This window comes from Prosopis cineraria, unplaced genomic scaffold, assembly GCF_029017545.1.
Source record: "Prosopis cineraria cultivar Desert tree isolate PC_DT_omini unplaced genomic scaffold, ASM2901754v1 PC9, whole genome shotgun sequence".
NCBI lineage: Eukaryota > Viridiplantae > Streptophyta > Magnoliopsida > Fabales > Fabaceae > Prosopis > Prosopis cineraria.
The window spans coordinates 2835196-2907284 of record NW_026555340.1 but is presented as its reverse complement, the minus strand read 5'-3'; positions in this window follow the sequence as shown (position 1 = coordinate 2907284).

The following is a 72089-nucleotide window of genomic DNA, read 5'->3' as shown; positions in this document are numbered from 1 at the left end:
CAAATTAAACCCCTTACACAATTTTGTTTAAATGTGCCTTCCTAACTAATTCAATTAACCAAGTCCTTATACAATTTTATTCAAGTCTCTAATCAATTTCTTAGTTTGGTGTAAAGTGATCAAAACCTCCTTTAGTTCCCTTAAGTATAACCTGGTCTATGGTATATCAAATGTACAATTTTTCACACAAGATAATTGATAAATCAATGATGTTATATATTTCATCCCATCTTTTCCATTCTTTTTAATGATAATTTTGGACTAATTTAGATTTATTGGATATTATTTAAATTATTAGCCAATTTTGAGGAATAATATATTTTTGACTTAATTTTAGGAATTTTTGGCTTAAATTGTGAATGTTTTATTTTCTTATTCTTAACATGGTTTAATTTTACTAATCTTTAATTGAGCTTGTTAATTTGAATTATCATACATTAGTTGAGTTTTTTAGCCATTTTGTGAAAGAAAAATTATCATTGTTGAAAAAAAATTAATTTGGAAATATTTCATTAGACATGAGATTCATTTTAGACATAATCTACACTAAAAGGTTTGTGTTGACTTTTTAGGTTATGGAAGCACATTTAATAAAATTCAATGGTGAAGATTAATTCTTGAGTTTCAAGATACATCTAATGGTCAAGACTTTGAAAGACAAGGAAGTAATTATTAAAGTTTATTACGGGTGCAATGGACATTTTTAACCAAGAAAAATTAGAGATTTTTCACTTTTCTTTTTATCTTTTTTCTTGTTATCCTTTTTGAATTTAATGATTGAAATTTTTTTAAACTCTCTACTCTCTCTTCTAGCTGTTAGATCATTTGTTTGAAAACCCTCTTTTCCTCTCAAAAATATATGCAGCCACCATAAGAAAAGGGGAAGCTGGCTCTCTAATTTCTTTTCCTTCAGTGTCCATCATCATCATCATCATCGCTAGCACCCTCCACTCATCCTCTTCCTGTGCCATCTCACCATCTCATTCTTCCACTCCAAATTCATTTCCAATCACACATATATACTATAAAATCTTAATCAATACATACATATGAATATTGGAGAAAATTTTCAGCAACTACATAAAGTGAAACCAAGTGGAAAAATACTAAACCAACAAGTTAAATAACAATTTTGGTTAAAAAAACAAAGTATAATAATGCTCCTAATTTTAAGAAGAAGATTACATCAACTTTGTAACATCCTGGTTTTCTAATTTTATAATTTGTTACTAATTAATGGTGAACTAATAATTAGCAAATAATTAAAAATTTAGATGATTGCTTGCTGATTTGTGTCCTTGGGTGTTAACTGAATAGATATGAGAGGAAGAACCATGTTTTGAAATGAAGTGTGTGTGCATAGTGAGGATTTTCCTTACTATGCCACGCGTCGCGACATAAATTTTATGCGCCGTGATGCATAGACTAGAAACTTGGTTGATAAGTCTTTTGGCAAACCACTACCACTACTTGTCATCATACTTGTCTCTCTTCTATTTGGTTCCATCAGGATAAATAATTAGCAACTAAATTATTTTTGCCTTTAATATATTCAATTTTATAATCATAATAGGACATATCAAACTACCATTTAATTAACATCTAATTACATAATTGAGTTGTTTTTATTCCTCTATTCAACTAGTGTTTTACTTGAGTGTTATCTATCCTTATAATAAATCTAGTATTAATTATAAATAATTCAAACTTCTATACTGCTTTAACTATTGCTAAAAATTCTTTTCAATTAGAATGATATTTATTTTGAGATTCATTAAATTTTTCACTAGCATATCTAGTTATTACTTCTTCATCTTTTTTATTGAAGTGATATAAAGCTGCTCCCTAATAATTTTCACTTGTATCAGTATAAATAATCCAAACTACATCATTATCTACTGAAACAGTTAGTTTTGGTAAATCTTGGCATTACTTTTTTATCTGATTTATTATTTTTTTTCTTTTTTTATCCCATGTTCATATTATTTTTTCTCTTGCTAATTTACTTACTTTAGCTATTAATTTTGATAAATTAAGAATATAATTCCTAACTTGATTTACTAGTCCTAAAAATGATTGTAATTCTTTTTTATTTTTTATTTCATCAAATTTTAAAATATTTTTACTAATATGTTCTTGTAATTCTATTCTATTATTAGTTATATATTGGCCTAAGAATCCTATTCTTTTTTTTCTTAATTCAGCTTTCTTAAGTGATATGTTTAATATTTTTTCTTCTATTAAATTTATGAAGTGTTCTAACTATTTTTCATGTTCTTCTTTATCTTTAGAAAATATTAAAATATCATCTGTATATATTACAGCAAAATGTTTTATTGGTAGTAATAATTTTGTTACATATTCTTGAAATATACTAGTACTATTATGAAATCTCATAGGTAATACATTTCATTCATACAATCCTCTAAATGTACTAAAAGCAGTATATTTTATACTTTCTTCTTCTAATTTTATTTGAAAAAATCTTGACTTACAATCAAATTTACTAAATATATTTTTCTCCTTATTAAATTAAATAACAAATCTATTTTTGGGATTGGATATCTATTTCTTAAAGCTAAATCATTTAATTTTTCATAATTTATGACTAGTCTAGATTTTTCTCTTTTTTCTTCACTATGTTTAACTACTATCATAGTAGCTGATGAATATTTAGATTTACTTTCTCTTATTAAATCATATTGTTTCATTTCATTAATATGCATTATAAATTCTTTTTTATCATTTTTTGACCATGGATAGAGTTTACAATTTATTTCTTTACTAGAGTCTTTTAATTCTATTTTTGTTAAGGTTTAGATTTTTCCCAATGTATTAAATGATTATCACTATAATTTTCTAACAATCTTTGTTCAATAGTTTTTTGTTCTTTTTGTAGTATTTAACATATTTATTGTGTTTATAACTTCATTGTTGTATAAAGATTTTTTATTTGGTAAGAATTGAACTTCATATTCTTCTGTTTTCTTTTAAAATTTTTCATCTTTTTTATTATAAGGTTTAGTTATCCTAATTTCCCATGCTTAATAATTACAAGATGTTACAAATATTATTTCTTTTTCTGTCACGACCTAAAATCTGAGTCGTGATCAGCCCATAGGCTAAGCTAATTTATTCCCACTTAGCCTAGCAAGCCTTAACTAGCTATACCTCCCACACAAAAGTGTCCAATAATATAAATGTTTTTATATGATCTAAGAATCATAATAAAGAAAATAAACAAGTTTTGGATTTTCTTCCAATACAAATAGACAAGAACAAGATCAAAATTTGATGAGACTAGAAAGGACAAACGCATGTGAAAAAAAAACTGCCACCTTGCTATTTATACACTCACCTGTTGGGATCAATAGTAGAGATCCCTTGTTATCCTGCTATGACTCAGCACCAAGGAGACTCACTTTTGTCACCTTATAGAAGAGATCATGATTATATTTAAAACTTGAAGATGTAGTTCACAATAAAATATCAAAGTCAACCATCCTTCAAATCTCTTGGGAGGTAAAAGAACAATACTAGGAATAAGGGAATGATGCTACAGGGTGTGAATGTACTTTTACATGATACAATTGAGTGAAAGATTCTAGGGAGCCAGAGATGTGTGGCAAAGAAGGTGAAAAGGAAAAGGAACAAAAGGAAAAAAATGAATAAAAAAAATAGAAGAGGATGTGGGTTTGGTGGCTTTTGAGAGAATAAGGAAAGAAGAGATACTAGGTTTAAGTCTATATATAAATATAAAGCTTATAAAATTTAAACTTAAAGTTCAGTATTATTATTTTGAATATTTACATAAGATCTATATCTAGAGACATATTAGGATAGATTTTTGTGTTATTTAAAATTTGATAACATTTGCTCGGTTTCACTATTATTTTAAATACTTAATTTATCTTCTATTAAAATATATATTTTGGTTAAATTAATTGTTAATTATTATCTACCACTTAATCTTCTCTCTCTCTCTCTATATATGTATATATATATATTAATTTCTTTCTTCTTTTATTAATTTTTTTGGGTATGTTACATTTTTAAATATATATAAAGGACAATATTATTCTATAAAATCAATTCCTAGTATTACATTACATGAAGTATCATTATATTGATTTAATTCTTTAATTTTTAATTCATACTCTCCTATCTATACCATAATATCTTTTGCTTCTAATTCTACACAATTTATTTCTTTTCCTACTCCTTGTATTCTTAATATCTTATTTTTCTTTTTTCATAAATTTTAAGTAATATATTTGCTTTTGCTACTGAGATGTTTACTCCTATATCAACCAAAACATGATATTTTCTAGTTCTATAATTTTGATAATTAAATTTTACCAATATATAATATAACTTTATCATATCAATTTTATATTTAGAATTACTATTATTCGATGATTAATATTTATTATAATTCTTTTTGATTGTATTCTATATGATTTAACTTGTTCTAAAAAAATCTCTTCTTAGGATTATTTTACATTGGTTATTGTTATCATCTATTACCCATAATATTACATTTATAATATCTCTTTTATTTATTCTTATTAATGAAGATATTTTATTTTCTTCATTTGTTACTTCAAAATTATTATTTGTCAATCCTAATTGTATTGTACTTTTTTTTCTTTCTGGTTCTACTAATTAAAGTCATGATTTCATTTCATATAGCATCTTGTTTTACTTCTATCAGTATATAATTATTATTTACTTTTTAGGTTTCAGGTCTTACACACACACACATGAATATATATATATATATATATATATGTTAAATATATATATATATACATAAAATTATATTTTAAATTTTATATTTCATACAAATATATATATATAAATATTTATCAAATAAATAGTCAAATATATATATATATATATATTTAATTTTATATATCATATACATATACATATATATATATATATATCATATATATACATAAACATATGAATATATATATATATATATATATTAAATGAAAAAATGTATATATTATGTATTATCATTGCTTAATATTCTCTTTTATTAGTATAACTCTTATCTGATTTTCTTATTTTTTCTCTATATTCTAGGATTTTATTTGTCCATCATTTTTATACATTTCCTAAAAATGTTGATTCTATTAATAAGCTTGCTGTTTGGGAATCTATGTTTCGTCTTATTAATGTTATTAAAGTTGATTTTACCTATTCTTCTAATATTTTTTATTATTTATATTATAATCTAAAGCTAGCCATATTCCTGTATTTGATATTTGTCTAGTTTCATATTGTGCTAATGGTTTTGGTATTTTTTTTTCAGGTATATTAAAAGTAGCTGTAAAAGGTAAATTATTGGACATTCTATTCACATTGAATGTTGTATTTTGTATTTCTTCTTCATCTAGTTCTAACATTATTTCATCTCCTATCATATATTCACATTAAATTATTTGCATCAGATAAATTTTCTTTTGTTATCCTACTGGTTTCAGCATTCATATTTGAATATCCTTTACTTTCTAAATTTGATGGGTTAAAATGTGTTAATTGAGTATTTTACAAAAACTATAACTATATATAAACATATAAATTCATGTGTGTGTGTGTATCTCATATATATATGTATATATATATGATATATGAAATTAAATATAATATATATATATATATATTTGTGTGTATATAAAATATAATATGTATGTATTTCAAAAATATATACACACACATAAAATTATATTTTGAATTTTATAATCCATATAAATATATATATATATATTTATCAAATAAATATTCAAATATATATATCTATAATTTATTCACTCTATATTATATTCATTGAATCTAGACATATTCTAGATTAATGAACACGGACATTATAACTTAAGTTGAACTGTTCTTGTGTGCAACCCTGTAGGCCCATATAAATTGGTAGTAGACTAATTATGCTATTAGCCCACAAGTCATGTAATGTCTACCTTGACATCACCAAAATTCATCACGCAATCACAACAAACAATCATAATTAGCAGCAAGGATTGCTCCTAAGCTCATATTATAAATATAAAGGTTAAAACTAATAATCCTTTAAAAATAATTGTGGAATATTTAGGATCCCATAAAAACTCTTCAAATTGATAGTTTGAGCTCAAACTTAATGATTTATAAAGGTATTGGAAGTATGAAAAAGTTTTGGGAAGCAAAACACTTTAAAACAGGGCCAAAAATGTCAATTTTGAGTGTTTTAGTCCAGGCGCCGTGGTTCGTGATCTATACGCCACGGCATGTGGCACAGAAAGCCAAGTTTGCTCATTGTACTGTGCGCCACGGCACACATGTCCATGACAGCTTTTCTGGACGAACTTCGAACGCACGTCATTTTCACGTCGGATGTTCGATTGGATTGATTCAAGTGTCATGCGAAGCTTATTCAATAAGCTAACTAATGGTATAAGTTTCACTACAATTCAACACCATATGAGAATTTTAGAAGCTTAGATGTAAAAGTTAGTTTTTAAAGATATTTTCAAGCATCTAAGTACCCAAAACTTATAACTTATACCATTAATCCATTGTAAGGCTTAAACCAAGTCTAATGGACCAAAGTACACTTGAGTGACCAATCAAACACACAAAAACATACCAAACATAAAATTTAGCCACTCAATAGCCCTTTCACCCAATATGGCCAAAATATGCAATCAACATTACATGCACTATTTGGCCTTTATTACCACATATTACACTACATATAAATTGTCACCACATAAATAAAACATTCCTTGCACTTGTATTAGTATTTTAGCCCATCACCATAAAAATTGCTACATATTCACATCATATACAATATTGGGCTAAAATACAAAATAATATAGTATGAAACAAGTGCAATCAATCAAAATGATATGCATTCCTAGTTGGCAACATATAATATCATATAATAAGTTTATGTACACAACTCAAATCAAAATCGGGCTTTACAATTAGAATGCAGCAAGTACGCTAGCCCTTGCCTGATTCCTTCCCTGGCTCAGTCTCAGTGGTAGAACCTGTAAAATGATAACCACGGGGTGAGATAAAAATCTTAGTAATTAAGATAATTTACATTATTGATTAACATACCAAGTTATAAACAAGCCTTAAATCAAGTAAAATAAGCACAACATATAAAATCACCATAAGTTACATGCATGATCCTTAACTATCCAGTCCTCCAATACTCCTGACCAAATTGGCAGGCTATTTCACAAAACCAAACCATATGAATGGTCCCTAAGCTCACCATCCATAGTAGGAATACCTGGCCAAGGTGTCCTAAACCACTTCTAGACTACTGATTCACCCTATTATAATTAATTGGGGTATCGTTACTCCAACATCGCATCCTACGGATGTTAAGGAGCATAGTCTCCAACTCCGCACTTGGGTACTAAGGAGAGTAAGTCTCCAACACCGCACCCATTTTCAGGCACCAAGGAGAGTAAGTGCTACACTTGGCGTCCTGAGGTACTAGTTGTGCCATATGGAGTTAATCTTTACTAACTCCACTAGGGTGACCTCCGACCCTCTAATATGCCACAATTCACTACATACCTCTACTTGACCAAGCATAAACAACTTTCCAAACAAATATAACAAGTCTTACCATTTACTTTAAAAATATAGAATTTACAAACCAATACTCCATTCATTTTTTAAAATAGTTAACCTTTAAAGAATTTATACATATATACTCAACAAATCATAGAAAAATAACTTGAAAATAACTTATATAAGGTAATAAATAATGCAAATTATCTAGGTACCTCAACCCTTTTGTTACTAAAAGGGTTACCCGTGGTACTAAATTTCTTCTTATGTCAAGGTAAGTCTTCCCACACCACAATCTGCATCAATAGGTACTATATATTAATTTTCAATTAATACAAACACTATGAGCTATCAATAACCTCCTAATTCTCCCATTTCTCACTCATATTCTAACAAAGAGGCTTGTTGAGATTAGAATTTGTTCATACAATTCCTTTAAGCCTCCCTCTAACTCTCTCACAACATAAAACTCAATATCTCAACTTATCATACTTCAAAATCCTATAATCAAGTTAGGGCTTAATCCAACTTCCACTACACAATAAAATAGCTTCATATTACCATATATCCAAGATTAATAAACCTAAATCAAACCTTTAGAGTCAATAAAAACCTTCAAAACATAGACTCATAGCTTAATCCAATTAGAACAAATTCTTACTTTTCCAAATCCCATGGAAAATGAGATGAAAAGGTAGAGGAGAAGGGTAGAAAACTTACTCAAAAGTTTAAAGGCTTAATTTTTCTTTAAAATCCTAGCAAATTGATGCCCTAGCAGTGCCCAAAGTTGCCCTTTTTGTGTTCTAGGTTTTCAAAGCCACGGCTCACAACGAAGCAAGCAATAAGTGGATTTTGCTCCCCCCGATGCCTCTCGACTTGATCTGACTATCATCTTAACTCAATTTAAAGCCAAATATGACACAAAAATCCCATTAACAACCCAAAAACATAATTAAATAAATTAATCATATTTTTAACTAATTTATCCTTTAATAATCAATTTTTTTTCCAGATTTAAAGTTTTTAGATGTTACAGTTCTCCCCTCCTTTAAAGGAATTTTGCCCCCAAAATTCAACAACAACTATAACACATACCTAAGGAAACAAATAGGGATATTGATGCTTCATTTTGTCCTCTGTCTCCCAACTAACATCACCAGGAGCCATTCATTTCCACATTACCATAACCAGTTAAATAGTCTTGTTCCGCAATTGCTTATCTTTAACATCCACTATTCATGCTGGCTCTGCTTGATAAGTCATATTCTCTTGTAGCTCTACCTCTTCGGGTTCAATCACATGAGATGGATCAAGTTGATATTTCTTTAGTTGAGAAACATGAAAAACATCATGAATCCCAGATAATTATGGTGGCAAAGCAATTTGGTAGGCAACCGGCCCAACTTTCTTGAGGATCTCAAATGGATCTATGAATCGTGGAGATAATTTCTTTGCTCTGATTGACCTCCCGATTCCTGTCATAGGTGAAACTTTTAGAAAAACATGGTCACTAACCATAAACTCCAACGGCCTTCACCGTTTATTTGCATAACTCTTCTACCTACTCTGAGCCATTAGAAGCTTCTGCCTTATCATTTGAATCTTTTGCGTCATTTGACCCACAATATTAGGACCCATAATGCTTCTCTGACTCAGTTCAACCTAACAGAGAGGAGATCGACATTTCCTTCCATATAGTGCCTCATAGGGAGCCATCCCTATACTGGAGTGGAAATTATTATTGTAGGAAAACTTAGCCAAAAGAAGATGGCTATCCTAGTTGTCTCTCAGTTCCAAGGCACAAGCTCTCAATATGTCCTCTAGAGTCTGTATAGTCCTTTCAGTCTGTTTACTAGTCTGCGGATGATATGCTGTGCTGAATCTTAATTTCGTACCCATTGCTCTCTACAATGCTTTCCAAAAATTTGAGGTAAACCTTGGATCACGATTAGAGATAATGCCCTTTGGCACCCCATGTAATCTCACAACTTCTTGAATGTATATCTCTACCAACTTTTCTAATGAATCACTTATTTGCACTGTTAAGAAATGGGCTGACTTTGTCAATCTATCTACAATCACCCATATAGAATCATGACTGGATTGGGTTCTTAATAATCTCGAAATAAATTCCATAGATATACTATCCTACTTGCACTTCGGTATCTCTAGTGGTTGTAAAGTTCCTGCTGGTCTCTGATGCTCGATTTTAACCTTTTGACAAATTAAACATCGAGATACAAAATTTATGACATCCCTTTTCATTCCGACCACCACCAATATCACTTCATATCCTGGTATATCTTAGTTGCTCAAGGGTGAATTGTATATCTACACTTATGTGCCTCATTTAGAGTTTTCTTTCTCAAATTTCCCTCATCTAGTACACAAACTCGATCTCAATAGACAATATATCCATCATCATTGAAACCAAAGTCTGTTGTTTGCCTTTCCTCCACATCTTCTTGAATTTTTAACAAATACTCATCCTTAAGCTATGTTATCCTTAACTCTTTCTAAAACTCATTGGTAATCTCTGTGGAATGTAAACTATACAAAGTTAGTTCTAGTAAGTCATACTAAATATCCAAGTAGGATTCCAGCAATTTGTGCTCTTGCACTATTAAACAAACGACATGCAATGACATTCAACTTAAGGCATCTGCAATCACATTTGCCTTTCCCGAATGGTATTTAAATTTAAAGCTATAGTTCTTTAAGAACTCCATCCACCTTCTCTGCCTCATATTAAGTTCCTTCTGATCTACTAAATATTTCAAGCTCTTGTGGTCACTAAAAACAATGAACACTACTCCATACAAATAATGCCTCTAAATATTTAATACAAATACTACTACAGCATGCTCTAAATCATGGGTTGGGTAGTTCTCTTCATATGGCCTGAGCTGTCTAGAGGCATAAGCCACTACCTGCTCATCTTGTATCAACACACATCTTAGACCCAGAGATGCATCCGTATACACTTCATATGGCAATCGTGGACTAGGAATAATCAACACTGGTGCCGTAGTTAGTTTCTCCTTCAACTTTTGAAATGCGATCTCGCACTTATCATCCCAAATGAATGGCTAATCTTTTCAGGTCAACCTAATCAATGATAAAGCTATCTGAGAGAAACCCTAGATAAATCTATAGATAATATCGAACTAATCCCAGAAAACTCTGTATTTCAATCACAGAACAAGGTCTTTCCCATTTCAATACCGCATCCACTTTATGCAGATCCACTGCAATCCCTTTCGTCGATACAACTTGTCCTAGAAATCGGACCTTTTGTAGCTAGAACTCACACTTGCTAAGCTTGGCATAGAGCTTGTTGTCCTTTAAAATTTGTAACACAATCCTCAAATGCTTCGTATGCTGCTCCTCATTTTTAAAATATATCAAAATGTCGTCAATGAATACCACAATAAATTAATCTAGGTAAGGCTTAAATATGTGGTTCATGTAGTCCATGAAAATTGCTGACATATTTGTTAACCTAAATGACATTACCAGGAACTCATAATGCCCATATCTAGTATTGAAAGCTGTCGTAGGTATATCCTTCAAGTGCACTCTTAATTGATGGTATCCTGACCTTAGGTCAATTTTTTGAGAAAACTAAAGCTCCCACCAATTGATTTAACAAATCATCAATCCTTGATAAAGGATATTTGTTCTTTACCATCACCTTATTCAACTGTCTATAATCAATACAGAGCTGTAAGCTACTATCCTTCTTCTTAACAAACAGCACAGGTGATCCCCAAGGTGACACACTGGGTCTAATAAACCCCTTTTCAAGTAACTCCTCTATCTGCTTCTTCAACCCAGCTAACTCTATTGGTGACATCCGGTATGGTGCCTTTGAGATTGATTCAGTTCCTGGCACTAAGTCTATAGTGAATTCTACTTCCCTTTTTAGAGGCAAACTGGATATATCATCCATAAATACCTCAGGGAATTCATTCACTGCCCTAATTTTATCAATACTTCTATCGTAGACCCCATACACTGAGAAGAAAACCATATAACCCATACACCCTTGTTGCATTAATTTCTCTGCTTGTACCACTGATAAGAACTTAGACTCACTAGGAATATTAGCTAGTGTAGTATGTACCAGTAACAAAACTGTCTTCCTAGCACAGTCTAAGGTGGCATTATTTGCCATCAACCAATCCATACCGATAATCATATCCAAACCCTTTATAGGAATTTAGATCAAATTGAGAGTGGTTAAATGATTTTCAAACCTCACTTTTACATTCAAACATGCTTTACTAGTCATATTGGATGACCTAGATGGTGTAGATAATTTAATCACATAAGGCAATTCATGCAAAGGAAGTCCCAACCTCTTTACACATTGATGTGAAATAAATGAATGTGTAGCACTGAAATTAAACAATGCTTTAATTTTCTTCTTATAGATAGAAATAATACCTTTTATTAAATTCAGTGACGCTCTTGCCTTCTCCTGAGTTAGTGTGTAGACTCATCTTGGAATGGTAGATCTCTACTTTGCCATCTTCGTTCTTCCCTCGGGGCATTGTCTTGCTAGATGGATAGGTTTTTCACATTTAAAACATGCCCAGCACCTCCCAAGATGTGACCGCCCATACTTAGCACATAGTGGCGGTCGAGCTATACCCAAGGTCGGGATAGGCATATTAGAAGCTTGTCGAGATGGTTGTGGAACACCAGAACTCCTAAATCCATCCCTTTGAAATGTTCCTCGAGTCTGTGATCCTTTAACAAAACTCTTCTTGCCGATGCTGCAAAGCTACTTAGGCCATAACCCGTCTTCTTAGAGACTCCATCAGAAGGGCCTAGGGAGGATGAGAACATCCCATGACTATCTTGTCTCTTTTCTACTTCTACTTTCTAACCCCTTCTTGCTGTAATTCAGAGCCGATTACACATGTCAATGTATGTGGTTACTCCTAGCAGAGCAATTTATTGTCTATATTCAGGCCTCATATTTTCTAAAAGCCTCTTGGCCTTCTACTTACTATCATTTATCCCATTCAGATAAGTAGAAAATTTTTATAGCTGATTAAACTTTTGAATAAATGCTTCCTCGTCAAGATCTCCCTGTCGAAATGCATAAAACTTGGTCTCCTTCTCATCTCTAAATGCTGGAGGAAAATGATGATCAAAGAACATTTTCTTGAATTGTTCCCATGTCAGTTGATGTCCATCCACTGGTCTTGCAGAATTCTACTAGTATTTAGCATCTTCAACAAGATATACTGTAGCTATAATCACATTCTGTTTCGTAAAGAATGATACCACCTCAAAGATGGTTTCAACTCTCTCTATCCATTTCTCCGCTTCTCCTTCCTTCATAGTTCCATTAAAGGTTAGAGGGTTAAACTGAGAGAAAGTCCTCCATGCTCGGTCAATAGCCATCCCTTGAACATTTCCATTTACTCTCATCCCAGACGATCCAGGTCTACAATCAAAACCATGAGATGGTTCCAATATGCTCTTATGAGCTTCCTCTTGTCTCCTTTGTTCCGCCTCACAACCTCTATTACGAAGCAGAGCATCGTGGTCTTGAACAGTTCTCTAAATATTCCTCTTCATATCCCATAATTCTTTTAGAATTGCATCATTACCCTAGAGCCTTTATTGTTGTTCCACTTGTATCTCTGGTTACACCTCTGGTATAGGCCTATCATTATCCGGTAAATTACTCACATTTTGGATGCTTCTTCTAATCATTTTTCTTCCTTCCTAAGGAAGAAACCAAGCAGAAAAGGGGAATGAGTGGGAAATAAAGGAAATCAAATAAAGGGAAAGAGTTGTGTACATAAAGTTGCCAACTAATGAGAATGAATGCAATGGAGATATTATCACAACCAAATCTCATATCCCGAGAAATTGATACCAAAATGTAATGTCCACCTTGACATTACCAAAATTCACTACACAATCACAACAAATAATCATAATTAGGAGCAAGGATTGCTCTTAAGCTCACATTATAAATATAAGAGTCAAAATTAATAATCCTTTAAAAATAATTGTGGAATATTTAGGATCCATAAAAACCCTTTAAATTGATAGTTTGAACTCAAACTTAATGATTTATAAAGATATTGGAAGTATGGAAAAATTTTAAGAAGTAAATCACTTCAAAACAGGGCTAAAAATGTTAATTTTGAGTGTTTTGGTCTATGTGCTGCGGTATGTGGCATAAAAAGCCAAGTTTGTTCATTGTACCATGCACTATGGCCTGCGCGAAATGTGCCGTGGTACATGTGTCCATGACCGCAATGTTGTCATGATAGCTTTTCTGGACGAACTTTGAATGGGCACCATTATCGCATCTGATGTCTGATTGGAATGATTCAAGCACCACGCGAAGATTATTCAATAAGCTAACTAATGGTATAAGTTCCGTTACGATCCAGAACTTTATGAGAATTTTAGATGCTCGAATGTAAAAGTCAGTTTTTAAAGAGATTTTCAAGCATCCAAGTACTCAAAACTCATAACTTATACCATTAACCTATTATAAGGCTTGAACCAAGTCCAGTAGATCAAAGTACACTTGAGTGACCAATCAAACACACAAAAACATACCAAACACAAAATTTGGCCACTCAATAGCCCTTTTCACCCAATATGGCCAAAATACACAATCAACACTACATGTACTATTTGGCCTCTATTACCACATATTACACTGTCACCATATAAATAAAACATTCCTCATACTTGTATTAGTATTTTAGCCCATCACCATAAAAATTGCCACATATTCACATCATATACAATATGAGGCTAAAATACAAAACAACATAGTATGAAACAAGTGCAACTAATCAAAATGATATGCATTCCTAGTTGGCAACATGTAATATCATATAACAAGTTTATGTACATAACTAAAATCAAAATCCAGCTTTACAATGAGAATGTAGCAAGTACGCTAGCCCTTGCCTGATTCCTTCCCTGGCTCAGTCTTAATGGTAGAACCTCCAAAATGATAACCACGACGTGAGATAAAAATCTCAATAACTCAAATAATCTATGTTATTGATTAATATGCCAAGTTATAGACATACCTTAAATCAAGTAAAATAAGCACAAAATATAAAATCACCATAAGTTACATGCATGATCCCTAACCATCTGGTCCTCCAATACTCCTGACCGAACCGGTAGGCTATTTCAAAGAACCAAATCACATGTATGGTCCCCAAGCTCATCATCCATAGTAGGACTACCCAGCTAAAGTGTCCTAAACAACTTCTGGACTACTGGTTCCCCCTATTACAAGAAATTAGGGTGTCGTTACTCCAACACTGCATCCTACGAATGCTAAGGAGCATAGTCTCCAACTCTACACCTTTTTGGGTACTAAGGAGAGTAAGTCTCTAACACTACACTCATTTTCAAGCACTAAGGGGAGTAAGTGCTACACCTGGCGTATTGAGCTCCCAAGTGTGCCATATAGACTTAATCTTCACTAACTCCGCTAAGGTGACCTCCCACCCACTAATATGCCACAATTTACTACATACCTTCACTTGACCATGCATAAACAACTTTTCAAACAAATATAACAAGTCTTACCATTTACTTCAAAAATATAGAATTTCATAAACCAATACTCTACTCATTTTCTAAAATAGTTAACCTTTGAAGAATTTATACATATATACTCAACAAATCATAGAAAAGCAACTTGAAAATAACTTATACAAGGTAATAAATAATACAAATTATCTAGTTACCTCAACCCTTTTGTTACTAAAAGGGTTACTCGTTGTACTAAATTTCTTCTTATGTCAAGGTAAGTCTTCCCACACCGCAATCTGCATCAATAGGTACTATATATTAATTTTCAATTAATACAAACACTATGAGCTATCAATAACCTCCTAATTCTCCCATTTCTCACTCATATTCTCAACAAAGAGGCTTGTTGAGATTAGAATTTGTTCATACAATTCCTTTAAGCCTCCCTCTAACTCTCTCACAACATAAAACTCAATATCTCAACTTATCATACTTCAAAATCCCATGATCAAGTTAGGGCTTGATCCAACTTCCACTACACAATAAAGTAGCTTTATATTACCATATATCCAAGATTAATAAACCTAAATCAAACCTTTAGAGTCAATAAAAAGCTTCAAAACATAGACTCATGGCTTAATCCAATCAGACTAAATTCTCATTCTTCCAAATCCCATGGAAAATGAGATGAAAAGTTAAAGGAGAAAGGTAGAAAACTTACTCAAGAGTTTGAAGGCTCAATTTGTCTTCAAAATCCTCACAAATTAATGCCCTAGCAGTGCCCAAACTTGCCCCCTTCGTATTCTAGGTTTTCCACCCTAAAAACTATCATTTTCTGACGATTTGTGAAATTTTAAGTTGCTTGCTATGCCGTGTGCTGCAGTACATGCCATACAAGCCATGGCTCACAATGCAGCAAGCAACAAGTGGATTTTGCTCCCCTTAATGCCTCCCGACTTGATTCGACTTTCATCTTAACTCAATTTAGAGCCAAATATGACCTAAAAGTCTAATTATAAACCCAAAAACATAATTAAATAAATTAATTATATTTTTAACTAATTTATCCCTTAATTAATTAATTTTTTTCTAGATTTAAAGTTTTCAGATGTTACAAGTCACAAGTGGCCTCTAGTATGACATTGTAACTACCCAATTCATATGAGGATCGATGATTTGATGTAACCTATCATGCAACCTATCACATCGTAACCTATCACATTGCTTTTGTCACATGATATTTCGATCAAGTGTAAGATATGGAATTGTCATTCTCCTTTACCTGACCACTACTTTCTCAATCTCTGAGTGTACTGACTGTAGCAATTGAAAAACCCTTTATATTGTAATATGACTATACATTTTTTCAGTCTTACTCATCGAGAGGCCCAGTAATATCTCTCACTTAATGTGAGGAACAAATTCCATTTTGACTACTCATTTTCCTTTGCATGAATGTCACTAAACTCAATCATAGCCTTTATGATCACCCGATCAAAGGTGATTTTTGAGTAGGTCAAAGTTCAGTAGTCATCATGTAGAAATCCATGATGATCTGAAGTTAAAGGGCTTAGTGATATAGTTACATATGAAATAAGCTTATGACTTTTACCATGCAACTTTGTCATAACAGGTCGATCCAGCACATTGTACTCTTTCAAGTGCCTATAACTTTGATTTGTATCTCCATAATTAATCAAAGTCATACTAGTGTTGTTTTATCTATGATCCCTCATAGATGATTGACCAAGGACATTTAGGACAATTACTATAATTTGTCCAATGATACAGTTATCATAGTGAAGATATAATTGATATGATAAGAAAAGAGAAATTTATTAAATAACAATGTGCATAGTATAATATTGGCCCTAGGGCACAATTTCCAACATCTTCTTACTTACACTAAGTATAAGCATTAATTTGTCTAATTCCCATTGTCCTGACATGACGCTCATACTTTTCCTGTGCAAGAAGCTTTGTTAGAGAATCAATAACATTGTCTTATACCGCTACTTTGCATATTTTTATATCACCTCTATTATTGATCTGTCTAATAAGGTAGAAATGTCTGAGTATATGCTTAGTCTTTTAGTATGACCTTAGCCCCTTGCTCTATGCAATTACACTGCTATTGTCATAGAACAAGTTTATTGAATTTGAGATGCTAGGCATCACTCCTAGTTCATCAATGAACTTCTTAATCCAAATGGCTTCTTTAGTTGTATCTGATGCTGTTATATACTTAGCTTCTATTGTAGAATCAACTATTGTGCTTTGCTTTGAGCTCTTCCAGCTTATTGCCCTACTATTTAAGGTGAATGTTGCTCACCGCAAGTATACAGGTCATAGCAAATAATATAATGAAAGTAAAGTATCATTCCCTCGAGGATTTGTTTAAAAACAATGATCAAACAAAAGACTAAGTGAGTTCAATCAAGTTGAGCCAAATATAATTAGGTGAACATGATTTTGCAAACTAAATTAATACTAGAAAATAAAGAAAAGGAATTGATTCACAAACTTCAAACACAATTTAGAACCTAGGATTATTTATCCCCCTTGCATTTCATAACACCAAAATTACCTCCTCTCACAAATGCTTTTAATGAAAATAAGTGCTAACCTAGAGTTCTAAAAATACTTGGACAAGCTCTCTCAAGTCATGAACAAGTATTTAGTTAAATTAATTGCCCAATCTCTTGTTACAATTAATAAAACTCAATTTTAAACACCAACCCTAATGTGGCTATGCAAGGCTAGCATGTATATCTCTATCTTACTAGCAAAACCATCCATTCAACATGCAAATATCAAGTTCTTGCACAATATTACCCAAGTTCTACACTCAACCTATTCTTCTCAAGCATCAATTAAGTAAACCCAACATCTAAATGGTGGCCAATCATGTAGAAGCATTAAGGAAAGAGTAAAATAAACACATATATATATCATTAATCACAAAAAGAGAGGAGAAATATAGTGTTAATCCATACAAGGGTTCCAAATAATCCTAGAACAAAGGGTTTAGCTACTCATAATCATCCACAAGCTACAAATATACAAAATAAGTGGACCCATTTCAGATTACAAGAGAGGAAAGGGAAGAGGAATAGAAAAATCGAAGAAAATGAGCTCCAAATGTCTTCAAAGCTTCAATCTCTTGATCCCAACTCTTCCAATGCCCAAACCCTAGTACAACCAAGCTCCAAAAGTGTCTAAAAGTCTGAAGAATCTATTCTGGGTTGAGCTCTTAGCTTATATATATCATAGCCAACTAATTTCTGATAAATGAAACGCAGCATTTTTCTGACAGCGGCGAAAGTCGTGAACGAAAGTCACGACTTTGGGACGACTTTAGTAGTTTTGTACTGTTTTTACAGCTAACAAAAATCATTCATTTTGCTCTTGATTTCTTCATCTAAAAGCCTTCGAAAAACATCCACAAAGTTCCAGAAATGCTTCTAATCAAAAATTCAATCAAAATAACATGAAATTAGGCTAAAAATATCAAATTAAAGTAAAGAACATAAGCCGAAAACAAAATGCACATTTTCCTAATTTGGGCAATAAAAACATATACAATTGAACCAAAATGGATTAGAATCTAAGAAAAATGTGATGAAATAACATGAACTTCTAGATGTTAACAGTGAACACATATCTGATTGCAATTTAAGGTCATCCTGGTTAGTTTGGAAGCTTGTATTTGTGTAACCTATTACAACTAACTCATCATCCAATCTGCTATATACCAAGAATAAATCCTTAGTCCTTCTTAAGTACTTTAGGATATTCTTGACAGCAGTCCAATGATCCTCTCCTAGATCTGCTTGGTATCGACTAGTCATACTCAAGGAGATGAATCATCCAGTCGAGTACACAGCATGGCATATATGATAGACCTAATCGCCGAGGCATGTGGGACGTTACTCATGTGATCTCATTGATTTTGTATACTAGGACACTGCCTTTACTGAGATGAATGCCATAAGACATGAGGATGAAACCCCTCTTTGAATCCTGTATATTGAACCTATGTAGGATCTTGTCTATGTATAATGTGCTCTGACTTAGGCCTATTAGCTTTTTAAATCTATCTCTATAGATCTTAATCCCAAGGATGTAAGTGGCTTCACCTAAGTCCTTTATAGAGAAAGATTTTCCCAACCAAGACTTGACATTCTGCAAGATAGTAATGTCATTCCTAATGAGTAGGATGACCAGAAATATAACTATATTGCCATTAACCTTTTTGTAAACACAAGGTTCCTCAACATTTTGAATGAATATAAACTCTTTGATTACTTCATCAAAACATTGATTCTAGCTACGAGATGTTTGCTTCAATCCATAAATGGATCTTTAAAGCTTACATACCTTTCCAGAGTCCTCTAGATGCACAAAGTCTTCAGGTTATGTTATATACACTTCCTCAAGTAGACATATATTAAGGAATGATGTTTTAACATCCATTTGCCATATTTCATAGTCATAATATGCTACAATGGCAAGGAGGATTTTGATTGATTTGGCCATTGTGACTGGAGAAAAGGTTTCATCATAATCTATACCATGAGTTTGGGTGAATCCTTTTGCAACCAATCATGCCTTAAAGATATTTACTCTGCCATCCATGTTAGTTTTCTCCTTAAAAACTCACTTGCACTTGATGGTTTTTATACCTTCAGGTGGATCGACTAAGGTCCATACCTTATTATCGTACATGGATTGCATTTTAAACTTCATGGCATTTAGCCATTTCTTGAAATTTGGTCTCGCTATGGCTTCTTGGTAGGTGGTTGGTTCATTGTATTCAATGAGCAACACATCACAACATTTATTAATTAAAAATCCACACCTCTGAGGATGATGTCGTGTCCTATCAAACCTTCATGGGCCTTGTGTTACTTGAGTAGGCTCATTTACTTCTTGTGACTCTTCTCAGGTTTCCATTTATGACTCTATGCTATTTTGTAGTTTTCAAATTTCTTCAAGTTGTATCTTGCTCCCATTAGTTCTTTTAGAGATAAAAATTCTCTTTCTAGAAAGATACCATTTCAAATTACAAACACTTTGTTATCAATGGGATTGTAGACATAGTATCCCTTTTTTTCTTTAAGATACCCCACAAAAAGGCACTTTGTGAATTTAGGTGCTAACTTGTCTAAGGCCTGTTTCTTAACATAAATCTCACTTCCCCAAATCTTGAGAAAAGACAAACTAGGTTTTTTCCCAGTCCATATCTCATATGGTGTCTTCTTAATTGCCTTAGATGGAACACGATTTAGTATGAACACAACTGTTTCTAGTGTATGGCCTCAAAAGGATGGTAGGAGATCTAATTGACTCATCATGGATCGAACTATATCTAATAGTGTTCGATTTCTCCACTTAAAAACACCATTCTATTATGGTATTACTGGAGGAGTTAATTATGAGACTATTACACAATCCTGAGATGATCAATGAATTCTTGGCTTAAATATTCACTTCCTCAATCAGATCAAAGAGTTTTAATAGTCTTACCAAGTTAGTTTTGTACTTCATTTTGGAATATTTTGAACATTTCAAAAGATTTAGATTTGTTTTTCATTAGGTAGATATATCCATATCTACTGTAGTAATTAATAAAAGTAATGAAGTATAGATAACCCCTTCTAGCAGTTGTACTCATTGGTCTACATACATCTGTATATATGAGTCCTAGTAAGTCATTAGCCCTCTCACCATGCCCAGTAAAAGGTGCTTTTATCATCTTTCCTAATAAACAAGATTTGCACGTGTTATAAGATTCAAAATCAAACGAGTTAAGAAGTTTATCTTGATGGAGCTTAGAAATAGGTTTCTCATTTGTATGGCCGAGACGAAAATGCCATAGGTAGGTTGGATTCAAATCATTCAACTTGATCCTTTTGGTAGTTACGTTATAGATGTTTTCATCATTAAGATGTTCCATATTTAAAAGATAATGACCAAAATGCAAATCACTATTAGCATAAAAAATATTATTTCAATAAATAGAGCATTTACCATTCCTAGTAGTGGAAGTAAAACCTTCCTTATCCAAATAAGAAAGAGAAATAATATTGCTACTCAAAGTAGGAACATAATAGCAATTGTTTAAAACTAATAAAAGCCTCCTGGGCAATAGTATTTCATAAGTGCCTATGGCTAAAGCAGCAACTCTTGCTCTATTTCTAACTCATAAGTCCGCTTCGCCCTTCATCAACTTTCTACTATCTCTGAGACCTTGCACATTTGTATAAATGTGAGAACCATATGTAATATCTAACACCTATGCAGAAGAAGTAGAAAGGTGAATGTCTATAACATAAATACATAAAGTAGTAGCCCCACTATCCTTCTTCCTTTTCAAATCTTCCAAGTAGAGCTTGCAATTCCTCTTCCAATGACCTGGTTTATTGCAAAAAAAAGCAAACTCCTTCCTTTGAAGGCTTTGCCTTCTTGGCTGGAGGCTTGGTTTCGAGCTTGTTTGACTCTTTGGTCTTAGGATTTGAGCCTTTACCCTTTCTCTTACCCTTACCTTTGCCTTTATTTTTCATACCCTTTCCTCTCTAAACTATCAAAACAGTGCGAGGCTTTTTCTTAATGTTTTGGTTAGCAATTTTAAGCATCTGATACATTTCAAAAATGGATTTCTCTATGTCATTCATGTTATAGTGCATAACAAACTAGTCATAACTTTTCAGGAGTGAGTTCAATATCAAATATGTAGCTACCTCTTGGCTTAAGGGAAATCTGAGCCTCTCAAGGTGATTAATATTTCTCTTTATCTTTAAAATATGAGTGCTAATTGATGCATCCTCAGCCATCTTACAGGAGTGTAAGGCCTTTGTGGTCTTATACCTCTCTTGCCTTACTTGTTACTAGAACATTTCATTGAGATGTACAATCATCTCATGAACCTCCATGTGTTCTAAATCTCTTTGAAGTTTTAGAATCATGATAGCTAGCATTAGTCATCCTACATCTACCAAGTCATTAGTTTGCTTTGTGTAAGCATCCCTTTAAGCTCTTAGAGCGTTGGTTGCAGCCTCTTCAGGAATGGGTTCATCCAAGACACAACCCTTTCTTTCTTACTTGAGAATAATTCTCAAGTTCCTGAACTAGTCAAGAAAGTTCGTCCCATTGAGTTTATGCTTCTAAATGACTGATTGCAATAATAGTGTAGTAGTATTACTAGTCAACATGATTTTACAATAAAATACACAATGTTAATTTTATATCTCTCACTAAAACTAACAACACTCAAATTTGATTAGCGGGCTAAAACCCATATTTTATTTAAATTTGAGTCTGCTTTAGCAGGACGCTTAAAATTAAGTTATTTAGGTAGGTAACTTATTTACTAATTACATCACATGTAACTCTTTGATCTTTATGGGATTCAATCATCATATGATTTGGCATGTCAATCCTATCTAGTGCCTTGAGATCCAAAACTATTTTGATAATCTCAATTAAGTCAAACAATAATGAATCTTTGTGAGTAGCACTATTACTCATACTTGTCTCACCAAGATAACCAAATGTATCCACTTTGGTGGATCCTACATGTGAGTGATTTAGGTTTTGACAAGTATTTATTAATTGATGGCATTATTATGACTTAAGATTTTGATGAGAGGGTTTGATTTATTAATTTAATGACCATGTAAAGTGAAAGCAATTGTATCTCATGCAAAATCATGCATATTATGATCTAATCAAAAGCATAATTAAACATGACACAATGTAGCTCACCTAACCTATATCCATCCCCAGTCAATGAGAAGACCTCTATAAGAAGATAAATTACACCAAGAAACCTCATTTATACATATGAGGGGATTGAGATGAGAAGAAAATGTACAATTAGAGTTTATAAAAAGAGGCATGACACACAAGCTGTATTTAAAATTTACAACCCTGGTAAAACTAGAGCCATATGTGTCACCATACCCAAACAACATCAAGGCAAAGAAAACACAACAAATAAACAATTCATATATAATGAAAGGCTATAAATTATGAATTAGGTGTGCTACGTAGAGTTATTGCCTCAGACCCTTTGGATTCATCAATCATATTGACAATCTAGCCTAAACCATATGAGAATGCGAACGAACAATAATGACATTGAGAACACACATCATATGGACGAACATTAGTCATATTGAGAACGCATATCATATAAATAAATATTAATCAAATTAATTTATTTAAATTCATATAAATTTGAATATATAAAATGAGTTTATATATATATATATGTTTCAAAAACATCACATGAAAAACATATATGGATTTCCAAAATATCACATATAAATTTTGAAAATATCAAAGCAATGTTCATCTAAAGAAGTTCATCACATGATGATTTAAGAACATAATAAACTAAAATCCAACTTAAATGAAAATTTAACTTGGCTTTAATACCACTGTTGGATATAGAGGTAGAGCGGAAGATTAAAATTTTAAAATTCTTATCCTGATATGGACCAAACAAACTCGTTTAAGTCAAGATGGATAGAAGAGTTACCTTTCAATTCTTTAAATTTGATGTGTGTTCTCTTTAAGAGTTTGAATCTTAGAAGCTGACAATGTAGATCTACCATATCTACACGAAGAACTCTCTAACTCAAACAGCATGCTGCATTCCTAGCATTCATTCTTCTTTAAACATTGGTTTTCCTTTCTCTTGAGTTTTTCATGGGTCTCAAAGTATTTAGCCATCAGAACTTTTCTAACTCTCTCCCTTTGCATGTCCCTTAGTATCTATTATATATAGATTAGGGTTCTTGCCTTCCTCTTGAAGAGCTAACTAAAATTTAAATTAAATTTATCTCATAAATAAAATCTATAATATCATGTCTAATTTGAATTTATCTTATAAATTCAAACTATAAAACTGATATGATATTCTTTCATATCATGTTAGTTATTAAATTTAATCTATCATATAAAATTATCATATAAATTTTATGATATATTAAAATATATATATATATATGAAATATAAAATTCAAAATATAATTTTATGTGTGTATATATATATTTTCAAAAATATATATATATTCACATGTGTGTGTGTGTGTATTTGATATATATATATGTATGTAGGTATGTATGTATGTATATGATATATAAAATTAAAATAATATATATATATATATATATTTTAAATATATATACATATATACATATACATACACATATATATATATATATCAGATACACACACACATATGAATATATATATTTCAAAAATATATATATATACACACACATAAAATTATATTTTGAATTTTATATTTCATATAATATATATATATATATATTATATAAATATTTATCAATATATTTATATAATATATAATTCATTCACCCTATATTACATTCATTGAATCTAGAGATATTCTAGATTCAATGAACTTAGACATTATAGCTCGAATTGGGCAGTTTTTGTGTGTGAACTGTAGGCTCATATGAAGTTGGCAGTAGGCTAATTACGCCATTAGCCTACAAGTTACAAGTGGCTTGTAGTAAGACATTACAGCTACCCAATTTATATGAGGATCGATAATTTGATGTAACCTATCATGCAACTGCATCACATTCTTTTTATCACTTGATATTTTGGTCAAGTGTGAGATATGGCATTGTTATTCTCCTTTATCTAACCACTACTTTCTCGATCTCTGAGTGGACTGATTGTAGCAATTGGAAAACCTTTTTCATTGTAGTATAGCTATACATTTTCTTAGTCTTACTCATTGAGAAGCCCAGTAATATCTCTCACTTAATGTAAAGGACAAATTCCATCTTGACCACTCATATTCCTCTACATGATTATCACTAAACTCAATCATGGCCTTTATGATCACCCGGTTAAAGGTGTCTTTTGACTAGGTCAAAGTTCAGTGGTCATCATGTAGGAATCCATGATGATCTTAGGTCAAAGGGCTTAGTAATATAGTTACATATGAGATAAGCTTATGATTTGTACCACGCAACTTTCTCATAGTGGGTCAATCCAACACCTTGTACTTTTTTAAATTCCTATGACTTTGATTTGCATCTTTATATTTAATCAAAGTCATACTAGTCTTGTTTCATCTATGATCCCTTATAAATGACCGACCAAGGACATTTAGGACAATCAATATAGTTTGTCTAAGGATACAGTTATCATAGTGAACATGCAATTAATTTGATAATAAAAGAGAAATTCATTAAATAACAATGTACATAGTACAATGATTGTCTTTAGAGCACAATTTCCAATACATTATTCTAGTACTAACAACGAAATATTGTGCTATTTTCTTTATTTTGTCTTAATTTCACATCATAGCACCAGTATTAAACCAAATAGCAACGATACTAAGCTTTTGTTTTAGAATCTGTTGTACGTTCTCGAGTTTAAACTCTTAGAATTTCATTTCTTTGCTATTCTTTCCATATGCAATCAATTGTATTCAATCTATAACCTTCCTATAACCCTTCTAAACACAATTATTGCTTGGATCATACACTTTGTGATTCATTCTTGATTTATACACCTGTAATAAAATGTTACACTAGTATAAAACCACACCTACTTCTATCAGAGCATTTAATGTTTATAGTTGTTACCTTATGTAAAGAGAAACCTCTATCGTAAAGTATTGTTATATTGCTTTAACTACTAAAAAAACTCAAAAAAGCTTGAGGATCTAAAAAACTAAGACAAAAGAAGAGATGAAGTGTAATTATAATTAAATAGAGCTTGCAATTGTGGTGTTTGCCTTAAAGATTTGGCATCATTATTTGTATGGTGTAATGTTTAACATGTTTAGTGACCACAAGAGTCTAAAATATCTAATAGATTATAAGGAACTAAATATGAGCAAAGAAGATGGATGGAACTTCTCAAGGATTACAATTTTAAGTTGAAGTACCATTTGGGTAAAGCCAATGTAGTTGTGAACACATTAAGCAGGAAGATACTACATGTAGTGGGTTTAATGGTGTAGGAACATAGTCTGATGGAATCTTTTACAGATTTGCATCAAGGTATGCCATTTAAAGAATTAGTTGGTGCCTACTGTATGATAATTAGTAATGATTTCTAGAGAGAATTAAGGAAGGCATAACCAGAAGATGAATATCTTTTATGAGTTTGAGAGGATATTGAGGCAAATCAGACTGCATATTTTAGTTTTTATAATAATAAATTCATGGTATATTAGGACAAAATATGTGTATCTCGTGATGCAGACTTGAGAAAAGTGATTTTGAGTGAGGCTTATTGTAGCAAATATATAATTCACCAGGGAGCTATAAATATGTATTAAGATATGAAGCACCATTAGTAGTAGCCAAGTATGAAGAGAGAAGTCATAGAGTTCATATCTCGATGCCTAACGTGTTAGAAAGTTAGGATCGAGCATCAACAGCAACCTAAAATAATATTGCCCCTAGAAATTGCTATGAAGAAATGGGATAATATTTCTATGGACTTCATCTCTAGATTACTAAGAACTCAATTAGGGCATGATTCTATTTAGGTGATTCTAGATAGATTGATAAAATCATATCACTTTCTAGCTATTCGGATCAATGATTCTTTAAAAAAGCTAGCATAGATTTATATTAAAGAGGTTGTGTGATTGCATGGGGTATCAAAGGATAAAGTCTCTAATCATGATTTAAGATTTACATATAGATTTTGGGGAGCTTTGTAAAGAGAAATGGGTACTGGCTTGAAGTTTAACATAACATACAATCCCCTGATTGATAGTTAGATAGAATGAACCATACAAATGTTAGAAGATGTGTTGCAAGCTTTTGCTTTAAAGTTAAGAGGTAGTTAGGACAGACAATTGCCATTGGTTGAATTTGCTTACAACAATAGCTATCACTCCAGTATTTAAATGGCATCGTCTGAGGCACTATATAAGAGGAAGTATAGATCACCTTTGTATTGGACTGAGTTAAGTGAGAGAAGTATAATGGGATCAAACATTATGGATTAGGCAACACAGTAGATTAAAATAATAAAGGCAGAAGCTATTAACAACTCAAAATAGACAGAAAGATTGCATGGATAGGTGTAGAAGGCCATTAGAGTTTGGGGTGGGTGACCATTTATTCTTAAGAATTGCACCAATAATTAGAATTGGGAGGTTAATTAGAGCTAAGAAGTTGACTCCTAGATTTATGAGTTCGTTCAAGACTCTGGAGAAGATTAGATCGGTTGCCTATCATATTGCCTTATCGCCATAGTTGTCAGGTGTTCACAATATGTTTCATGTATCTCAACTAAAGAAATATTGGCTGGATCCTTCTCATGTAATTGAGACTAAAAAGATAGATATACAGAATATGATCTATCAGTAGAACTAGAATGAATAGTGAATGTGAAAGACAAGCAACTTAAAAACAAGACTATTCGACTGGTGAAAGTGTTTTGGAAGGGTATGACTCTTGGTGACACTACTTGAGAAATAGAAGCTAAGATGAGATAGAAATATTGTATCTATTTCCTTAGGTATATATGTGAGTGATTGTTTCAATTTTGAGGGTGAAATTCTTAAAAGGGAGACTGTAATATCCTAAAATTTTAATTCAGGAGGCTATTACTAATTAAAGGTTAAATTACTAATTTAGTAAATTAATTAGATAATCAAGATTTTAAATAGTAATTTGAGGTTTTGACTTTTTGGGTTGCTGAATAGACGGGATTAGGAGGAGGAATGATGATTCAGAGTGAATTGTGTAACATCCTGAATTTTTAATCCTGTATTAATGAATGATTAAGAATGGATTAATGATTTAATGTGGGAATAGGATTCTGAGTAGTGAAGTATTATTTTGACTCATTGGGATGTTATATGAATAGAAATGAGTAGAAAAGCGGAGTCTCAAAGTAGAGCATGTGAGTATAGTGAGGATTTCTCTCACTATGCTACACGCCGCGGCTGGGGATAGATACACCGCAACATATGGAGTAGGAATCAGATTAATAGGGACATGTCCAGCTCAAAAATAGAAGGGAGAAACATAGGAGGAGAGGTTTGGTGTGGAGAAAAGCAAAGGCTATGCTAGGGCAAGCTAAATCAAGAGCAAGGACGGTATCTTCGACTTGTTACTTATTGGGTAAGTCACATACTACCTTAACCTCTGAATCTACCCAATTTTCTCTTAGTTTTAACTAGTAACAAAGTGAATTCGAGAGTTTTAAGGAGTTGATTTCTTACCCTAGAGTAATAAAAAGGTTCTTTGAAACTAAACTAGTGCTTTGTGACTGGTTAGAGTTGAAACAATAAAGCTTCCAAGCTGTAGGCAAAAATTGCCTTAATCTAGAGAGAGAGTAGTGAGAGAAAATTGTAAAAAATGGTAAAGCTTGGAATGACGGATGATCAGTGGTAATGTGTGTAATCAAGTGTGAAACGTGGATTTGATAACGATTGAATGCTTAAATGTGATAATTGGTACTTTTGGTCAATAAAGGAATTGACTCTGAATGCCAATTCTGTGTAGATTCTAGTGTGTAACCCATGAATTGTGAGAAAGGATCTTAAATAGGGTTGAAGTTATATGGTTAACCCTTTCTATTAAACAGAAGGGTTGAGGTAACCATATAGTTTATTATGTTTATTAACTATTATAACTATGTAAAAGTGAATACCAAATGATAAATTGTGAATTTATGAGTTTTATGCATGGTTGTTATTGAAATGGTTTTAGCATGAACTTTAGATTGTGAAATAAATTTGAAAAGTTATTGATTTCAATGGATATGTACATATATGATATGGAAGTATATATGTTGTGAAAATGTATATAAATAATGGAAATTGTGAAAGAGCATGATCGTAGGGGGTGGGAGTTCACCCAAGATATGTGGGGATGTGTGTGTGGAAATATGTAAGTGAAAAATCCATGTTGTCGGGCTGACACTATGGGACATCTGGTGCAGCATTATACGGGCTGGTACCATGGGTAATCCAATATAGCATATTATGGGATTGTTACCATGGGACATTCGAGCAGTCTAGCAACTCCCTAGTGCCCGATAGGGTGTGGATAAGAGTAAACGATGCCTCTATCACAAGTGTCTGAAGAAAGAAAACCATAGTTTGTAGGTGGGTTAGATTACCTTTGGTCAGGTGTTTCTACCACTAAAAGTATGCTCGAGTCAACAAGTAGTTGATCTAAGAGAGCCTATGGTTTCATGTTGGGGAGCATTAGAGGTTCGGTGGCTAGATGATCATGCTAGTATGTATTTATGTGGAATTGTTTTGAAAAGAGGAGTCATTTCATATTTTGATATTTATGTAATAATACTTTATTTTGTTACTTTGGCATGGTTATTTGTGGAAATAAGCATTTAATGAACTATGTTAGTTACTAAAATTTTTATCTTACCCGTGGTTATTTATATTTTTTAGGCCCTAGTGCTAGTGGTTCAAAGGGGAAAGACATTGGCTGAGTTGAGATTTCTCACTAAGCCTTTGTAAGGTTTTGGTGTAATGAATTTGGTTGTTATTAGTTTTGTATATGTATAAGTTTCCATAAGATTTGTACATGTGCATAAAGATATGATTGTGGTATGTTTTGTGATTCTGAACTCCATAGCCTTTGTATATGAGTGATTGATGATATGACTGGATGGGCTAGTAGGTGGATGTAATTATGTGTGAATATGAGATGGGTGGAGACTATATATATAGTGATTTGGCCATATATGAGATTAAAAAAATGAAAATGTGAATTTGGCTTAAAGCATGAAATGGGCAATTTATAGGCCAATTTGTGTATGTGTGTTATATTGTGCATATGTATGGTCAATTAAGTGTGTATTGTCTATTTAGACTTGGTCAAGGCCCAAAAAGTGGCTAATGACATTTAGTTTTGAATTGAGACTCCTAAGTGGCAAAATTTTAGCATAAACTGGTCAAAATGCACTTGAGTGTTTAATTTTTGATAAAGTTATCGAATTGAGATGAAACCAGTGTTCTTAGTTTGATTTCAAAACAACCTTCGTGTGAGCGCTTAAACCATTCCAATCGGACATTGTGTGTGCAAATGGCGTACATTTGAATTTCGTATCAAAATCTGCCATTTGACAGCAAATTTAGGTATGTGCGTTACGGTGCATGTACTTACATGCCACGACACACGACACAGGGCAGGTGACTATTACCTCTGTGCCACATGCTACAACGCATTGGCACGAGCTGTGGTTTACGGTGCCAAATTTCACCTTATTTTTTAGTGACACACATGTTTTTTAAATCTTTAAGTTGTTGCTTTCGCTATGTATGTAATAAGATTTATACTTGAGTAAGTTATAAAATGATTTTTGAAAGTTTTTATTAGGATCCTATGGCTTTCAATGTTTCCAAAGTAAATAATTTTGATTTGATTAGATCAATTATAGTGGAGTGCATGGTAATGACAATAATGGCATTACAAAGCGTGTGAGCACGATAAAATTTCCCCTACTGTGCCATACACCATGGTGCATGGCACATAATTCTAACTCTAAATATGTGAATGAGTTTGTGATGGAGAGACAGAGAAAAAGGAAGGGGATGCAAGAGGTGAGGAAAGGTTCTTCTACTAAGGCAAGGATCCATAATCACTCAAGAGATATTTCTTACCTGTCGCTTATCGAGCAAGAATTCTAAGTTTTAATTCTACACTAATTTCTCTTAGTTTAAGTTATAGAGAAATTGAATAAGGGAGTTTTAAGGGATTGTTTTCTTACCACTTTGTAACAAAAAGACTCTTCAAAGTTAAATTAAGGTTTTGTAATTGGTTTTGAAGCTAATGGCTAGGTTTCAAAGCTATAGGCTTGGTTTAACCCAATTTACCAAATTTAAAAGGATGAAAACTTAAGGAGAAGCGGGTTAGAGTAGATAAAAGTGATAAGAAAGTGTAAAAGGGTGATGAGAGCTTAAGGTGGTGATTTGAAAGTTATTGGATAGTTAATTGTGATTAATTATAGCAATTCGTACTTTTAATCAGTTTAATAATTGACTTATAGTTCTAATTTGTGTAGATTGCCATGCATTGAGTGTTTGTTGAGCAAAAAGGAAGTTAAGGATCAAAATAGCACTATAGGTAATCTTTCTTAAGAATAAAAGGGTTAAGGTAACTAAATAATTTATCATGTTAGTCAGGGAGCTTGGAGGATCGGTGGATAGATAATCATGCTAATGTGTGATTGTTTTCATGAAAAGTGATTGTAAGTATATATCTATATCTACAAATTAGTATTTATGCATATTATAATGGTTTTGTTTACCTATATGTGGTTATTCTTGTTAGCAGACATTTAATGAATTATTTTAGATACTGAGATTTTTATTTCACCCATGGTTATTAATATTTTTCAAGATATGATGTTAGGAGCTTGAAAAGGAAAGAATTAGGCTGAGATCAATGGATCTTTTATTAACCTACTAAGGTTGGTGTAATGAACTTGTTTGTGTAAATAATATCTTGCATATAAGTTGCCATAAGACCATGCACACAAAGGTGATATTGCACTTGTGTATATTTATGCTAGCTAGCCCTGTAGTATGTATATGTGTGTTTGGGGTGAATTTTGTAATGAGGGCTAGGATACCATTACAAATGCATATGTATATATGTTTAGCATGAAAGTGGGTGAGTTTGGCTAATTGTATAAATGTGTGTAAATGTGTGCTTCTGCCCTAATGTGTGATGAGGGCAGTTTAGTGGCTAAACTTGTGTGTTTGTGTTATTGTTTATATAATTAGTTAATTAGGTGTTAAGTATCCTATTGGATATGGTCAAGGCCTGAAAATAGCCAATGATGCTTGGTTTAGAATTGGGGTGCTCAGGTGAGTAAAAATGACTTAAAACAGTCATTTTGATTCAGGTGTCCAATTTTTAAACAAAATATTAGATTTATATAAGTTTTGTGTGGTTGCTTGAGTCACCCCAATTGGACACCATATGTGAAAATAGAGTACTTTGAAAGTTTATATCAGAATTGTTGTTTGATAGTAAAATTTTATTGTGTATCATAGTGCATGGTGCACATACCACAACGCATGTCATAGAATGAAAAGTGGTAGCTTTGTACCACATGCTGTGATGCATGTGTCAATGCTATGACATATGGCTCAATCTGCCTAAAATCGTCATTTTATATGTTTCTTTTATGTGCTATGTATGCAAACCTTATGTTTCTGATGTGCTATGAGAGATTTTTAACTATTTGAAATGGTTTTGTAAAAGATTTATTATGGGATCCAATCTTTTATGGTTAATTTTAAACCTGTGTATTTCCATGTTAGTCTGTAATGTCAAAAGGGCATTAAATGATGCTTGATATGTCAAAGGGTCAAGATTGAGAACCTAAAATTAGGAGGTGTATTACAACCATTAAAGATTCTTGTGTGAAAATATGACAACATATTGATAGACTTCACTACTAGTGTGCCTAGAATTCAGTCTAGTTATTATGCTATATGGCGATTGTAGATTGGCTGACCAAGTTTGTGCATTTTCTAGTAATGAAAGTGACTTATTCTCTCGAGACGTATATTAAGATTTATATGAATGAGATTGTGAAACTTCATGGAGTTCCAAAAGACATCATTTTTTATCATGATTTAAGGTTCACAATGAACTTTTAAAGAGTGTTATAGAGAGTAATAGGAACTAAACTGAAGTTTATACTGAGAGGACTATCTAGACATTAGAGGACATATTGCAAGCATGTGCTTTGGATTTAAGAGGTAGTTGGGACACTCATCTACTATTGGTGAAATTCGCCTACAATAATAGCTACCTTTATCACATTAGAATGGCTCCATATAAGGCTTCATAGGGAGAAAGTCTTGACCGCCTTTATGTTGGATAGAATTAAGTGAGAAAAGTTTATTGGGATTGAATCTAGTAGACTAAAGCACTTGAAAGATTTAAATGATAAAGCAAAAACTGTTGACAACTTAGAGTTGGCAGAAGAGTTATATGAATAGGCATAAGAGGTCATGGAATTCTTGGTAGATACCATCTATTTTCTAGGGTCACGTCAATGATTGGTATTTGGAAATCAATCAAAGGTAAAAAGTTAACTCCTAGGTTCATAGATCCTTTAGAGATTTATTATATTGCATTACTGCTTCATTTATTGGGAGTCCATGACGTTTTCCATGTGTCTTAGCACAAGAAGTATCAACTAGATCCTTCTCATAATATTGAACTAGAGAATGTGACCTATATGGTTGAACCAAAAAGGATTCTAGATATGAAAGATCGACAATTGAGAAATAAGAGCATTTGTTTGATTAAAGTCTTTTGGAAGGTTATGACCTTAGGTGATGCGGCATGGGAGACTGAAGACAAGATGAAACAATTGTACCTTCACCTATTCACTTAGGTATGTTATTAGTTTGGATTTCAAATTTGGAGGACAAAATTCCTAAAAGGAAGGGAGAACTGTAACATCCTCAATTTTAAAATTTGAATTTTAAAGTATCAAGGACGATAAATTAGTAAATTTGAGTTATTGATAGTTAATAATGTTTTTAGACTACTAATGAGGTTATTGGATCATTGCATAGCTCAACTAACCTATGTCCGTCCCAAGCCAATGAGAGGACCTCTCTAAGAAGATAAATTATATCAAGAAACCTTGTTTATATATATGAAGGGATTGAGATGAGAAAATAATGTACATTCAGAGTTTATAGAGGGAGGCATGACACGCAGGCCATATTTAAAATTTACAACCCTTGTAAAACTAAAGCCGTATGTATCACCATTCCCAAACAACTTCAAGGCAAAGAAAACACAACAAATAAATAATTCATATATAATGAAAGGTTATAAATTGTGAATTAGGTTGTGCTATGTAGAGTTAGCCATGGTGGTTCCACTAGCCGATTAGTAAGCGGGGTCAAGGGGCAGCGACCCCTAAAGCTCTTAAAAAGTTTATTCTCTTTAAATGAGTTGCTACATCAAACCCTTCAGATTCATCAATTATATTGACAATCCAGCCTAAATCATATAAGAATGTAGACGAACAATGGTGACATTGAGAACACACATCATATGGATGAACATTAGTCATATAAAAAATGCACATCATATGGCTAAATATTAATCATATTAATTTATTTAAATTCATATAAATTTGAATATATAAAACAAGTGTGTGTGTGTGTGTGTGTTTTGAAAACATCACATAAAAAACATATATGAATTTCAAAAATATCACATATAAATTTCAAAAATCTCAAAGCAATATTCATTTAAAGAAGTTCATCACATAAAGATTTAAAAAACGTAATCAACCAAAAGCTAACTTAAATGAAAATTTGACCTGGCTATGGTACCACTATTAGATAGGGAGGTGTAGTAAAAGATTAAAATCAATATATCTTTAAAAACTGTTCCCTAAATCCATTCCCTACTCACCATCTGGCTTGTCTCTAGCTTCGTGCAACAACATCTTTTATGAGTTGGCAAGGACATGTTAGCTATAGGTTGGGCCTATCAATTATAATAGATTTTTTTTTAATGTTTTAAGAAGATTGATTCATAAATGTTGAGAATGACGTATCATTCTTGTTATCAGTTAGTAATGATTTTTTTAACTTTTCACAGCTATAAAATGCCGAAGCCTTAAATCTTCAAGTTCACATCCTCTTCCTACCTTCAACAGGTGTGGTGTGCACAGTGGTCATAATATTCTACGAGTTTTTTTTTTATTTTGTTCATTTCATAAATTATTTATTTCTTTTATATGTGTTCATTGTTCATTATTCATTGATTCATTCTAGCTAACCAACACATTTCTATATAATAGATCCCAACAAGTGTTGAAGGATGAGTCCAACATATGACATAATCGACTCTTTGGACCCTTTAAAGGGTGGAGATAATGGCATTGTTGTTAAGGTAGATAGAGTGTACACTAGGTATGGTATAGATATCTAGGAGATTGCTTGTGGATGGCCGAAGAAGGTGGTTTCTCTTGACATGATAGTGTTTGACATTGTAGTGAGTTTACCATACAACCATTGTTTCTTTCCTATTATGATATAGTGTCATTAATTTTTTTAACCATGTAAGTGCTTCATGCAGTGTTCACGGATAATTATTTCTGTGAAGGGTGACAAGCTCATTAATCATTTTCTCAATCATCTTGTGGAGAGTAAAATGTATTATATTCATAAGTTTAAGGTTGTTCCTGGTGGTTTAGGAATCCATCCATTGATTCATATTGAGTTCGAGCCTAAAAAATGAATTTATCAACATTCTATCTCAACTATTGAACATCTTTTCAAGTTCACAATTGTCTTTTATATCAGATGTGAGTGGTGGCTTGAGTTTCACTTGCGAGGTTAGTTTAAGATAGTTCAAATTCTTTGTTTTAGCTGTCATATAACCAACCTACATAGATGTTTAATAACACATTGCATGAACTTTAATGTAGACGTTATTGGTGTCATTGAGGATATTGGTACCTTACAATGGGCCAGACTTGATAACTATATTACTCCTAAGCTGGTTTTTTATATCAAAGATAGTCAATTAAGTGACTTTATACTTTCATTTAGGTTAGTAGTTATAGGTAAGATATGGTTTATAACATATTTATTTTAATGAGCAAGAAGAATAGGATTCAATGTGTCCTCTATGGTGAGCCTACTAATCTTGCATGGAAATCTCTTAAGCTAAAGCATAGTACAGAAAACCTGATAGTCATCGTGTAATATGCTTTTGTTGTGAGGGAGTTAGGTATTGTTGATGAATGGATCTTATTTGTTTAAATTTTTACTTCCTAAAATAAGTTGATATAGAATAATATTGTTTATGTCATTGCAAGTAGTGTGTTCTTGATCAACTTTCTGAGTGCTACAAGAGTTTTTTGTGACCCATAGTTTGAAGTTCTGGCTCCTTTTCAAAAGTAGCTGTTAGAGATGTTGAAGTGTACCTGACATTTGATAGTCTAAAATTATGGTTGTGGGCTTTTTAGTAGTATTGTTGATGCATTAGTTTTTATCTATGTCATGGAGTTTGTACCTTAAGGTCAAATTTGTTGTCAATGTATGTTTTATCCATTCGTCCTTCATTCCTATGTATTTGATGATCTCTCGATGTAGAAGGCCACAGTTATATTAGTTTATGTTATATTAATATAAATATAAATATTATATTGACATAATATTAAGATGTATTGATTTAGTATCTTCATGCCAAGTCAATGTGTTTTCTAAATATGGGCGAGACACTAGCAGTGATGGATTGATAAATATAAATAATAAATAAATACGATACTTAATTTAAAGATAAGACAGTGGCTGAAATAAGTTATTATAACTTATCATATTAAGGACATTAATATAAGAACATTCTGATAGATTATATTTATAATCCAAATTAAATATGAAGATTTGTGTAATGGGAATATGAAATATGAAAGATTTGTTTAATGATTTCATTCAAAACTAGGATTCCTCATGATAGTTTTAATGGAAATTTGTTGAATTATTTTTGTCCCTTTGTCTAAATATTGGTATTCTTTTTCTTAATAGCAATTTAACAAAAAATATTGTTTCATGCATTTTTATTGGTAAATTATGATACCATCATTTGATTGAAAGGATGAGTAATGCCTGATTGGTAATGACTTTTTCTAAGTTTTTTTTTTACCAGTGACTTTTTCTAAGTTTATGGTAATTGCCTGACGGGAAAACCATATCATTAAACATTGTATCTTTGAACAATGTGTTAGCCTTCCCTTTATATACGTTACCCAAATAGGTCTATCATAATGAAACAATAGGTATATAGCCATCTTATATAGGTGGACCTTTTAGATGTATAATATTTCAAGATATATTAATTAATTATTTTACAAAAGTAGCTGATTGTCATCCTATCAAATTTAGTGAACATAAACTTTTTACTTCATAAACACAATACCTAAAATGCATAACAATCAACATGACATAACAAATATATATGTTAATAACCATGAAATAAAATAACATTTTTATTCTGTCACAAATCCTAACTCTTCCCCTAATGAAGTGCTTGATGGCAATGAGTTGAGACACCCGCCTTTACCTGCTATAACACTTACCCCAAGTGTTATCCAAAAATCACACAATTCAAATAAATTAAGTGTGGTTAAGGAGTTAATTCTAAAACCAACTTAGGAGAAACAAACCATTTAAATCACTAAGCAGATATACGATTGCAAAATAAAAATTTCAAATCTTTTTAAATAAAAAAATTTACAGGTTTTACCTATAGCGCATGGAAGCAAGCTAGGCGAAAGCAGGGTAAAAAGATGCTGTCATGACAGACAGCCTTCCCAGGCCAACTTCTGAGAGGTGCCGTTCTGTCATCCGATCCCCAATCGAAGTAATTTTAAAGCTCACACATCACATTCAAAGGGTACTATAAGTGTACCAAATTTTAAAAAGATCCAACGTTTGGATTAAAATTTGAACATGTTACAAGTTTGGTCATTTTTGCTATCATGACAACTAAAAAGCTATCACGACAACACCTCCGAACTAATTTTTGGAGTGCACCATTTCATCATCTGGCCTTGATCGGAGCAATTTCAAAGCTCACATGTCACTTTTAAAGAGTACTATTAGCATACCAAATTTTGAAAATATCCAATGGACGGATTGAATTTTGTGCATATTGCAACATCATCATTATTGCTGTCATGACAGCTCCTCCGGACCAAATTTTAGAGTGTGCCGTTTCTCCATTCGATGTCCGATCAACATGATTTCAAAGCCCACACGAAGCCTATAAAAGGTTTTACTTGTGATCCAAATTTCAGAGAAATCCAATGGTCAGATTAATATTTGGACACCCAGATGTAAAAGTGCAGTTTTTTAGTAAAAACCATTTTTAAAATTGTCTAAATCTCATCCTAATGGTCAAAAACCTGTGGGAACACTTTGGACATGTCAAATAGGACTAAATACACCTGATAGAATATTTAAATAATAGAAAAATCCTTTATACCAAAATTTGACCAGCTGGGTGCCATTTTTCAAAATGGACCCTAAACCTCTCCAAATGCACAAATCACACAAGAGTTGTCAAAAACTATTCCAAATATCACATACACATATAAATACACATGCTAAACATTTTCACTTAGCTTAGAGATCTCTGTGGGGCCCACGCACCCACTTTCTCTATCCAAGGTGTATGTTTGCCTATAACACACCATTTGTAATGCAACCACTTTGCATTTGCTTATGGAATCACATATATACCAAAATAAATATTTATTTGCAGTGAAAACTTAGTCTACTAAATAAATCCATCAAAACCACACACCATAGCCAAGTTTCCTAGCCACAAGTCTACAAGCAAACAAAATTTCATATAGAAGTCATACAATCCACACATACTCACACATATATAATCACATCCTATTGGTGCCCTAATTCTAAATACAATATAATAGATTTGCTCAAAAGAAAAAGGTTGTAGTTCTTTACAATTCACAAACAACCCCTAGCTCTGCTCCTTTCCTCATGCTCCACTAGTTTCTTTGCCTGGACCTGAAAATATTAAAAAGAAATGGGTGAGACAACTACAGTCTCAGTAATAGAGAAATCTACATTAATTATTACAAAGTAAGCCATAATTGAATAAATAAATAATAAATTCAACGTAGTATATAATTTAGCCATTTAAAATGCATGAATCCATGACATAGGCCGGTGTGGCCTTTTGTGAATAACAGAATAACCCCTGAAACTCTTTAACTTGCAGGTAAATCTTATACCTGCTTGTACCTCCAGAGGCCCAATACATAATCAAAAGTATGATTTGATCTATCGAAGCTAACTCCCTCCCAGAGTCAGCCCGACTTACTCTCCATGTGAGGGCTACCTTGGCCTAGGCACTTAACCTCACAGTCGAATTCCCTCCCCCACTGAGAGGTGTCGAACACTCAATACACTAACTTTTAGTGTACTGAGTCCACAATACGTAAGGCAACACTGAGTACTAGCAGTGTGCCATAGAATATCAAAAGTCCACACCTTCTCATTGGTGAATTCCTACCGAGATCATGCCTTTTACTCTTGTCTACCTTTCCCGAGTATTGACCACTTCAACACTCTAAGGTAGCATAACATTTATAAATCTCCCTTAAATAGTTCCTTAGCCTATCTAAGGTACCTTACTTAGTTACACTTCCTTAAGTACAACTTTTATTCTTTATGATTACAATACATGCAAATAAATCTCATTTTCATAAAAACCTTGTTGTTAAACAATTAGAAATATATTTGCACTATAATCAAAGTAGTACCCCATAATCCCTTATAAAGCACATTTAATCTTTTAAAACATGTAATGCATGAATACTATTAATATTTATTCAAAAATAGCTAAAACAAAGTAATAAAAAATATAAATTCTCCTGTTACCTAAACCTTTTGGTACCAAAAGGGTTCCTCTTGTACAAAATAGGACTTAACTTGTTTCTTAACTTCTTAATAAGTTCCACCAACAATTCCCTACAACATATAAGTGATCCACATCACTTATCATGACAAATAACATTAATGAAGACCATAACTGACACCACACAACTTGGGTCAATGAGCCATAATCCATCTTAATGGTCTATATATTAAACTAACCATTTATATAGTATTACTTAACCACCAAAACCATTTATTAGCCATCACTAGGCTAATTTCCAATTCATATAATTTTTAATCAGTTAAAAACCTTTAATTAGTGTCACCAACTTTCACCATTAACCCTTATAATGAAAACCAAACCTTAATTTAAATCTTATTGGGCTCAAATAATAAAATTATAACTAAATCAACAGACTTAAACCATTGATGAGTAAAACCCAACATCTTGAGGTTTGACTTTTACCCTAAAAATCCATTTTTAATCTAATTACCCAATCAAAACATTAGGTATCATGTAGAAACTCAAAACAACCTCCTAAGGACCCAAGGAAACTAAAGCTTACAAGAATAAAGCCTTTGGGATCAAAATTCATAAATTTCCTCTTCCAAAAATTGAAGAAGATCAAGAGCGAAGGAAGAGGATGGAAGTAGGAAATTTACCTACCACGTAGCCGAGCTCACAATGGCCGCAAAGCCTTTCAGATTCGAGCCCAAGTCCCTCTCTTCCTCCTCTCTTCTTCCTCTCACTCTCATCCGTGCATTTCTTTCTTTCCTTTGTTCTTTGTTATATTTCATTTCTGCATTCATTTTCCTCTTTAAAATGCTGATCTAACACTTTGGAAAAAATTACAAGAAAGGGCCCAACATTTTTTATTATAGCACAAAAGCCCGGGTCAACTTTGGTAATTTTTTTCAGTTAAAAATAAAAAAAGCAAACTTTTGCTGACAAAAATTCAAACTCTGGACTTCTATCAAATTATTCTTAATTTTAATTTAATTATAAATATTTTATTTTATTTTTACAATAAATCTGTGTCTTAAAATTTTTGGAATGTTACGCCTGCCATTGCTGGATTTCCTTCAGCTGTTGCATCATTGTATTCTTGAAAGTTTGATGGTTGGTATGCTAAAGGTGTGATCTTCAAGTACGTTCCATCCCAAAATTGTAAATAACCAGCAATAGACATGTAGTGGATGGCATTTTCATATGCAAGTATGGGATGAATGCTCTTAACTCTTAGAGACATGTGCTTGATGGTAAGAAGTACTTATGTTAAGCTGCTTTCTATCTCATATGTAGGAAGCCTAAGCTTCTTATTATTCCATATATCATTCTCACACAATTGAAACGATCTCCATACCAAGTGTACCTACCAGGATGAACTCTTCTCCCTTTAATAACATACATGTGTAACATGCCTACCACATAATCTATGTTGCGCTTGGTAATAATTGTGTACTTATTTTCCCCCAACATTATGAGGTGGCCATAATGTAGTCAAACCCTGGTAACTTGTCTTTCTCTCCATTGCCTTATCAACAAGAAGAAATCATGCTCGTCAAAAAGATGGAAGTTTGCCATGGTTTTTGGGTATAATTTAGTTGTTTTTAGATAACTGGTAATACTCTTCGTAGGGTATATATAATGTAAAGGTCTTTAATAATGGTAATTGCATTTATTAGTTATTTTGATTATTTGTATGATCCATGTACTTTTTTACTATGTTCCCACTTAATTGCCAAGTGAAAAATTTAAAACTTGATGAAGACAACTCAAAGAGGGGATGACTAGCTTTATTACTGGCAAAATTTGATGAACGTAATCCTACATTGCTTTTTGACTTGTCTGTTCCCTGAAGATGGATTTTATATTAATTGTTACTTTTTTTTAACTTTTCAATCAATTTATATAAAATAGTGATTCTGCTTTACTGTATTCCTTAAATCGATGTCAAGACAGCATGAACTTTTTCCATCTAAGGATATCCTTATTCTGTATAATATACACATTAATCAAAACTTACACTACATGAAAGGTAACTTAGACCAGCATTTTTGATTCTGCTGTTTTGTATTCCTTAATCTAGTGTCGAGACAAAATGAACTTTTAACATGTCAAGATATCCTAACTCAATATAATATACACAGTAATCAAAACTTACACTATTTCCAGTTTCTTATTTAATGACCTTGGTTACCTCATCTATTGACATGTTGTAATTTATAGTATGCTTTCATCAACGGTTAGGATCACTTAACCCAAATTGTAAGCTTGTTGTTTGTAAGCATAGTTGACAACATAAAAGACATTGCATCCTGTTTGTTTTGTATTCCCAAACATTAATTTACGCTGATTGCAAGCAGAATTTATATATAGGACACAAAGCTTTTTTATCTAATTTGAATTGATCAATGATTACATGAGCCAGCCTGCAGAATTACTTATTATGTATTTGTTCAACCTATGTGAGGACAAAATGCTCTTTTATCTTTACTATATTATCTATCAGTAATAGAAACACGGTGCTCAAAACTTTCACAACTCCATGCATATCTTGTAAGTATCTTTGTTATAAGAACCAAGAGATCAAGTTGTAAGGTCTCCCTTACTAATCCACTATTTAACTCCAAATTATGGCTATCAAGGAATTAACCCTTAAAGGATTACTAAATTGTAAAATTTCACAAAAAGGAATTTCTCCAATTCTTTTTTTTTTTTGAAAAGAATCCTAAATTCAACATTTCAAATCTCAAACATTATTTAATAGTCTCAAATCAAAGTTTTGAAGGCAATGAAGAAGCTTGGAAATCAATTGGGACCCAAAATCATGAGTTTTAAAACTCAAAAACAAATTTTGTATAGAAATTGACACGTACGCTGTGGCTTATGGCATGTGCGCTGTGACTTGTCTTCTTTGTGCCATGTACCATGGCGTATTGCACGAATTTGACAGTATCAGTGCTGACATTTGACAACACAGAGAACGAACTTCTAATGCATCCTAAATCTCTATCCGACATCTAATTAGGGTGGTTTTGGTGTCTACATGAAGCTTTCTCCTAACTCTAGCTAATGACACTGGTTTCACACTTAAACTCATTTTTCATAAGAAGTTGAACACTAAAACCCATTTTGACCACTTTTTTTTACAAAATTTCATAAATGGGTGTCCCAACTCAACTCCTCGTGCTAGTAGCTCACACCAACCATCCAACCATACTCAATGGACTCTCGCGGACCCATGTAATGTACCACACACAAATAAAAACACTTATATCATAAAATCACCACTCAATTTCAATTTTCACAAAAACATAAAAGGGGGAGGAAAAGTTGTACAAAATCAACAATTTCATTCTAAATTTCTCAAAATACATATGTTTTTACTTGCACAAGTATTTTGGCCCTATCCATGGGTTCACAATTAAAACTCACTAACCCAAGGCACAAAATACACAAGTGATACACGAAATCATGCAAGTAGTGCATAAAACATGTCGAATGATCCTAGTTGGCAAGTACATCAATAAGTACACATGAAAGTAACAAAAAGAGGCATAAAGAGGATTACACCACAATCCTAGGCCTCTGTGTGCTTTCCCCAATTCGAATCCAATAAACTAGGTCCTAAAAATATTGAGAATTGAGGGGTGAGTACAACCACTCAGTAACTAAATTTCACTTAATCTATACAATTGCATATCAATTGTAATTAGATACAAATAAGCATAGATATCACAAATAAACATCAGCCACAGTTCACAAAACTAACAATCATGTGACTGGGCTTACCACAACACACTTTATCATGCAATTTCACCAAGCATAACACAGGGTCGCAAAAATAACAACCATGCACCCTCAACACATGTCAAACCATAAAACTAACAACTATATAGCCGGACTTATATGCAAGATCATATACCACCCTTATATCCTCATGTTACCTCCAATATGAAACTGATGGCTATTACGTGGCTACGTCCTTCACAGACTGAACCAGCTTTTCACTTGTGAAGAGCTATTGAGCCAGGATTAACTCACTCACTTATGCAATCTAGTTTCTCCCAATACTAACAACCATGGGGTGTTATACCTCTAATCTAGCCTCCTCATAAACTAGTGGAGACTAGTTAGGTTCAAGTCCCTTAGTAGAACAAGTGGGATAGTCCCAAATCAACTATAAGACAAGAGCTACCTCCCGATTACAATAGTCGGTGCCAAGACTAGTTCTTGATTCCAATAGTTACTGCCAATACCACATGGATTTAAATCAATCTACTCCTCTCCCTAGGCGAACTCCCGCCAATGATCATGTTATGCACATCTCTCACATAATATGCATTTTAACAATCAATTCATAATACATGAACTCACATAAACTCAAATGCTCCTCAAACTCAACACATAATACATTATAATTCTCCACCCATAATAACAAATCATAATCAATTTCATAAAACATAAAGGATGGAATAATCGAGGTTATCATTACAAAACCATTTCGTAAGTCAAACACATTGCTAATATGCATCATTAATTTAAATCATAAATCACATTTCACAAACACAATTAACATTCAACTATAAATATTAAGTTTCCCTTAGTTACCTCAAACCTTTAAGAGATTAAAGGTTTACCCCTCACTATACTAATTTCCTAAAGCTTTAACAAGCTCGAATGGTAAAAATGAACCACACTACAATCATACCACAAGAATATTATAATCGTCTCAATCTTGAAAATTTATCAATGCATAACTCTACAAACTCTTTGTTATCGACCCATAATGACTACCTATTCATAACCAATGGGCTCATTAGATTTCATTAATGCACATTATCACTTATAACATCTTAAATCATCATTAATGCACATAAACCTCTCCCAACTACTATATTTATATCAATTTTTAGATATTAAATGCTCCATAAACCAACTACTTCCAAAATCATCAATGTGGTGTTTTAATACCTTAAACAACTTCTATTATACTCATTCTAACTGATGGAATTGGATCTATAATCCTATAGACTAAAAATCTATCTTTCAACTCAAACCCTACCATAACTCATTATAAATGAGGGAGAGAAAGGAAGAAGAAGGTATGATAAACTTACCTTAGGTGTTTGGGAGCTTCAATCTAGCCTTAATGTGTGCCTTAGTAGAGCAAAAGTAAAGTTCTTTGTTTTCTTCCTTTCCTTTCTTCTGTTTCCTCATACAGATACGAACTAGATATATCTAATTTTTAGTTGTGCACCGTGGTGCACGCTGCCCTTCACCGCGAATCAGGGCATAGAGGAGCCCATTGCATTCAAATTCATCTTTGTGTGCCATTGCAAACTGACCACGCACTGTGGCATGTGGTATAGAGGACAATTCTTCAATTTTTTTCTTCCTCTTTCCTTGCTTGGGTGGCTCGCCATTGATCCAGAATCACTTCTAGGGCTGAAATCACCATAAATACACCAAGTTAAGCCTTTTTGGCCACATATCTCATTAACTCACTAATTACTTTCACTAGGTTAATAAACCAGGTTTAGATTTTCCTAGATGTTACATTTGTTATCTCAATTATGTTGGTATCACACGTAGCTATATTTTATCTTTTTTTTATCACTTTATTGTTCATGAGTAGTTGGTATCACTCATCTGTAATTTTGCTACCCATTTTGCTTGTAATATATCATTTATTCTATTTCTTTGTGCTTTCAAAAGATAAATCAATTGTGATATGAAGCAACCTTTCCTATTGTGTTGTTGTTACTCTACTCTGAACATGAAATAATTTTAAGCACTGTGCATGTTCAATGGTAAGATGATATCTGTTAGTCTAGCCTTCTTCAACATGTAAGATGATTCACTATGTACATGCATGGTAGCTAGTGATTTTATTTTCCATAATTATTCTAACAACTAATCTAAAATTATAGTTTATCTTAATATTTTCATTGAACCCAGTTTGGTATAAGCAATACAAAATGAAACTTTACTTACACTAAAATCACTTTTGAATGAAAGCACTTTAAATTTTGGTTCACTTCATAGGTCAGACTTCCAATTCCATGAGATGGGGTTAGTGTAATTAGGCATATAATTATCTTTTGCTTGATTGAACTGCAATTACTCAACACAATAATTTTATGGGAAATGGTAACTATATATCTCATCTTATTATAGCATAACAATGTCTTACAACAAATATAGGTACTTTTCAAAATTGGCCCACTTATGTCAAACTATAGATAACTATATTTTATTTTTTTATTACATGGGAAATAATTTTAGTGGATCTAGAATCAATTCCTACCAAAATGTCTCGATGCTCATTGCTAAAAAATTTGCATGATGGTACTGATAGGTGGAGTATCCTTGTAAGAGTTTAAAGAAGGTGGAACGTCTATTCCAAAGCATCATCGAATCAACTATTTTGTATCACAATGGTGTTGGTTGATGAAAAGGTAAGTTTTCAAAATTCCATACAAACAATAAATATTTTTAAATTTTATTCAAGCAATGTTGTGTTGTCAGGGAAAGAAGATTCAAGCAAGTGTTCTCCAAAAAAATCTACATGATCAATACTATGATAGACCTATAGAAGCTGAGACATATTTTATTGCTAATTTTGTTGTCATTGCTAATAACAATCAATTCTGAGCTATAAACCATCTATTCAAGATCACCTTTGCACAACAGACTTTTATCAAAGAGTGACTTTGAGATATTCAGAATAACAGCTACTCATTCCTACCAATTTCTAATCTATGGAAACAAATAGAAAACAATGCTATTGACTACCTCTTTAGTAATTTCCTCTCATTCTTATGTTTCTATAATATCTACATCAAAGATGTCATGACAAACCTATACTTATTGTTTTTTTTTTCCCTTTAGATGCTATTGGGTTCGTAAAGTTAATAGGTTCACTTAAAGAATATAGGCGAGATCATGAAACCAAGAGTAAGTTGTGAATGGTCTTGGTTGACAATCAATTTATTCTCATACCTTAACTTATTGAAGTATTTGTACTATTCCAATTAATGTCTCTGCCTCACTTTTTCTGATAATTCTAATATTGCACGAAAAATGATATTGAGTATGTATTTTGTGAAGAGTGCTCTACCAATACTTTGCTCAAACACCTTGAGAATACGACAACAGCAACTATTGCTGTTATCAATCTTGGCAGGGTTGGCTTCTTTGAGGATGGTATGAACATTTAACCTTGGATTACATGTCAATTCCACTATCTTTTTATGCAATGTGTTTATTTCAAGTATAATATTGTAATGAAGCAGGGAGACCTTAAATCTGTAGCTCTTTTAATGCTACTCGAGTTTTCTTCAACCCATCTATTAAGGAGATCGACGAACTTATTAAAAGGTTTTTTAATTCTATGAAGAAATTTTAGATTTATTAATATTGCTTTATACAATTACAAGTTTAACATTTCTATACAGTGTCAAAGATTATCCTTAACCAATAATTAGCATAATCAGTTAGCCAACACCTTTTCAGTCCACCTAAAGATCAATGGAAAGCATGATGTGCAATGCCAAAAAAATAAATATAGTGGACATACCAAACCAAGAAATTGTAAGGATAATATTCAATGTTAGGTACATTATGCTATCTTTTACAAATCATTATTCATCACTGAATACTTTCAACCATATCTGTGCAGGATGACCCTTTCTTGATAAGCTACAAAATTATTAAGTTAGACACTCACCATGGATGGAATTATAAAGGTTTCTCCAAATGTGCAATAAAGACAAAGGAAGAGAATAGATCACTCTTATGTACTACTTGCAAGAAGAAACCAAATCTGTTGAGCTAATATAATGTTGTCATTCAACCATATAATACAAAATATCAATGCTAAAGGTTTCTGTTAAATATTCAAACTAATGTAATGGAAACTCTATTTTTTTAGATTAAAAGTCCATTACACTATCGAAGATAGCACAGGAAGGGCTTCTATCACATTCTAGGACAAACAACTTGTAGAGCTAATTCAAAAGACTGCTATTGAACTAAAGGTTATCCTTGACAATGTGGGTGTTGCAATTTTCAGTCTTTACTATTTTGTACCATTTAACTACTATTACAACTTTTATTTCCAAATGACAGGATGAACGTGATTATGATTTCTCTGATCAATTAGATGAATTGGTTGGCAAGAACATGCTGCTAAAACTAAAACTCAACAAATTCAACAAAGACTTTCCTAATTCCAGTATTAGTGTTGTGAATTACACTGAATGTGAGAATCTTATGAATCAATTTGGTCAAGCTGTTGATGATGTAAGCACAGAATTTGTAATATTTGGTTTAGTAATATCCTTTTATTGTATAATAATATTCTCTAACCTCAAAATTCCTACTTTATCTATTGATATAGGTTGAGATACAATCTGTCATTATTGAAGATGAGGTAAATTGATAAGCTTTTAATTATTCACAGATCTAATTACATTTAATATTCAAAGTCAATTTTAATATTATTGTGTAACCATTTATTTCAGGAAACTTATCCTAATATGGTCCAAATAGATACTAAAGGGAGTGTGGTCATTAACAAGCAATCTCCTTTAGGCCTTGATGATATGATCATGAGCCAGATTAATGCTCCACCAATTATTATGGCCCCTCCACCTTCAAAAGGGAAGAGAAAGTCTACTGGAAAGAAAGCTGAACCTTCAACTGATGCTAATAGCTGTAATGAAGTAGGTTGCTCTTCACAGAACCAACATAAAGCATTGAAATCAGTCAAACAAGAGAAGCAATAAACTGTGCTTCCTTCCTTTATGTGTTGCATGTTCATTTAACATTGTAGTTTCTTCTTAGGTTATCTTTGTTGTTTTTCATATGCCTTAGGTTATGTTTGCTTCTATATTTGTTTCAAGAAGACTCTGACCTTGGATCATACCTAGTAGTATGCACTAAGTTTTCATTAGTCATTTCCTTTCAGTAATGCAATGATTTTAATTGTTATGTTTTTTAAACCATTTTTATTTACCAACTTTATTAGTTATTATATTAACCAATGAAGTTTGACAAGTTAAGAATAATAATGCAAATCAAAACACCTTTAAGAGTTTCCTACACGTTACAAACCACAAATTCAATATTATATTGATTGAATCGTTAGGTAATTATAATGCAAATTATGACCAGCTTGAAAATTATATAAAATTCTCCCAAGTAATTAATTACTTATTAATACTCTAAAATTCAATTGTTTGAATTTGATTGAACAAAATTATAATGTAAAATTAAGTATATAAGTTTTTTCATTAAATTTATAGGATGTTATCATTTATATAATTTATATAAATTTTTATTATCTATATAAATTATAAATAATTTTATGTACTCTATGTGCGTTGCATATTACATCTAACTATTTATCATGGATATGGAAGTTAATGTTAACCTACTCTATATATGTATAGATGAAATATATATATATATATATATCTAAAATTCTTACATGTAGCAATTATTAATAATTAAACATTATCAAGTATAAAATAATTTTTCTCCTAATTTATTTTTTAAAAATGAAAAAATAAAAGGGAAAATGATAATAAATTTTTTTTGAATTATATAAATGATAATTAGTTGCTTGAAAAGCCATAATTTCATTAAAGTCCCTAGGGACCTATGTGTCAAATAAAACTAAAAAAATTACAATTAAGGACCTGAAAAATAAGTAATAACAATTTAGGATCACAAAATTATTTTTAATATCAATTTTAAATGCCATTATCATTAACCATAAGTGATTATCATTATACACTATTTTCTATTTTTTTAATTATTTTTAAATTAACATAATCAAACATACTTTTATTTTATTTTTTTAAAAAATAATTTTTGAATATAAAAAATGAGAACAAAATGAAACACTCCCTAAAACATTTTTGGAAAGAATCGCTGTGTGGAAAGAGAAATATTCACCTAGCAAAACCACGTAGGTATAATCATCAATTTGAACACTTTTTTTTTTAAATTTCAACTCAATCAGTAAAAGAAAAAGATACATGTCATCACAACCCAAACATAATAACTATTATGCATTGATTGTATATTCATTTATATACCCTTTAGTTGCTAAAAAATATTTATCCTCAAATAGAAGATTTGATTGAGTGCATAAATCCATTCACTAAATACCAAAGCCTCTATCTTCCAATTTTTTACTATTAATTCATCTTGAGAACTCTAGCTTCTTGCTTCTCTTTACAGATTTTCCTTTCCAAAATCTACTATTATTCTTCAATTAAGAAAACAAAGTCAAAACACAAAATGTAATGGTTATTACCTCATAAGAAAAATGTGTTCCTAACTTTCATTTACATTATACAATTTCAAGGGTGATCATTGTTATTAACAGAATAAAATCATAAAGCTTGGCCTATGTAGCATGTTTATAAATTTACTAAGGAACAACAAACCAACTTCTTAGTCCAATTAACACATGAACATTATCATTAAGTAATTAGCTTATTGCATGTTAATACTCATAGAATCTATGATAGTTTCAACAATGTGCCAAATACTCTATAATCATTTTTGTTCCTTACACTTTTTAATATAAAGTTAGTAAAAAGTGTGATAAAGACTGATAATATAGCCAAACTCTTTCCATATCATGTTTTGTACAAACTATATTTGCTATTTACTGTCTATTCCATTTTAGTGCAACAAAAGGAAAGTTACTTTCATGTCCTTGCAAGTAAAAATCATTCAAGTTCAACAAATTGTAGCTGTCTTCCTGGTGTAAACATCTTTTTTTCATTCTTGGTTACAAAATCATGGAGGAGAAACATCCATCTAGAAGATCTAAAAGAAAAGGGCCTCATACATCAACGAATCTTTATTCACCAATAGTCCAGCAAGCTACAACACCTTCATACTTCATGACTACAACAACAGATTCTTCTCAAACTATATCTAACACTCATGGTATTAGGTTTGAAGTAACATTTACCCAGAGTTCATTTTTCTAGCTTAGTTGCCTTTCATTATGTGAGTAATACTACTTTTTAATTCAAGGTGCAGAGAAAAAAGAAAGAATCAACTTTACCACACTACTGGCAAGGGAGCAATGTTGTAACAGCTCTCAAGACATGCATGACTCCTCCTATCAAGTTTCTCATAGTAATAGCAACATACACACTCAGCCATCTTCTAACTTGATTTAGGATGGGAAAATATGCTGGAAGAACTAGAGAAAGCCAGAAGCTATTCTACAAAACATAACTAACATTGTAACTAACCTATCATCTAGATTTGACCAGAAATCTATTTCAAGTGAGTACTTCCATTTTATAAAGTATATACATTTGAGTTAATTAAGTACTATCAGATACCTTATTAAATTAAATTTTATGTCATGAATGATTATTGATAATATATCAGATGTTGTGCTGCCCAAAAGAAAACCGCAAGATCTAGAAAATGAGACATTCAAAAAGAAATCTGTAAGGTTTCTTGGCATAGAAAACTTTAAGCAACATTTACAATCACAGGCCAAAAGCAATTGCTATTTCGTAGTAGACGGTGGTCAGCATTGTAACTCTAACACTTACTAGCAAGATGAAAGAGTACAAAATGATACACAATTCATAAGACAGCATATAATGAAGAGGAAGAGTGCAAGGGAACTTGCCATAGAATATTTTTTCAAAGATTCACATGTAAGGGCTTCCAATACAAGTTGTTCTTTTTTGAGGGATACTAAACACAGTAACTGCATAACTTAGCATCAAAATGAAAGAGGTAAGTGCCAGATTATATTCATACTTTTTGAATACGATAAAAACTATCATGGAGATGTGTCACAATAGATAATTTCAATTCATGAATGTCAAACACATCATAAACCCTCTTATAGTATATTACATTTTGAAATATTATCATAATTTTTCTCATGTAAACTATTTCTATTTGTTAGATTTGAATATTATTTATATAGTCACAGAAGAAACAAGGATATTGAATTCTCATATGTCAACAATGGGAATGAAGAAACTGAATGTACTGAATATAGTTCAATCACCTTTGAAGGTAATAAGATTTAATTAATTAATATTATACATGGGATATAAATCTATGTAGCTACCAACTCTAATTACACATGATTTGGCAGATGAGCAAAATGCTGAAACATATCAAACTAATAGTAAAAGGACAACTTACAAAAAGTGAAAGAAACTTAGTTTAGACTAAGCCACTGGTATATTAATCACAGCATCACTTACTTCTAATCAGTAGTTAAATTTCTAAAATTTCAATTCTAAATGGTTTAGTCTTATTTGTTTCTTTTTTTGTAGAATATATAGATGAAGGAGACCCTATATATAAATGCAGATTTTGTGATGCTTTACTATGGTTTAATGAAAGAGTAAAAAAAAAGTTTAGAATTGTGAACACTTTTTCCATGTTCTGTCTCAAAGTTGAAGTTCTTTTGCCACCTATTGAAAGACCACCAAAAGTGTTACATAGCCTTTTCTTTGACAAAACGTCAGCTGAATCAAAGAACTTCCTTATGGATATAAGGCAATATAACAACATGTTTTCTTTTACATCTATACGAGGAAAAATCAACTATAGCATCAACTGTGGGAATGGGCCATATTCATTTGTCTTCTCTAGAATTAATTACCATAAGATTGGAAGTTTATTGCCACTGGAAGGAGCTAAGCCTGTGTACTCTCAGCTATATATTTATGATACAAAGAATGAAATTACAAATCGTATATCCACTGTTAGGTAATATAATGTTGATGTTTTTATGGCCATTTCATTGCTTAAATTTATGCATTATGAAACTAATATTAATATGATGGTGTCATATATTTTTTGCAGCAAACACCAAGTACAGTCAACAATCAATCCAATAATTGTACAAAAAATAAAGGATGCCTTAGATAAGTTCAACCCTTATGTTCAACAGTACCGTCTTGCATCATCAATGTTGAAGATACCAATCTTAGGCATCACTTGATAAGTACACATCAATATGATAGTCGTACTTATAATCTCCTATTTATAAATGAAGTTGCTATCTTGATTGTAGGAGTTATAGACATGTCATTTAGTAGAAGAGATATTATAGTAGAAGACTTATCTGGATTACCTCAGCAAATCGATAAATTGCCTATGTCATATCTTCCTTTTCAATATTCAATTTTATTTCCATATGGTGAAGATGGTTATTAAGATGATGTTGATCATAGAGAAGAAACCCTTGCTATAACAAAAAAAGAAGAAAAAAGTTAGCATGTGAGAGTTTTTTTCCTATAGATTAATGATAAGAGAAGATGAGATTTCTATAATTTTACATGCACGCAAGATATTTGAACAATTTATAGTGGATGGGTATACTATGATTGAATCACAGAGGTTACTTTGGATAAAAACACACCAAAGAGCTTAGAGTACACCTATATCAAGGATTGTCTAATGCATTGACAAGAGGAGAAAGAAGTGCATCATCTACTGGTCAAAGAATCAGTTTACCATCATCATTTACTAGTAGAGCAGATATATGATTCAAAAATTACCAAGATGCAACAGCCATATGTGGTTGGGCAGGATATCCAGATATATTTATCACATTTACTTGCAATCCTGCATGGCCAGAGATCACTCAATTCTATCAGCAACATTCTTTATCTCCCTCAGATAGACCAGATTTATTATCTCGTGTTTTGAAAATGAAGCTATAATCATTGATGAAAACGATCAAGGAGAAAAGAATTTTTAAAACTATTCGTGCAAGTATATTAATTTTAATTGCATGCTTTTATATGACATTATTTTATAAATATATATTTTAATCTTCATTTTTTATTACAAAAGTATATACAATAGAATTCCAAAAAAGAGGTCTTCTGCATGCTCACATACTTTTTTTTTTGGATTAACATGACAAAGTCAAATATCCAGAGAGTATTTATAAGATGATTTGTACTGAGATACTAGATAAGACTTCTTCACCTTTGTTACATGATTTAGTAAAGAAATATATGCCTTATGGTCCTTATGGTCGTGGTAACCTTAAATCTCCATGCATAAAAGACAACAAGTGTAGCAAGTATTTCCTTAGGAAGTTTAATGAAAGTACAACAATTGATGATCATGGCTATCCAACATATAGAAGAAGGGATGATGGGAAAGTGATTCAAGTAAAAGGCATACTTTTAGATAATAGATATGTTGTTCCTTACAATCCTATTCTTCTAACTATGTACCAAGGTGACATCAATGTTGAGAAATGTAATCAATCTACTTCAATTAAGTACTTATTTAAGTACATTAGAAAAGGAAATGATAGAGTGGTTGCTACAATCTATGATAATCATGATGAGTTTCAGCAGTATTATAATTGTCACTATATATCTGGATACGAGGGATCATGGCATATATTTGGCTTTGACATTCACCATAGGTATCCTTTAATAGAGAGACTGAGTTTTCATCTTCCAAATCAACAATCTATGATTTATAATAATTATGATGATGCTTCTGAGTTGCTAGACAAGCCACGAGTTTGTGAATATCAATTCCTTGCATGGATGAAAATGAATCGTGATAAAGACAATGCAAAAAACCTTTCATATATTAAGTTCCCACAACATTATATGTACCAAAGGTTGAAGAGAACATGGAAACAAAGAGAAAAAGGTTTTACAGTTGGTTGAATTACTTATGTCTCCCCATTATGTGGAGAACTCTACTTAGAATTTTGTTAATAAAGGTTAAAGGGCTAACTTTGTATGATGATATTAAAACTGTTGATGGTGTGATACATCTAACTTTTAAAGCTGCTTGCTTTGCACAGGGACTACTTGATGATGACAATGAATTTATTAGTGCAATAAGAGAGGCTTTCATTTGGGCTTCTGGAAAATTGATGTGAAAAATGTTTGTCATCATGTTAATATGCTCCTCATTAAGCTGTCCTGACTTTATTTAGAAGCATACTTCAAATATACTATCTGAAGATATGTTATATGTTTCACATAATGGTCATGATTTAACAGGTATATTAAACATCATAGACTTCTTATATGAAATTTGATATATATTACTTTATTATCTTCATGATTAATATTTGACTTACTTCAAATTGTAGGGTTCAACTTTTCTATTGAAGAGAAAGAAGAATTGGCATTAAAGGAAATAGATGATATGCTAAAGCATAATGGAAAATCTCTTCATGATTTCCCCTCATTGCCATTGCTTAAGGAACTACCAGTTGTTGACATCACGAATCATCTCATTATCTAAGAGTTATGTTATGACCAAGAAGCTTTAAAGATTGATGTAGAAAATTTGATTATGAGTTTAAATGAAGAGCAATGAAATATTTATGATTCTACTATGTCTTCATTATGCTCGAAAGCTACTAATCATTTCTTCTTTGTTTATGGTTATGGAGGAATTGGGAAAACTTTCTTATGGAATGCTTTGATATCTATTCTGCGTGCTGCTAGTGAGATTGTCTTGGCTGTTGCATCCAGTGGCATTGCTGTTACTTTGTTATCTTTAGCAAGGATGGCACATTCAAGGTTTGCAATCCCTATTCAAATTACTAAGGAATATGTTTGTCATAGAAAACAAAATTCTCCCTTGGCATGTCTTATTCAATGCACTAAATTGATAATATGGGATGAAGCTCTAATGGTTCAACATTATTGTATTGAGGCCTTTGATAGAACATCAAGGGATATTATGCATTCAAACCATCCTTTTAGTGGTAAGTGTGTTGTCATGGTTGGTGATTTCCATCAAATTCTCCCAGTGATTCCAGAAGGTGCAAGAGCAATCATTGTTGATGCATGTATTAGTTCATCACATTTATGGGATTATTTCAAGGTGTTCTAATTAACGAAGAATATGAGATTAACTTCAAATTCTGTAAATCATGACCAATAAAAATTAAAATCATTCTCACAATGGTTGCTAGATGTTGGCGATAGGAATTTAAGATTACCACATGATGGTATAGCAGAGATTGAAATCCCCCCTAACTTCATGATCAAAAACTATACAGATCTTACGGAAGCTATTGTGTCCTCTACTTATCCAGATTTATTGGAAAATTTATTAAACACTGAATATTTTAATGATAGGGCAATTCTAGTTCCGACACTTGAATGTGTGGATGAGGTGAATAATTTCATGTGTTCTTTGTTACCTGGTGAATTTATTGATTACTTAAGTTGTGATACAGTATGCAAGTCAATAGAAAACTCTGATAGCTTTGATGATTTACATACAATAGAGTTCTTGAACATGATAACTTGCTCTAGATTACCTCCACATAAGCTAACTTTAAAGGTTGGGGCACCTGTTATGTTAATGCGAAATATTGATCAAGCTTCTAGGCTTTGTAACACAACTCGATTGCGAATTACACAGTTAGGAAAAAGTGTCATAAAAGGGATCATATTGAATGGATCAAATCAAAATGATAAGGTGTTAATCCATTAGATGGACATGAATCCTTTAAAAAGTAGGTGGCCATTTAGGATGAAACGAAGGCAATTCCTTGTGTTACTATCCTTTGCAATGACTATCAATAAAATTCAAGGACAATCTTTACATCATGTAGGATTATATCTTACAAAGCTTGTCTTCACACATGGTCAACTATATTTGGCATTATCAAGAGTTAAAGACATGGATGGCCTAAAGATCCTATTACATGGATATAACTATCATTAAAAGAGCTCAACAACTAATGTTGTTTACAAGGAAATATTTCAAAATTTGTTGTCAGTGTGACAATTGAAGCCCTGTATTTGTAAAACCATTTCATTTTTTTTATTTTCTTATTTACTTGCATGTGATTGTGGTAGAACAAAGTTTATTATAATGTATTGTTCAATGATAGTATAATTATTATTTGTTATAATGTTTAAATGTTGACATTTAGCTCTTCGTGCATCGCACAGGGTAGTATGGGCTAGTTATATTTTAAATCCCTATCCTGATATGGACCGAATGAATTCGTTTAAGTCAAAGTAGATAAAAGAGTTACCTTTTAATTCTTCAAACTTGATACGTGTTCTCTTCAAGAGTTTGAATCTTAGGAGCTGACAATAACTGTATCCACACAATAACTATCTAACTCGAACAACGTGCTAGCATTGCCAGCATCCATTCTTGTTTGAATGTTGGTTTTCCTTTCTCTGGGGTATTTCGTGACCCTAAAAGTGTTTGGCGGTCAGAATATTTCTAATCCTCATTTTGCACATCCCCTTATATCTATTATATATAGATTAGGGTTTTTGCTTTCCTTTTGAAGAGCCAACCGAAATTTAGATTAAATTTATCTCATAAATTTATTTCATATCTAATTTGACTTTATCTTATAAATTCAAGAATTTATCTTATAAATTCAAATGATATGATATTCTTTAATATCATATTAGTTATTAAATTTAATCTATCATAAAAAATTAAATTTAAAACTAGCACAATATAATATAATATAATATCACATATACATATTATATTATAGATATATACATGAATATATATACATATATATTTTGAAAATATATATATATATATATATATTATTTTATATTATTTTATATATATATTTAATTTTATATATCATATACATATACATATATATATATATATCAAACACACACACACACACATGAATATATATATTTCGAATATATATATATATAATTATATTTTGAATTTTATATTATATATATATAAATATTTATCAAATAAATATTCAAATATATATATAATTCATTCACCCTATATTGTATTCATTGAATCTAGACATATTTCAGATTTAATGAACTTGAACATCGCAGCTTGAGTTGGGTTGTTCTTGTGTGTGACCTTATAGGCCCATATGAAGTTGGTAGTAAGCTAATTACACTATTAGTCCACAAGTTACAAGTAGCCTCTAGCAAGACATTGCAACTATCTAATTCGTATGGGGATCGATGATCCGATGTAACCTATCATGTAACTATATCACATCCCTTTTGTCACATGATATTTTGGTCAAGTATGAGATATGAAATTTTCATTCTCCTTTACCTGACCATTACTTTCTTAATCTCTAAGTGGACTGACTGTAGCAATGAAAAAACCCTTTTCATTTTAGCATGATCATACATTTTCTCAATCTCACTCATCAAGGGGCCCAATAATATCTCTCACTTAATATGAGAGACAAATTTTATTTTGACTACTTATATTCTTCTACATGAATATCATTAAACTCAATCATAACTTTTATGATCACCCGGTTAAAGGTAACTTTTAACTAGGTCAAAGTTCGATGATCATCATGTAAGAATTCATGATGATCTTTGGTCAAAAGGGCTTAGTGATATGGTTACATATAAGATAAGCTTATGACTTGTACCATGTAGCTTTCTCATAACGAGTCGATCCAGTGTAATATCCTGAAAATTTTAAGACTTGAATTTGTTTTAAAATAAAATATTTATAATTAAATTAAAATTAACAATAATTTGATAGAAGTCCAGAGTTCAAATTTTACTAAGAAAAAGTTTAGTTTTATTATATTTTTACTTATAGGAAAAATTACTAAAGTTGCTTGGGGCTTTTGAGCTATGATTGAAAAATGCTGGGCCCTTTTTTGTAATTTTTCCAAAGTAATATGGTCAGTTTTTTAAAAGCAATTACATGCAGAAATGAAACAAAGAAAGCAAAGAAACAAAGAGCAAGAAAATGAGAGAGTGAGAGTAAGAAGAGAGGAAGTTAGACTTAGATTTGGGAGGCCTTGTGAATGTTGCGAGCTCGACTACATAATAGGTAAACTCCCTACTTCAATCATCTTCCTTCCCTCTTAGTTTTCTTGAGTTTTTGGAAGAGAAAAATTCTTGATTTTGATCCTAAAGGCTTTGTTCTTGTAAGCTTTGATTTTCTTAGGTCCTATGAAGTTGTTTTGAGTTTTTATATGGTGCTCTAATATTTTGATTGGGCAATTGGATGAAAATAGGTGTTCTGGGCACAAATTCAAACCCTCAGAGATTTGATTTCACTCTTCAATGGTTTAAGCCTATTGATTTAGTTATAATTGTGCTATCTAAATCTAATAAGATTTAAATTAAGCTTTGATTTTCATTATAAGGACTAATTACAAAAGTTGGTGACACTATGTGAAGGTTTTTAATTGATTAAAAATTATATAAATTGAAAATCACCCTAGTGGTGGCTAATAAATGGTTTTAGTGGTTAAGCAATACTATGTGAATGATTGGTTTAATATATGAATCATTATGATAGATTATGGCTCATTGACCCAAGTTGTGTGGTATAAGTTATAGTCTTCATTAATGCTATTTGTCATGAAAAGTGATATGGATCACTTATATGTTATGGGAAATTATTAGTGAAACTTAATTGGAGGATAAAAAACAAGCCAAGTTTCATTTTGTATGAGGAAAAATCCTTTTGCTATAAAAAGGTTGAGATATCAAGAGAATTTATATTTTTATTGCTTTATTTAGCTATTTTTGAATAAATATTACTAGCTATCATACATTACATATTTTAAATAATTAAATGTAATTAATTGTGTTTTATAAAGACTTATGGGATATTACTTGGATAATAGTACATATATATTTTCTATTCATTTAACAATAATGTTTCTATAGAAACAAGGTTATTTACATGCATTGTAAATATAGAGAATGGAAGTTACACTTTGTAACATCCCAATTTTTAATTCGCTGATTTACTGAGATTAATAAGAATAATTAAGTAAGTTGATGTGGTATGTTGTCAGAGAAGAGTAATAAGTGTTTTTAGTTGGAATTTTATGTATAATGTAGGTCCAAAGTGAAATTGGGTCACTTGGAGATTAAAAAGTAGAGAAAAACAAGTTGAAAAGCCTCTGTGCCACATGCTATGACGCACAGGGCCATCAAGCGAGAACCACCTTCTCTGTACCACATGTCACGGCGTGTAGGGACAAGCGCTGTGGCGCACGACACAAATTTTATAGAAATAATACACGAACTAATGCAAAAAATAGAGAAGAAAGGAAAGGGGAATGGAGGAGCTCACATTTTCTCTGCTAGGGCACGACCTAGGGGAAAATTTAGAAAGGTTTGAAGCTCCAAATTATCGAAGGTAAGATCCTTAAACCATTCTTATCCTTTTCTCTTCAATTTTCTCAAGGATTTGAGTTAGGGTTTAATTGTGGAAGATGATTTTTGGTCGATATGGGTCTAAATTTATTGACTCAAATAGAGTTAATAGGAGTAGATTAAAGTATCTAAACCTAAGTGTAATGAATTTTTGGTGTCATGGGTTGTTAGATACCATTAATATCTGAAATTTTATTTTTATGGGTGGTTGGAAGATTGTGATGCCATTAATGAGAATTTAATGGCTCATTAATATTATTGGGGACTAAAGGTAACTAATAAACCTGAGGGATAGGCTTAAATTCTTGTGGAGTGAACATTTGGCAATTTAGAAGTGGAGATTAAGGGTTTAATGCTTGAGTTAGTAATGTTAATGAAATTCAACTTGGTTGATTATAGTTTTGGCTCTTGGTCACCTATTTAATTGGGAATTCAAGCTTAAAAGCTCTTATACCTTTAACCTCTTAAAGTTTTAAGGTAACCGAGAAACCCTGCTTTGGGTAGTTATGTGTTAATTGTAATGTGGGTGTTGATTAGGTGTTTAAAATGCAAATGTTGACTTATAAATGAGTGCATTATGCAATGAACACCTCATATTTATCAAATCACTTTGATATGTGTAAGCATGCTAAAGAGATTTCAAAAGGAGTTTTAAATTGCAAAAGTGAAAATTGATATGAGTTGCATGTTTATGATGTACTCTAAATAGGTAATTGATAATGGCTTTGATGAAGATAAGTATTGTGATTAAGAAGGGTGTGTTGATGTGTTATAATTGAAAATGAAAATTTATACTCACTTGGGTAATGATCGTGAACCCAACATGAGAATGTGATAAACAATAAATCAAATATAGAAAATAAGTAAGTATGTTTATGGCATGATTAGTGGGCAGGAGTTCGCCTAGGATTGGGAGTAGGGAAAATCCATATGGTATTTAGACTGTCCTTTGGTGTATGGGGATATAGCCTTGTTCTATAGTTTGTAAGGAACTGTCTTATAGTTTTTCGAAAGACTAGAACATACCTTTCTCTACCAGTTCAATGAGGAGAATTATCTAGGATATGAGACCCCAGAGATTTGAGAATGGGGGAAGCTGTGATCCGAGAATGAGTCATGTGATCTTTGGCTAGATCACACCTTATGATTAGTGAGTTTGGATAGTCCGATCACACAGACAAAGCCATGTTCAGTGTTATAGCCCATGGTTTCAGTATGAGAAAATAAGGTTGGTTGATCATTACCTAAATAATTATATGACATGTCACACGTGTTGAGTCGTAGCAAGTCGCGTGAATAAGGGTTCATGGTCATATATCTGAGAATATTATGACAATGTACCTAATATATTGAGATAAAAAAGTTATTAAATGAAAAATGATGAGTTATGATATGTGTGAGTATGTTTTAAGTACTTGGTTTCATATGCATGTGCTTGTTTTATAATTGATATATAACTGCATAGGGTAGGTTTTACCTTGGTTACTAAATGGTTAGACTCACCCTTTTTATTTAACACTTTTCAGGCTCTATTTCCGGTGCACAGAGAGAGAAGGTTCAAGAGGCTAGGAATTAGTACATTCCTATTATATGCCTCTAGCTTAGATTTATTTTGTGTAATAGTATATAAATGCCAATTCTAGGTTGTATGCCATCATACTTGCACTATTTTGTTATTGCAAATGTCTGATTGGTACTTTAGACCTTGAGTATTTGTGCATATTGAGATATATATATGTTAATAGGGCTAAAATACTAGTGCAAGTATAAAAATAAAGATTTGAACATGTTTTGATTGATTTGGGTGCAATGCAATGGAAAATTGCCTCCCCCTCTATTTTTGGTTAAAAAAGGATTGAGGAGTGAAATTTTATTCTACTATTGTTTAAGTATGTGAGACGTGTTGTACTAGTAGTTCTAGGTCCAATGGGCATAGTCCAAGTGTTAGGAAAGGCTTTTGGCACTTGTTGAGGGTTTTGGACACCTTTTTTGTATAAAAGTTGTTAAAAGTGGTCAAATGGTGTTTAGGTGTCCAACTTCCTAATGTGACATATTTTGGAAGTGAAACCCGTGCCATTAGCTAGTTCATGTAAAAAGCTTTCCGCAAACACCTAAATCACGTCATTTGGACATTGAACAAAGAATCAAAACACGTCAGAAGTTTCCCCTATTCTGCTATCAAATGACAGCAAAAATTACTGATTTTTACATACAACATGCCACAACGTATGGCACTTGAGCTATAGCACATGGTACAGAGAGTAACATACCACGGCGCAGCGTGCACAAGCCGCAACACATTGCTCTGTTACATATTAAAAGTATTGTTTTTCACTTGTTTTTGATTTTTTTTACTTCTCTAAGGTATCCCATGCTTTTGTAATTTATTTTTACTCTATACAAGAGATCTTGATCATTTTAAACTCTTTGTGATTGTGAAAAACTTGGGATCCCTTGCTTTTGAATCAAACCTTAGTTATCACCCTTTAAGTTAATCCTTTAATTATTATGAGTTATATTAGTTAATTGTATTTAGTGGAGTGAGATATTACACACTTAAGGAAGTGTAACTGGGTCTTAGATAGGCTAAGGAACCGCTAAAGAGAGGAGTGATATTTGTTATATTACCTTAGAGTGTTGAAATGGTCAATACTCAAGAATAATATATAAGAGTGAAAGGTATGATCTCAGTAGGAGTTTACCAATAGAGAGGTGTGGACTTGTAATATTCTATGGCACACTGCCAGTACTTAATGTTGCCTTTCGTATTGTGGGCTCAGTGCACTATAGTGGTTAGGGTATTTGACACCTCTCAATGGGAGAGGGAATCTAACATATGAAGTGTAAGATTGAGTGCCTAGGCCAAAGTAGCCCTTACATGGAGAGTAAGTTGAGCTAGCTCTGAGAAGGAGTTAGCTTTGACTGCTCAGGATTCACGTTGAAGGAGTACAGGCGGTTAGGTGAATTCGATCATGCCTTAAATTATGTTTTATGCCTATAGGGTACAAGTAAGTATAAGGTTTACCTGCAACCTAAAAAGTGCCAAGGGGCATTCTGTCAGTAAGAAAAGGTCTACCGGTGTATGTCATGCATTCATTCATTTTAAATGATTAAATTATATATTATGTTTAATCTATTATTCATTTATTTAATTATGCCTTACTTTGTAATAATAAATGTAGATTCTTCTATTATTGAGACTGTAGTTGTCTCACCCTTTTCTTTTCAGTATTTTTAGGTCTAGGTGAAGGATCCAATGGTGGACGAGAAAGGAGTAGAGCTAGGGTTATTTGTGGATTGTAAAGAACTACAACCCCTCTCTTTTGAGCAAATATATTATAATGTATTTAGAATTAGGGTGTCAGTAGGATGTAATTATATATGTGTATATGTGTGTGAATATGTATGGATTATGTGCTTGCATATGAATTTTTGTCTGCTTGTAAACTTGTGACTAGGAAGCTTAGTTATGGTGTGTGGTTTTGATGGATTTATTTGGTATACCAAGTTTTCACTATAAGCAAATGTTTATTTTGGTATACATGTGATTCTAAAGTAAATGTAAAGTAGTTGCATTGCAAATGGTATACTATGGGCAAACATATACCTTAGATAGAGAGAGTGAGTGTGTGGAACCCACGGAGATCTTTGAGCCAAGTAAAAATATTTAGCGTGTGTATTCATATGTGTATATGGAGTTTGGAATGGTTTTTGGCCACTCTTATGTGATTTGTAAATTTTAAGGGCTTAGGGTCCATTTTGGGAAATGATACCCAAGTAATTAAATTTTGATATAAGGGGGTTTTTCATCATCTAAATATTCTATCATATACTCTTAGTCCTATTTGACATGTCCAAAGTGTTCCCACCAGTTTGTGACCCTTAGAGTGAGATTTAGACAATTTTGAAAATGATTTTTTTTACTAAAAAGCTACACTTTTGCGTCCAGGTATTCAAATTTCAATCCGACCGTTGGATTTTCTTGAAATTTGGGTCACAAGTAAAAAATCTTATATATTCATGTGGGCTTTGGAATCATCTCGATCGGATATCAAACAGAGAAATAGCACGTTCTGAAAGTTGGTCCAGAGATGCTATATAATGCTATCATGACAACAACAATTGCTGAGGTTGATATGCACATAAATTTTGATCCAACCATTAGATCTTTTTGAAATTTGGTATATTTATAATATTCTTTAAATGTGACGTGTGAGCTCTTGAATCACTCTAATTGGAGGTCGAATGATGAAATGGTGCACTCCGAAAGTTGGTCTAAATGTGCTGTCATGATAGCAAAAATGCCAAACTTGTAACGTATCCAAATTTTAATCCGACTGTTAGATTTTTTTTAAATTTAGTACACTACTAATAATAATTAAAATTGACATGTAAGCTTTAAAATTACTTCGATTAGAGGTCGGATGATAGAACAGAGCCTCTTGGAATTTGGCCCGAGAGGGCTGTCATGACAACAATTTAATGCTATCATAATAGCAGCTTTTTACCCCACTTTCACCTAGTTTACTTTCGTGCACTATAGGTATAACCTATAAATTTTTTTAAAGGTTTTTAATGTTTATTTTACAATGGTGTATTTGTTTAGTGATTTAAATGATTTGTTTTCTAAGTTGGTTTTAGGATCAACTCCTTAACCACATTTAGTTTATTTGAATTGTGTGATTTTTGGATAATACTCGAGGCTCGAGCAAGTGTTATATCCAGTACATTGTACTTTTCAAGTGCTTATAACTTTGATTTAAATATCTATAATTAATTAAAGTCATGCTAGCCTTTTTTCACTATGATCTCTCATAGATGACCGACCAGGGACATTTAAGACTATCATTATAGTTTATCCAAGGATACAGTTATCATAATGAACATACAATTGATATGATAATAAAAGAAAATTCATTAAATAACAATGTTCATAGTATAATGATTGGCCCTATGGCATAATTTCCAACAATCTAATGCTGCCAACCACTAAAACTCAGGTATATAAGCATTAAATAACTCCCAAACAACCCATCTAAATTACTTTGATGGCTATAGCTTAACAATCAATTTGGGCATCACTTCCCTAAGGCTCTAAACTAGAAAAACCAAAGTAAAAGAGGTAGGAGAAAGAGAATGGAGCTTACCCAAGGTTGAAGGAGCTCCAAAATACTTCAAAATGACCCAAATGCAAAACCCTAGTGATGTATGCCTTAGTCATGTCAGCACTCAATTAAACTAAGATTAACTTAATATAGTATAAGTTAACCCTAGATCATTCTTTCTAAGAAGCAATTTAGGGGTTAATACTTAAGTTGGTACTAGGTATTTAATTACTAACTAAAAAAAATTCTAAAACTAATTGCTAGATTTCTATATTAAAATGCAAATGAGAAAATGCAATTTATATTACTAAAACTATCTAAATGGATGCTAATGCTAAAGTCCAACAACTAAATTTTATTATGCAATGCATGAGTTCTAAATTATGATTTGGGGGGTTTTTATGTCAAGAAAAAATAAAATGCAAACTAAAGAAATTAATTAAACGACAAAAAGGATTAATTAACCAAAAATTGAGAAAAGTTTGATTTAATTTCAGTAAAAGGGACAACTTAGGACACGTGGAATTAACTTTCCTAACCCAATTCAATTAGTTAGACTAAAGGGAAATGATAGAAGAGTGAAATTAATAAATTCAATTACTTAATTAAAGTAAAGGGAACCCATAAGCACAAAGTCTAACACTTAATCTACTAGAGAACTCATAATAAATCAAATGCTATGACTATAATTAGGCAAATTAAATCCATTAAAACTAATAATGATCAATGTAAAATAAATTTGGAAAGTATGTTTAAATTATCTAATTAAACAATTAGACAAATTACCAACCCAATTAAACAATCAAGAAATAAAAGGAACAACCCAAATTTGCAAGAAACCCAACAATGATAATTAAATCAACAATGAAAACTCAATTACTAATTTAATTGGCAAAGCAACAGTGTATAAACATAAATTTTAAAAATTTATTAAATACAAAATCAATTCAAATGTCAATCCAATCCAAAATTTAAAATATTTACAACCCAAAACTAGATTGTACTCAAGTACTACAACTTAAAATCATTTAAAACTAAATAATTATAAGTTCTTAAATTAAAAAGATAAATGAAAAATTACTCCTCAATGGTCCTAGCTTCTTCCATGCTCATTTCAAGTTGTCTCCTAATTTAGTTCAAGCTCCTGTGATTTTTTTTCTTCCTTGCATCATAGAGTCCACGGCCATGTTGGAAAAAGTTGAAATGAATAAATAATGGTGAGGTGGCGTAAATAATGGACGGGTCTATTTGTGTGTCGTAATGGATATATGAAGGAGCTGGTAGAAAGATTTTAATATTAATGAATGATGAGTTCAGTGGGTGAATGTGAGGCCATGGTAAAAATGGATAATGGGGAGGAAAGTGAAGAAATGGGAAATGAATGGGAAAGTGGTTAATGATGATGTAATCCTAGATGAAGAGAGACGCTGTAGCGATGATGATGGACGCCGAGGAAAAGATATTCCGAGAGAGAGCTCCTCCTTCATTTTGGGCGGCTGAGTGAATTGATGAGAGGAAAAGAGAATTTTGTGACAAATGATACAATGACTGAAAAAAAAGATAAAGAGGTTTAAGAAAATTTCAATCATTAAATTCAAAAGGAGTTAATAAAAAAATAAAAAAAATATAAAAATTTTTTAATTTTTCTTGATTGAAAATGACCATTATGCCCTTAATGAATCTTGATAATTCCTTTCTTATCTTATTTCTTCATAACTTTTGAATGCTTTTTTAAATTTTAAGACTCAATCTTTACTATTAAACTTCATTAATTTTTATCTCTATGGCCTGAAAAAACAAATGCATCTATTAGTATAGATTATGTCCAAAATTAATCCTATATCTCATAAAATATTTTTAAATTAATTTTTTTAGCAATTATAATTTTCTCACAAAATGGTCACAAACTCAAATAATATATAATAATTCAAATTAAACTCAATTAATGATTGGCAAAATTAGCCCATGTTAAAAATAGAAAAATAAAATATTCACAATTTAAGCCCAAAATTCCTATAATTAATCCAAAAATATATTATTCTTTAAAATTGACTAATAATCCAAATAATATCTAATAAACTGAAATTAGCCCAAAATTATTATTAAAATGCATGAAATAGGTGGGATAAAATATATAAAATCTATGATTCATCACCTAATAGAGCACATCACCTCTCTCTTGGTTTCTCTCCTAAAATTCTCCAAAACTTGTCATTTCAAATGATAGATTTGACTTTTGAATTCTATCATGCTTGTCGTAGCAAGTTGTATTGTTTGCCACAATGAATAACCCAAAACAAACAACTCTACTTAAACCCAATTTATTGGGCCTAACTCATCTCAATAGCCTTAAAAGCTCTATTCCAAATCCTTTAGAGGGCTCTTAAGCCATACAAATCCAATTATGAACTGCTAATTAATCAAATTAATTAATTAAATCACCTAACTAATTAATTTGAATCTTTAAATTAATTCCAGGATGTTACATGGTGACAATATGTATCTAGCTATTACATGTGTTATTAATTATGATTGCTTGGGCTTGGATTAGCCATGTATTATTTGTGAGAGTACGATGTTGTATGAGTTGTGGTAAATATGCAAGTTATAGGATTTAGGAAAATATTGAATTATGAGCTATACATGAGTAAGTATTTTCATATGATAAGTGAATTTGCATGAGCATAATAGTAAGAGTTCACCCAAGATTCGTAGAAGGTATAATTAGAAAATACATATGGTGTGGCCTCTAATATGTTTGCTCACAGTGATTAGCATATTTAGTTACTCAATATGCTTAGGATTGCTAATAACCTATGGGTTTGGCACAACGCTCATTATCACTAGTTTCTAGAAGGGATGGTATAGGTTGGGTGCTTATAAAACCTTAAAATTCGAGTAAAGAGAACCCATGGTCTAAGAGTAAATGTGGACCAGGTGAGCCCACATAATTGAAGAGCGGGACTAGACTAGTCACACAGACTAGATCTATACAATTTAATGGCCTATGGGTTTAGTTACAAGATATAAAATGATTGCATTGATCATGTGACATTTAGTTTTATGATTAACTGTTATTAATGCATGATTTTTTCATGTGACATAAAATGTCTACTTGATTGTGATTGTCAACTTTAATATGCTTTAATTAAAATTGCTTAGTTACTAAAATTGTTTAATCTCATTTCCATTTATTAATATTTTCTAGGAGATGATAAGGCTAAAGGTTGAGGGGAGGCATCAAAGCCAAGAGACTAGACCTTATCATGTAAAGCATCTAGTTCTTGAATAATGTGTAATCAATACTATTTTGCCAACATTAAGGATAATTGTATCTTTGAATTATTAATCATTTACATATGAGCTCAAATTGTTGACTTGGGCAATTTTGTTGGTGGCCTTTATATTTTTAGGAAAAAGGCCCATTATACAAATGTATGATGTGGATGGTTGTTATCACTTTTGCTTATAGTTTAATGAAATGCCATGTTTAATCATGATGGAATTTTGGTTGTGGGTAGTGATGGTTAATGGCTTGTAAGTGGAGATAGTTAGATGAGGTGACTTCAGGGAAAAGCCTTATATTGGCTCCAAGTGTCCCAGGATTCCCATTTGATATGAATTAAGTCATCATTGAAGCCCTTAGATAGATTTGTTCATTTTTGCATGTAGTCACTTGGATCACCCTGATCAAAGGTCCAAGAAATTAGTTAGGAGGTCTAGAATTTTAATTTCTGCATATTGTACCTTATATACTGATAAGCGATTTCCACCATGATGGATTCATGCTTGGTCATGGCGGATGGTTCATTTTATAGTACGCTGTGGTGGATTTGACCTTGGGCCACGGTAAAGTGATCTCTATACTACATGCTGTAATGGATGAGTCAAGTGTCAATGGTCGTGGCAGAAGTGACTGTTGGTCATAGTGAGTGACCTCTGTGCCACTGGCTATGGTGAATGGCTTTAAGTTGTAGCAAAATCACATAGTTTTACTGAAATGACAATTTTTTCCTTGTTTCTATTTCTTTATCAATGCTAGACTTCTTTTACATGTTTTCGCAATATTTCTACTTTAAATTAAGTGATTTCAAGTACTACTACTATAGTATATTACTATCAAATATTTTGGAATCCCATTATTTTTGAATACTTTCAAGGATTTTATTTAATTAATCATAGCCACAATTGATCCTTATCTATAAGGCTTGGATTTTAGTTAAGTTGGGTTAATGAGGAAAGCCATTACAAAATACACCCGAAGTCCCTAATTCAGCATTGTCAGCTTTGTAGTTCTTGTATCAATAGCTTACTTATCTAGGCCAACATACTTACACCCTTTTGTCTCCACAAAAGAAACCTAAATAATCAAAGCAAGATGGTTAGTGAAAATAAGTCTAAACAATTTTTTTTTTCAAAATTAAAGAGCACATCTTGCTTTCCAATCTTACACATATCCCAAGTAATATATGGATGAGAACCTGCCAAATTCCACATAATCCCAAAACTATTGACATAAACCCCTATAACAAAGATAAGACCACCAAAACATTCAGTTGGTAAGGTATTAACAACCTTAAAATTTCCATTATCAATAGTTCTCTCAGTACTTATAAGATAATAAAGATTATTGGCATTTGAGAACTTAGCCAAAAAAACTCTAGTAAACTAAACAAAGTTTATAAGATCAAAAAATTTTGACCTAGATAAAATATTACATCTAGCTTTAATAAATTGTTGCAAAAAACATATAAACCAAAACATTCGTAGTTCCTTAACAGTCATAAGGGAATTCCAAACCATCACCCAGACATCAACTTCTAAAGATATATCCCCAATCAAAACTATAAAAGCTAGGCTAAACGAAGATATAGATGAACCATACCAAGAAGAAGATTTATAACGCATGCATAAGAGCAAATGCCAACCTTGTCACCATTGAAATCCCCTGCCCTAGCCCCATCTTCATTACAGTCTCATCACATATAACTCCAAACTCAGAAAACCCCTATCTCAACTACCTTTGATTATCAAATTTCCCTGTGGAGCCCAATCATCCTTGATATAGATCAGTCAACAATATCACAGCTCCTAGAGGTACCATTGGAGATCTTCATCCCATCAATGCAAATGAGGAACTTCTATTCAAATCATACTTGAAATTTGCACCTCATCGTTAATCCACCACCCTTATAGCACCCACAAGCTTCCGCACTACAACTAATCATCAAACTCTCAAACTTAGCACCATCATTCAAAACCCTTTCCCGCTCACAAACCCTAATCATAACACACCTCACACTCAACCCAAACCTATACTCAATGTGGACGTTACCATTGTAATTACCATACTTAGCACATAAAGGTAATTAGGAGCCATTGAACTCCAGCAATTACCATAATCATCAAAGATTAAAAATATAGAAAATAAATATTCAAAAATAGTTGAGATCCTAGAAACCTTTAGAAAGTATTTTTAATCTCCAAATTATAAGTAATAATGTACAACAAAAGCAAAAAAGAATGAAAAATCACATTACATGATGAATCAAGGGCAAAAAGATCATTTTTCCCAGGCACATTTGCCATGGCATGTGACACATATGCCATGCCATGGTATATGGCACAAAGATGAAAATTTCATATTTTTATACCATGCACCATGGCATGTGAATCATACATTACAGCACACATACTCATAACAGCAAAAAGCTATCATGACAACTTTTCTGGTCTAAATTCAGAAGTGCGTCATTTTCACATACGATGTCCAATTGAAATGATTTAAGTCTTACACATAGCTTATTTTACAATATAACTAATGACATGAGTTTTACTTTAATTTAATATTTCTTTTAAAGATTGAATACCAGAATGAAAAATAATAATTTCATGTCATTTCACCACATCAAAATATCCCAAAACACAAACTAATGTCATTAGCTTTACACATGGCCTCAATCACATCCAGTAGGACCATATCCACCTAATTAAGTACTTATAACATCAATCATACATTCACATATAATTTTGGCCTTCCAAAGGCCCTGATTTGCATCAAAATAGGACTATATTTGCACATATTCATCTATCTTGGCCAAATTCACACATCATATCAATTCAACACATATAAACATACACTTGTATTAGTATCTTAGCCCCACTATCACAATTTTCCACATTTACACATCTCAGGGCTAAGATACATACACTATATAATCATACAAGTACAGCCAAATTATTCATGCATTCCTATTAGGAAACTTATAAACAAAACTCCTTATTTATATATTCATTACATAAATTACAACAAGAGCCATATAATAATAGTCTCGCTACTCTCAGCCAAAATCTTTCCCTTTCCTCCTTTTAATGTCTAAACATGTAAAATAGTAATCACGGGTGAGATAGAGTTCCAGTAACCAAAATAATCTACTACTATCTATTAATATGTAAAACCATAAACAAATAAATAAAGCATTACTAATTACATGCTAATAATTGTACGTATAGTAATAAAATTGATATCATCTACGTGATCATACTACCCATCTGAACCTATCTACCTTTGATTGAATATGTGGCTCTATACTGGATCAATTCTATATAAACTGGTCTAAGCTTACCTTTCATGGGAGAACTACCCAGCCAAAGGTGTTCTATCCCACTTTTAGACTACAAATTCCCCTTATCACATACACATAATTGAGATATTGTATACTGTAACACCACACTCTTTCAAGTACTAAAGAGCTTATAACCATGTCATGATTGCTCGAATGTCCCATAATAGTAGTCCATCTCATGTTGTTGCACTGAATGTCCTATATTGCTAGTCCAATCGTATAGATTTTCACACTATTCCAACTTTGGTGAATTCCCTCCATCTATTATGATTATGACTTTACACACATATACACAATGCAATTACTATAGTTTGCTTTATTTACATTCCATTTTCAATTTAACATTTAAAAAAAATTATAATAATAGCATGTTATATTCCAAAATTATTTTTCCCTTTTGATCAATACAAAATCATGTGGATTCCAAATCACAACACATGCAATATTATAATTACTTTTGAAAGCAACTTGTAAACAGTTAAACAAATCTAATAAATAGAATGAATTATTCAATTACCTCAATCTTTTTTGTTACAAAAAGGGTTACTTATGGTACTTTTGTCCTTTTCACTATCAATTGCTAAATA